At 39.3% G+C, this 62742-nt stretch overlaps 3 protein-coding genes and 2 pseudogenes across 3 annotated transcripts; 1 reads left to right on the top strand and 4 right to left on the bottom strand.

Moving 5' to 3' along the window:
• Positions 1-2193: 2193 nt before the first annotated feature.
• Positions 2194-2289, bottom strand: LOC125171408 (uncharacterized; annotated as a pseudogene).
• Positions 2290-3139: 850 nt separating this feature from the next.
• LOC125169615 (taste receptor type 2 member 8-like) lies at positions 3140-4069 on the bottom strand. Its single transcript, XM_047865104.1, has one exon. The coding sequence runs from the start codon at positions 4067-4069 to the stop codon at positions 3140-3142; it is 930 nt and encodes a 309-aa protein (XP_047721060.1).
• Positions 4070-38535: 34466 nt separating this feature from the next.
• LOC125170951 (putative taste receptor type 2 member 33) lies at positions 38536-39462 on the bottom strand. The gene has a single exon (XM_047867940.1). It carries the CDS (start codon positions 39460-39462, stop codon positions 38536-38538), a length of 927 nt encoding a protein of 308 aa, XP_047723896.1.
• A 996-nt stretch (positions 39463-40458) lies between these two features.
• On the top strand, positions 40459-46867 carry LOC125170567 (serine/threonine-protein kinase ICK-like; annotated as a pseudogene).
• A 12904-nt stretch (positions 46868-59771) lies between these two features.
• On the bottom strand, positions 59772-60671 carry LOC125171097 (taste receptor type 2 member 20-like). The gene has a single exon (XM_047868212.1). The coding sequence runs from the start codon at positions 60669-60671 to the stop codon at positions 59772-59774; it is 900 nt and encodes a 299-aa protein (XP_047724168.1).
• Between the last annotated feature and the right edge of the window lie 2071 nt (positions 60672-62742).

Consider the following 62742-nt stretch of genomic DNA (forward strand, 5'->3'; position numbering starts at 1 on the left):
AACTGAGGACATTCTTGAGGCTTTAATAGAAAGAGAACACCCATAATTATAGTAATAATAAAAATTTAAAAAAAAAACAAATAAGCAAACTCCACAGCTAGATATATTGGAGAAAGTTATAGATTGCAACAATAAAGATCAATGCTTCAAACTTTCAAACGCTGTTTGATTCGTATACCACAGGAAAAATTACAATTCTCAGGATCAGACTCCTAACTTAGGCTGCTTACAAAAGACATCCACAGTCTCTCAACCAGTTTCTGGCTACGGTTTCAGACATCATATCTGTATTGCAGTAAATCAACATAGCATATGCAATTATTCATCTATCAATGCTTTTGTTTTTGGGTTTTTTGGTTTTTGGTTTTTGTTTTTTGTTGTTGTTGTTTTTTTTGTTGTTGTTGTTTTTTTGCTGTAGCACTGTAATAAAGTGTAACTGTGACTATAATAACTTTTTCTGAGGTCCCTGAGCATTTCTCTGAGTCATTAAACATAAGGGTGGCCTTGGGGACCCCTGACATAGATGCCTACAAAAAAATGAGTCTGCATTAAAATATCTGGTATGATTGACAGCTTTCCTTAGCCAAAAGAGAACCCGAGGGGGATACTGGCTGTTTAACTTTGTTGCAATCATAAAGAAACCAAAAACAGCAGGAATGCTGGGGAGAAGAACAAGAATCAGCAATGAAACAACCTTTCCCACATCAGGTGTTCAGGCTTGATTAGGATGTGAAAAAGGTAAGTGAGAAAACTTTGATATTAAATGACAGATTTAAACTTTGGTTTTGGTCTGGATTGGACGCGATGTATGCCTGAGTGACTATAGCTGCTGTAGGATCTGCCTAAGGTTTTATCCTGGCAAAAGAAGAACTCAGCAGAATAGGGTTGTAGGGGCCATGGGAGAAAGAATAAATTTGCTTTCTGCTTTCATGCTACTGAAGTCCAACTTTTTGAAAATAAGGTGCATTTATATCTCGCCGAGACAAAGCTTTTCAAATATTCTACCCTCTTAAAATGTGGGCATCCGATACCTAAATTAAACTGCCCAAGGAAGGAACCAAAAGCAAGTGATCACTTATTATGCTAAGTAAAATAAGTCAGGCAGAGAAAGACAAATACTGTATAATAGTTATATGTGGAATCTAAAAAAGATGAACATGCGAAAAGAGGGGCTGGGGTTGAGGATACTGGGGAGATGTTGTGTAGGAGTACAAAGTTATAGCTAGTAGATAAATAAGTTCTGGAAGTCTAATGTACGACATAGTGATTATAGCCAACAGCATAACTTATAAACTTCAAATTTGCTAAGAGAGTAGATCTGAATTGCTCTCAACACACCAAAAAGAACTGATAATTATGTAGCATGATAGAGGTGTTAGCTAATGCCACAGTGGTAATCATATTGCAATATATAAATGTATCCAACCAACACTTTGTATACCTCAGACTTACACATGTCAGTTACATGTCAGTTACATCTCCTTTAAAAAAAAAATCAGTTCTACCCTATTCATTTTTCTATGATATATTCTATAGACCTTTAAAACAACTTATTTTTAAAAAAAAATAAATACATTTTTTCTCATACACCAATGGAAAGTCAAACAGCAAACTTAAATCCTGTTGCTTAAAAACTAGAACATCTATGAGAGAGAAAGGTGAAATAAATAAAATAAATTTTTATTTACTGGGGGCTGGGGGTAGCAAGCAACCTCTGTCAAAACATGAGATTCCTGATAACCCAGAATTAATGAGTAATAATTGGTACCGAAACTGGCACTATACCTGGGGAATAAGAAAAATATAAAACTATTCTGCATTGTGTTTTCTGTGTTTTTTTTCATACAAAATAACCTCTATAGTACCCTAGACTTTGAGCCTTGTATTTTGGGGGGTAAGAGGCACCAAGCTATTTTATTTGAATGAACAGTACAAATGAAAGAAGTTTAAAAAAAATACGGAGTGCGGGGCGCCTGGGTGGCGCAGTCGGTTGGGCGTCCGACTTCAGCCAGGTCACGATCTCGCGGTCCGTGAGTTTGAGCCCCGCGTCGGGCTCTGGGCTGATGGCTCAGAGCCTGGAGCCTGTTTCCGATTCTGTGTCTCCCTCTCTCTCTGCCCCTCCCCCGTTCATGCTCTGTCTCTCTCTGTGCAAAAATAAATAAACATTGAAAAAAAAAAAATTTAAAAAAAAAAAAAAATACGGAGTGCTTTGCGAATGTGTGCGTCAACCTTGGGTAGGGGCCGTGCTAATCTCTGTATCATTCCAATTTCTAGTAAATGGGCTGCCCAAGTGAAGACACCTTGTATTTTCTAAGCCTTGTGTTTTTCTCTCTTATTCATTTATTTATTTGAAACCACCTTTGCCATATATTTTTAAAATTTTTTAACGTTTTATTTACTTTTGAGAGACAGAGAGAGATAGAGCATGAGCAGGAGCGGGGAAGAGAGTGAGGGAGACATGGAATCTGAAGCAGGCTCGGGGTCCGAGCTGTCAGCACAGAGCCTGACGTGGGACTCAACCCCATGGACCATGAGATCATGACCTGAGCTGAAGTCAGACGCTTAACGACTGAGACACTCAGGCGCCCCCAACTTTGGCATATATTTAAGAAATAGTAGGGTTCTCATGGGCTCTCCAACAGGACTTCTAGGCACATGCTGTGGATGCATCACCAAAAATTCGTCATGCCAGTTCGTTCTATGTTCATCCTTTCCCAAATACCACTTTAAGTCATGGTTAGCCACCAGCCACGGGTAATAAGGTTTTAGAATGTCCAAATACTCATTTCATGAATTCTGGGGGTTTTCTGTCTCTGAGACTTGCTACACTTAATTTTGTACAGTTGTAATCTAGCCACAAGTAAATTTCTGTCTTCCCAAGTCTTTTCTTGTTTCTCATCAAATTCCCATTGCCTTGGTGATATATTCTAATTTTACAATTAATTACATCATCACTATTCTGATGGAAACACAGCAAAATCTTTTTCTTTTAACTTATTCGAGGCAGATGTTTTCAGTAAGATGCAATGACCCTGTCGCAAAACAGAATAAAGGAAGTGGGGAGGAAGGAAAGAAACGCACATGGAGTTCTATTCATTATCTTCACTCTTGACAAAATCGCAGTCATTTCGGGCATGTTTTATGGGCGTGTGGGTTTCCTTAGGTGCAGGCGCTTCAGCTTCTTCAGGACACAGAGAGAAGCCTGTTTCAATTTGCTGGTCCATAAAATCAGAAGAAATGTATGGCCAGATGGATATAAAAATACTAGTGTATTAGCAAAAATCTTTGCCACCAAACTATCTAGGATGACGTAGGCCAAATTCATCATAATAGTGCTCAAATAGTACATAAAGAAGAAGAGTAGGAATGAAATCATAGCCTTCATGGCTCTCACGTGAACTTTTGTGATAGGATCCCCACCTCTGCCCTTCATCTGCCTGGTGTGGCTCCATAAGGAACGGATCAAAAGGACAAAGGAAGCCAGAGACACTGCAAAGGGGATGATGAACATTATGTTCAGGAGCATATGAGACAAAAATAACTCATTTGTTCTCATTGTGAAACTCACTGTCCAATTTCTTTCCGCGTTTACCTTGTTTTTGATCAGACTCATAAACACTGTATCCTTAAAGGGAAGAGACAAGCAGAAAGAGAAGACTGCGGCCAGTACAATCATGAGAAGCACTTTGTGAATTCTCCATTTTATCCAGAGGAAAATAGGGTTGGAAAAGTTGGCTATCTTGAAGAAATAGAAGACACTGAGGCAGGTGGTACAGGTTGTGCAGAAATAATTGGATCCTGTCCAGAGGATTTCAAACCTTATTAGTTGCTTATTCTTGTTCCATATTTCTTCACAAGGTACATCTAAACCTATGCCTAAAATTATTATGCACAACAGAACTATTCTGGAAATAGCTAGGCAGGTAATAATAAAGTCAATTACGAAGAATTTCCAGTTCCTGATCCAGTCAATACAGTTAACCAATATAATGAATCCATTTCCCAAAATCCCCATTATGAATTCTCCAGCAAACAGTATCATAAATACATTCTTCAATATGCTTGCCATGCCGCTGATAGTCAAGCTCTCTCTTCAATACTCCTCTGATTTGTGAATTAAGTGTTATGGATTTATGGATCCAAAGCTTTAATGTTCAATAAGTTTCTTTTTCCTGTACTTTGATATCCACTGGCAAAGAGAAGATTGCCTCCAGGATGCTCCCAAAGTCTTAGTTATCTTTTGGAAAACTACCTTTATTCCTCTCAAGATCCGAGCTAGTGATTTTTCAAGGCAAATAGCATATTACCTGCTGCTGTCACACTGCTTGTAATTTGTATGCAAAGCTATTCATTAAGATTTGACTCCTGGTTTGTTAAAACACAAACCAGAGCTTGATTTTTACATATTTTTTTACAACATCTTTTTTTCTTTTAAGATTCAGACGTTTTTGATTCACTCACCTCAGGTACGAGCGAGAAACCTGAAAACCCAATCTAAAAAATATGGTGACTCGGTCTGGGTGCTCTCAGAGGCAAGCAAATTACCAGGGGAAATGCCCCAATGGGAAACGAAGGAGTGAGCAGGAGAAGGTTGGGAGAGTTGTTCTACTATATGCAAGTCTGAGTTCTGTGGAAGGAGAAGGAAGGAAAGGAGGTAGACCTTGGGTAGCGGAGCTGTCCTAAGAAAGGTTCAAGAAAACCAGTGGGAATTTGCAAGTCCATGGCGCCCATCAGAGGTGGTCTGAGTCTCCCAGGAGTGGTCCTACCATCGAATCTCTGCCCAGATCAATCGTGGGCGTCGAGCCGCTCATAGAAGAGGTTGGGGTGACGGGTTGCAGAGCACAGGGACGCGAGCCTGCCAGCTGTTGGGGAAATAAAATTAAAAGCAAAATCTGCTGCTAACGCAGAAAACCTCTCTGCCAAGGAAGTAGAGAAAGAAAAGAGTTTCATTATCGGACAAAGCATTCAACCAGAATCTGATGCATCATCTCACAGGAAATTTACAAAAACAGAAAGAAATCTCACCCTTTTATATAGTGCAAATAGATACAATCTGTTACATACATGTTCTCAAGGTAAACAATAACTAGTCCAGCAGTAGGAAACCTGGGCAGCACTATTTAATACAGGTGGTTTGTCCTAAATTTACTTGGTATTGGGGTGACCATCTGTGTTAGTTAATTGGCTTTATACAAAGGAAAAATAAATTCATATATTTATGACAGGAGGCAGTTTTGCAACGTGGAGTCAGGCACTAGCTGAAGTCGGGCTCTGGTCCTCTCATTGAAACTGGCAGATAGGGGTGCTTATTTCTAATAGGGAGAATTAAGCCACTTGTTTTCATTTGTATTTGCCCTTACGTAGCCGGTTAGGTTCCCCTGAGTCAGACTTTTTAGAGGCACATTTTCCTAACCACCACAGGCAGCAAGTATCTTAATTTACAAAGTTTACCTTCACCTACTCACCTCACCAATACATATTATGTATAAATTACTCAAAGTTTACGTAAATACAGAAAATCTGCTGTCCGAAGTTACACCAGGCTTTCTTGGAGTCTAGGGCAGCTGTGAAACGTGGCTGCAAGTGCTTTAACTCTCTCCTTTGACTGAGATCTGGGGTCTGCCATCCCTCTCCTTGAAGCGGAGTGGGCTTGTGACTGCCTCGCCCAATATATTATAGTGGAAATGACATTATAGGAGCTCTCAGGCTATCCTAAAAAAAAAAGCCATGCAGTTTTCGCTTTACTCACTGGAACATTTTCTCTGAGAGTCCTGAGGGGTCTGTCAGAAGTTCGACAAATCTGAGACGAGTCTGCGGGGAGGAAACCCAACCCACATGAACAGGATACATGTAGGTAATCTGGTTAAACACTCAAACTGAGCCCGGATTTTTAATCACCCCACTGCGGTGACAGATCCGTGAGTAAAGAATCTGCTTGGCGATTCCAGCCTCTTCCATTTGAGCCACATTCAGCTGCTGGAGTCTTCTGAGGTTGAAGCCCCAGACGTTTTGGAGCAGAGATAGGCTGTCCTGCTGTGTCCTGTCTAAATTCCTGACTCACAGCATCTGGGAGCATAAGATAGTTGTTGTTTTGTACCACTAAATTTTGGATGTTTTATTATTCATTTATTTATTTATTTATTTATTTATTTATTTTTTAATGTTTATTTATTTTGGGAGAAAGAGACAGAGTGCGAGTGGGAGAGGGGCAGAGAGAGAGGGAGACCCAGAATCCGAAGCAGGCTCCAGGCTCCGAGCTGTCAGCGCAGAGCCCGGTGCAGGGTTTGAACCCACGAACCGCGGGATCATGACCTGAGCTGGAGCCGGATGCTTAACCGACTGAGCCACGCAGGTGCCCCAAGAATTTTGGATATTTTAAAGGGCAATATGTATCCAGAACAAAATGACTTAGCATATAGATAGAAAAAGTCTTTTATTTTTCCAGCTGCCCATCTGTCTCTTTCCCCCAACACAAATAATGTAACTTTTGTTAGACAAAATTACAATACTTAAAAGATAGGCAAAGGATATGAACAGACATTTCTGCAAGGAAGACATACAAATGATCAATAGCACATGAGTAAATACTATATGTTACTTGTCATCAGGGAAATACAAATTCAAACCATAATGACCAGAATTCAAAAGTCAAGTAATAGCGAGTGTTGGCCAGAATGTGGAGAGATGAGAACCTCATATATTGAGAGTATAAAATAGTCCTGCTGCTTTGGAACACAGTCTAGCTGTTCCTCAAGAGATTAAACACAGAGTTACCATGACCCAGGAATTCCATACCTAGGTATAAACCCAAGAGAAATAAAACACATGTTCACACAAACACTTGTGTATGAATTTAAAAAAAAAATTTTTTTTCGTGTCTATTTATTTTTGACAGAGAAAGGCAAAGCATGAGCAGGGGAGGGTCAGGCAGAGAGGCACAACGAGAATCCCAAACAGTCTCTGTCCTGTCAACACCGAGCTTGATGCGGGCTCGAACCCACAAACTGTGAGATCATGACCTGAGCCGAAATCAAGAGTCAGATGCTGAACTCACTGAGCCACCCAGGCGCCCTTGTGTATGAATTTTTATAGCAGCATTATTTGTAGTAGCCAAATGATGGAAACAACTCAAATGTTCATCAGGGGACGAATGCATAAACCAGATGTGCTCTATCCATATAATGGAATATTGTTCTGCCATACAAAGGGGCAGAGTACTGATAATTGCTACAACATGGATGAACCTTGAGAGCATTATGCTAAGTGGAAGAAACCAGTCACAACAGACCACGTATTATATGATTCTAATATGAACTAAGTTTAAAATAGGAAAATCTATAGTTACAGGGAATAGATTAGTGGTTGCTAAAAGATACAGGAGCACCTGGGTGGCTCAGTTGGTTATGCGTGTCCGACTTAGGCTCAGGTCATGATCTCATGGTTTTTGGGTTCGAGCCCCATGTCAGGCTCTGTGCTAGCAGCTCAGAGCCTGCAGCCTGCTTCAGATTTTGTGTGTGTGTCTCTCTTTGCTCCTCCCCTGCTCACACTCTGTCTCTCTCTCTCTCAAAACTAAATAAAAGATTTTAAAAAAGGATATAGGTGGGGCTCAGTCGGTTGAGTGTCCAACTCCTGATTTCTGCTGCAGTCATAATCTCACAGCTCATGAGATTGAACCCAGCGTTGGACTCTGTGCTGAGTGCAGAGACTGCTTCAGATTCTCTCTCTCCCTCTCTCTCTCTCTCTCTCTCTCAAAAATAAATAAACATTAAAAAAAGAAAAAAGATATATAAGATGTTTTCCTTATAAACCATGAGCACAATATCTGTGTATATTTTTCATAACTTTCTTCTACATTGGAGTGATCCTATTTGCTTAGTTATGTTTAATTCTGATCTATAAATAAAAATTCTTTATTTCTGGGTTATAAATAAAAATATCAAAAACCTTATTAATTTCACTTTTGCTGACTCTATTATGAAGGAGCCTTTTACTGCTCATGTGAAGCATGATAGGATAGGCTATGCTGTAACATCCAAAATGTCAGTTTCGTACAAGTTTCATTTCTGGGTTCACGTTCCATAACCAATTTAGTTTAAAATTGCAGGGTGGAGTAGGGGAAGTTCTCCTCCATGTAATCTCCCAGAAGTGCAGGCTACCGGAATGTAACACCCAACATTTGGCCTTCAAATTACTTTCCTGGGAAAGAGAGGGACAAGGAAGTTCATGCTCAACCTCTTAAATAAATCAGTCCCAAAGTGACACATAAGTTTGCTTCAAGCCCATTGGCCTGAACAAATCGCAAACCCCATACGAATTGCAAGGGCCTGGGAAATCTGAGATAGCTCAGAGATGTTCAATGTCTCTTCCACGGTTCACACTTGTAGTCATAAAATACAATCTCACTCCCTCCTCATTGGTGTAGAACACATTTAACTCCTCTCCCCAAGAAAGATAACCCAAAGACCAAAGCTCAAATACCAACAGCTCAAATTCTAACATCTCTGGTCTGGACTTGGCACCTTTTGATATAGAGATTTATAAAGTAAAACGACAGATAACCTGTTCTTATCCACTCTCCACCCTACACATCCAGTGCTCAATAGTGACGTAGGGAGAGGCTAGCTGAAAATAAACAAGCATCTTTATTCATTGTGCCTTATTGTTCTCAGACATGTTCATTTCTTTGTTTTGTTTTCCTAATACATTCCTCTAATAGAGATGATCTTAATGGTCATATGGGAATCAAATCATGAGATCACGACCTGATTACAAATCAAGAGTTGGAGACTTAACCTACTGAACCACCCAGGTGCCCTTCTTATTAGAGAGTTTTAAGAATTCTTTATAGACATGCCTGGGTGGCTCAGTCACCAACTCTTTTTTTTTTTGGTAAGTTTTATTTATTTATTTGTTTTGAGAGAAAATCCCAAGCAGGTTCTGCACTGTCAGCGCAGAGCCCAACTCAGAGCTCAATCCCAAGAACCATGAGATCATGACCTGAGCCGAAATCAAGAGTCGGACGCTAAACCGACTGAGCCACCCAGGTGCCCCAAGCCTCCAACTCTTGATCTCGGCTCAGGTCATGATCTCGCAGTTAGTGAGTTCAAGCCCTGAGTTGGGCTCCTCAATGTTAGCATAGGGCCTGCTTGAGATTCTCTTTCTCTATCTCTGCCCTTCCCCCTCCCCTGCTTTCTCTAGCATGCACACACTCTGTCAAAATAAATAAACACACAAAAAATGTTTTTTAAAAATTCTTTACATATTTTAGGTAACAGTGAATTGTGAATATAGATTCCTATTTTTGGCTTGCCTCTTTATTCTCTTAACAACGTCATTTAGGGGCGCCTGGGTGGCACAGTCAGTTAAGCGTCCGACTTCAGCTCAGGTCACGATCTCGCGGTCCGTGAGTTCGAGCCCCGCGTCGGGCTCTGGGCTGATGGCTCAGAGCCTGGAGCCTGTTTCCGATTCTGTGTCTCCCTCTCTCTCTGCCCCTCCCTCGTTCATGCTCTGTCTCTCTCTGTCCCAAAAATAAATAAACGTTGAAAAAAAAATTAAAAAAAAAAAAGTCTTTTATTTTTTAATTTTCTTTTTTTTTAAGTTTATTTTTTTTGAAAGAGTGTGTGAACAGGGGAGGGGCAGAGAAAGAAGGAGAGAGGGAATCCCAAGCAGGCTCTGCACTGTCAGCACAGAGCCTGAAGCAGGGCTTGAACCCCTGAACCTTGAGATTATGACCTTGGTCAAGATCAGGAGTTGGATGCTCAACCAGCTGAACCATCCAGGTGCCCCTATTTTTTTAATTTTTAAATTTCAACTTTATTTGTCAATTCAAGTATAATTGACAAATAATATTGTAGGATATCTCAGTTGTACATCATGGTGATTTTATATACATATATATTGTGAGAGAATTTCTCCCATCTAATTAATTAACATATCCATCGTCTCACATACTTCTATTTTTCGAGGCTTTTTCATGAAAATATTTAAGTTCCACTCGCTCAGCACATTTCAATGATACAATACAGTGTTATCAACTATAGTCACCATGTTTTACGTTAGATCCCCAGAATTTATTAATCTTACAGCTCGAAGTTCATGCAGTATTTGTCCTTTGCTTTCTGGCTTATTTCACTTAGCATAATGCCCCCAAGGTCCATCCATGCAGTTGCAAATGACAAGACAGCCTTCTTTTTCATAGCTAAATAATAGCCCATCGTTTGTATATACCATGTCTTTATCCATTCATCCGTTGGTAAACACTTAGGTTTCCATATCTTAGCTATGGTGAACAATGCTGCAATAAACAAAGGGGTACAAGTATCTCCTTGATGTCCTTAACAATGTCTTCTAAAAATAAGTTCAATTATCGCTTATTTGATTTATCTAGAAAATGGTTGCTTAATCCAAGGTCATAAAGATTTTCTCTTATATTTTCTAGAAGTTTTACAATTTTAGGTTTTATATAATCCAGTCATTTATTTTTTAATTTTTAATTTTTTTAAGTTTATTTATTTTGAGAGAGTGTGTGAACAGGGGAGGGGCAGAGAAAGAAGGAGAGAGGGAATCCCAAGCAGGCTCTGCACTGTCAGCACAGAGCCCGAAACAGGGTTTCTATAATCCAGGTTCTATAATCCAGTTAGAGTACACTTTTGTACGTGTTGCAAGGTGTAGTTGTTTGTTTTTTTTATCTTTTGCATATGGATATTTAATTGTTCTTACACGTTAGTTGAAAAGAAAATCTTTCTTCACTGAATTGTCTTTTTACATTTGTTGAAAATGAATTGTTAATACATGTAAGTCTCTTCCTTAGTTATCTATTCTGTTCTATTCTGTTTGTGTATTTTTACACCAATACCACATTGTCTCAATCTGTGTAGATTTGTAAGTCTTGACATCAGGTAGAGTAAGTCTTCCAGATTTGTTTTACCTTTTCTTTTGTTTGTTGGTTTGTGTTTGTTATTCTGTTTCTTTGCATTCCCATATACTTTTTAGAACTAGCATGTTAATTTCTACAAGAAAAATCTGCTGGAATTTTATCGGGATTGCACTGAATCAATTGAAGCAAAAATGACATCTGAAAAAATACTGTGGGGGCACCTGGTGGCTCAGTTAAGCATCCGACTTCGGCTCAGGTCATGATCTCATGGTTTGTGAGTTCGAGCCCCGTGTCGGGCTCTGTGCTGACAGCTCGGAGCCTGGAGCCTGCTTCGGATTCTGTGACTCTGTCTCTCTTTGCCCCTCCCCCATTTGTGCTCTGTCTGTCTCTATCAAAAATAAATAAAATGTAAAAAAAAAAAAATTTTAAATACTGTGTTTTCCAATTATAAATAATATATAGCTTTTAATTTACTTGAATGTATTGTAATTTTCAGTGTACATATTTTTAACACTTTTTATTATGTTTGTCTTTAAGTATTTCATATTTTTATGATATTGCAAATGATAGTTTTTTTAATTTCACTTTCTGATTGTTGTTGCTGGTATATAGAAATATAATTATTTTTACGTGTTGATCCTTTATCCTACAACCTTGTCACACTCACTTATTAGTTTTAGTAGTTTTTTTTATTTTGAGGTCTTTTTGTTTTTTTGTTTTGCAGATTCCATGGAATCTTCTACTAGATGGTCACGTCATCTGTAAGTAAAGACAGTTTTATTTCCTCTTGTAGAATATGGATTCCTTCTTTTTTTTCCTTGCCTTATTGCACTGGTTACAACCTTCAGTATCGTGTTAATTAGAAGTATTGACAGTGAATTTTCTTGCTTTGTTTGGATATTAGGACGACGTGGTCAGTTCTCCTCTATTAAATATGCATTTAGCTCTGGCTTTTTCTTTGGTGCTCTGTATCAAGTTTAGAAATGTCTCATCTCGTCCTAGTTTACTGGGAGGTTTTTATCAATAGAACTTGGGTTTTATCAAATGATTTTTTTGCCCTATTGAGATAACCATGTGATTTTTCTTCTTTAATCTTTTGTATGATGACATACATTGACTTTTCTAATACTAAACTAACTTTGCATCTTTTGATAAACTCTACTGTGTATTGATATATGATCCTTTTTATATGTTGATGTATTTGATTTACTTTTTGTTGAGGATTTTTGCATCTATGTCCATAAGTAACTGTTGTCTATAATTTCTTTCTGGTGATATCTATGTCTGATTTGTTTTTTTTTAATGGTAATGTTGGCCTCATAAAGTGAGTTGGGAAATACTTCCTTGCATTCTATTTTCAGGAAGATATTGTGTAGAATTATTATTATCCTTTTTCAAATATTTGGCAGAATTTGCGAGTGAAATCATCTGGGCTTGGAGTTTTCTATTTTAAAAGATTTTAAGTTATAAGTTTAACTTCTTTAATAAATGTCTTTTCAGGTTATCTATTTTTTCTTGAGTGAGTTTTCATATTTTATATAGCTCAAGGAATTGACCCATTTCATTTAAGTTGTCAAATAATGGGCAAGAGTTGTTTGTAGTATTACTGTTTAATGTCAGTAGTCTGAGGATATCTTCTTTTTTAATTCCTAATATTGATAATTTGTGTCTCCTTTTTTTTTCTTTATCAATCTAGCTAGTATTTTATGAATTATATTGATATTTTCTAAAAAACTAAGTTTTTGTTTTATTGGGTTTTTTCCTTTTTACTGTTTTCAATTCCATTGGTTTCTGAACTTTTAAAAAATTATTATCATTTCGTACCTCAACTTTCTTTGGGCTTAATTTGCTCTTTTAATTTACTTGTTTTTTTAAGTTGTAATCTTAGCCTATTGGTATAAGACCTTTCATCTTCTCTAATATAAGAATTTTCTGCAATAAATTTCCCTCGAAGCACCAGTTTAACTGCAACCTTCTAATTTTGCTATGTTTTTTTTTTTACTTCAAAACGTTCATAATTTCCCTTGAGTCTTTATCTTTGATGTATTTAGAAGTATGTTGTTCTATTTTAAATATTTATGGTATCCAGCTTCTTTTTGTCTTACTATTTTTTCATTTAAATCTTATAGTCAAATAACATACTTTGTATAATTTTAATTATTTTATTTGCTTTCTAAGGCTTGTTTTACGAGCCAGAATATGTCTACCACGGTGAAGTTTCCATGTGCAAATGAAACATGCATTCTGCTGTTGTTGGAGAGAATATTTTATTAATGCCCATTAAACCAAGTTAATAGCGGTGTTTCAGTCTTTAATGTCCTTACTAATTTTCTGTGTACCTACTCTGTTGATTACTGAATGAAGACTGTTGCAGTTTCCAAGTGGATTATGGGTTTGCTTTTTTTCTCCTTTCAGTGCTATCAATTCATACTTCATGTATTGTGTAATTCTCTAGCTACATGTGCACGTACTTAGGACCTTTATGTCTTCTCAGGAATTGACTTTTTGTCATTTTTTAAATATGCTCTCTCTAGGGGCGCCTGGGTGGCGCAGTCGGTTAAGCGTCCGACTTCAGCCAGGTCACGATCTCGCGATCCGTGAGTTCGAGCCCCGTGTCGTGTCGGGCTCTGGGCTGATGGCTCAGAGCCTGAAGCCTGTTTCTGATTCTGTGTCTCCCTCTCTCTCTGCCCCTCCCCCGTTCATGCTCTGTCTCTCTCTGTCCCAAAAATAAATAAACGTTGAAAAAAAAAATTAAAAAAAAAAAATTCTATCTCTAGTATTTTTTTTCTTGTTCGGAAGTCTGCGTTATGTGATATTAGTACAGCTTCTTCAGTTTATCTTTATTGACGTTTTCATGGTACCACCTTTTCCATGTTTTTATTGTCAACTTACATATGTCAACTTATTTATATTAAAGTGAGGTTTTTTATTTTTTTAATTTATTTTTTCCCCCCAATATATGAAGTTTATTGTCAAATTGGTTTCCATACAACACCCAGTGCTCATCCCAAAAGGTGCCCTAAAGTGAGGTTTTTTTAGACTGCACATAGTTGGATCTTGTTTTTTCTCTAGTCAATCTGACAATCTCTGTTTTCTTTCTTGGTTTGTTTAGACCATTTATATTAAATGTGTCAGTATATTAGTCTTTAAATATATCAATTTATTATTTTTTTAGATTCATTCCCTCTGGGTTTGATTCCACTGGTCTTCATTTCCTGTCCTTTAAAAATATTAATTGTTTTCAATCTTCCATTTTATCTATTAGCTTTTTGGTTTTAGAAATTGAGCACCCAGGCTGGTTTATGCAAACCAGCCCCACAGTCTTTTCCGCCCTCTATCTAGTTTGCATCTCCTCTGAGGGTTCCAGTCAGCGCTTCACCCAAGAGCCCATGGCGACTTACTACTGCCCTCTAGAGGACTGAGGAAGTCGCTAGCAGGAGCCAGGTCTGTTCTGCCAGGAAGTACTTTGTGTTAATGACCCCTCAGAGCATGAATATCTTGAGGTGAATCTGGAGTCACTTAGTCTCTCAGCCTATCCTTTCCTCACCAGAAAAAAAAATGGGGTCAATAATGCCTCACACACAGGATTGTGGTGAGAACCAAACAAGATAGTAGCACATGTGAAACCTTATGCTTTGGGATATTCATAGTAGTAATAGGAGATAGAAGTAGTAATAGTTGTTGATTTTATTACTATTACCTACAATTCTCCTTCAGGACCCTGCTGGGGTTAGGATACTGTTTGCAGGAAGATGCTCCCTTTGACTCAGAATAGCCAGCAGGCTCAAAGGGCTTTTGAGGAACTGAAGCCGTGGTTAGGGGCCTCCTGGACTAATGCTTCATGACTCACCATGATACTTGGTCTGAAATTCAGTCCTGTGCTCGGACACAAAACAGCATGTTGAGGGTTCAGTAAAGCATTGTTTGGCTCTTGCCCAGATGACAAACCTGCAACCTTGTGCCAGGAGAGGAGTCACTTCAACCATCTAGTGAAACTAGAATTTCTCCCCTGCCCCCTCCGAAAGGTGGATAAATGGTGCTTATGGTAAGAAGTCCATGCAACACAATTTCACAAAGGACCTTTTCAATGTTTCCTTGCTTCTTCACTCCCAGTTTCTTCTTCTGGCATTCTCTCTAGGGGCATCTCATTGCATGGTCCAGGATTTTATTTTATTTTTTTTCTTACTTCTTTCTTACTTCTTTTCTTACTTCCCCCCTCCCCCCCCACCGCCATTCTCTTCCTCCCAGTGCTCCTTCTGTTGGCTCTCAACTTATCAGATGCTAGGTTTGAGGTTCTTTACTGCATATGAATGAATGATAAAGCACAGTAGCTAAAATAGAGAGCGAATGATTTTGGCCTCATTGGCAGCATGCCCATAACCTGGTCACTTAGGCTAGGCAGCCACAATGACTGGGTATCTTTCACTGTAACTCAAAAAGACCCTGGTTATATGCTCATCAGGTCTACATGGTTATAATGTTCTTTGGTGAGCAAGCCCCCAAATGTCTGGATTGTGCATTCTATGGGAGAGACTGAAAAGTTAGGTTCTAGACTTCATCCATTAAGTGAAAAAATGGAAGGAGTAGCCCATTTTAGAGTTGATTCCATTTTGGTTTATGCACCTTGGAAATAGCTATTTTCCTACCTCCTTGCCCCCTTTTGGCTTTTCTTTTTAGTTTTCGTGGACCTGGAAGGCTTATAGAGGGAGTGTCCTTGGAATTTTTATTCTGTTCCAGTCTGACCAGTTCACATATAAAGGCACAGTATTGAATTCTCCCTGACACCCTCAAAGAAAGGTGGCGTAGGGGGCTCTGAGCATACTCCTGGTTGTGAGATCTTCCAGACTTTCTGCACTTGGCAGATTAGACACTTGTGGTCAGAGCATATTCGATTCTATGTATGCTTTTTGTTTCAGATATACCTCTCTAAAAAAGATTTAGCTTGGAATGGGAACAATATAAAGATGGTGAAGATATTATTATTGCAAGAAAGTAATTTGACCTGTTCTTTTTTTTTTTTTTTTTTTTTTTTTTGCTTATCTACACATAATCAACAACTAAATTACTATCACTCAACAAATATCAACATGTGAGAACTTGAGCACAACCCCAGAATCGACCACTGCCCTAGGGCCCACCACCACCACAAGGCCAACTACTACCCGAGGACCAACTACAGACCCAGGGCTGTCCACCAGCCCAGAGTTCACCAACACTTCACAGACAACCAATGGCCATGAGTCAACCTTCCCAGAATTGACAAATGCCCTATAGTTGACCACTGCCTTAGAACTGACCACTGCCCTTCCCAGAGTTGACAAATGCCCTACAGTTGACCACTGCCTTAGAACTGACCACTGCCCTTCAGAGTTGATCATGGATCTAGAGCTGACCAACCCCCCCTGAGATGACCACATGTCCAGAGTCCACCACTGTCCTGCAGTCAACCACTGCCCCCGTATGCACCACTTCTCGAGAGTCAACCACGGCCCTAAAGTCGACCGCTTCTCTAGACTCAACCACTGCTCCAGAGTTGACCACTACCCTGGCACCAGCCACAGTTTTTCAGTTGACCAATGCCCCTGAGTCAACCACCGCCCATGAATTGACCACTTCCCCTGAGTCCACCACTTGTCTAGAGTCCACCACCATCCCAGAGTATTCGAGGTGGTTGCAAATGGCAAGCTTTTGTTTCTTTATTTTTTATGCCAAAGTATCGGCACATCTTGCAGTTGGTTTCTAGGTTTATACCACTGTGGTCAGAAAAGACGTTTGACGTGATTTCAGTCTTCTTAATTTTATCGAGACTTGTTTGTGGCCCCGCATTTGATCTATCCTGGAAAATATTCCATGTACATTTGAGAAGAATGTGTATTCTGTTTCCTTTGGATGGAATGTTTTGTATATGTCTGTAAGTCCATCTGTTCTTTTATGGTAAGTCTGTTGACAACAAGTTCTGTTAGCTCTCTTTCATCTGAGGAACTGATTGATTTCCTCTTCCTCCTGAGTACTGAAGGATGTTTTCACTGGATATAGCATCCTGGATTGATAGTTGTTTTAATAATTTAAAAGTGTTCTGCTACTCCCCTGGTCTTCATGGTTTCTTTCTTTTTTAAAAAAATTTTTTTTTCATGTTTATTTATTTTTGAAGGAAAGAGAAAAAGAGTGTGAGTGGGGGAGGGGCAGAGAGAGTGAGAGACACAGAATCCGAAGCAGGCTCCAGGCTCTGAGCCATCAGCAGAGTGCGACGCAGGGCTCGAGCTCACAAACAACGAGATCATGACCTGAGCCAAAGTTGGACGTTCAACTGACTGAGCCACCCAAGCGCCCCTGGTCTTCATGGTTTCTAATGATACTTCCACTGATATTCAGATTGTTTTCCCCTATAAGTAACATTATTTCTATGTCATTGCTTTCAAGATTTTTTCTTCATCTTTAATTATCAGAAATTTGACAATGGTGTTTCTTAGTGTAGATTTCCTTATGCATATCCTGGTTGGGCTTTGCCCAGCTTTTCAAGCCTATAAGTTTATGGGTTTTGGCCAAATTTGAAAACTTTTCAGACATTATTTCTTTGAGTACATTTTCAGGCCCATCCTCTTTCTTCTCTCTTCCTGGGACTCAGATGACATAGACCTTAGATCATTTGTTACGGTCTCTCACGTCCTTGAGGCTCTACCCATGTTTTTTAATTATTTTATCTTGTGTTCTTCAGATTATATGATTTCCATTGATTCATACTCAAGAGCACTGACTCTTTTCTCTGTCACTTCCTTTCTGCTATTGATTAAACTTCCGATTTTTTAATTTTTAAATTTCAGATTTATATTTTTAGTCCCAAAATTCATATTTCATTCTTTTATATAGGTTCAATTTCTCTGCTGAGAAGGTATTTTCTTTCCATGTATTTTGAAAGTGTCTACTTTTATCTCAGAGAGGATAGCTATAGCAACTGCTCCAAAGTCTTTGATCATGTCTATATACAAAGTTTTTGAGAGTCAGCATTCATTGATGGTTTTACCCCTTGAGAATTGCTCAGGGTTGTTTGTTTGTTTGTTTGTTTGTTTTTAATGTACAGGGATTTGCTCTGTTTCTAACTGCCAAAAGGTTTTATAAGGAAAATTTTGGACATCAGAGGATAGAGACACCCACGCTAAATCTTGATCTATCCCCTGGTAGCAAATGGCAGGGGAGTTTGTCCCACTAACACATTTTCCTTCTTGTGATTTTCCCCTGGATGGTTCTCTCTGGCCCTTATGAGACAAGGTAGAAGTGTTTAACACCATACTACACACACAGATATAAAAATAACAAAAATAAGGGCATTGAGTAGTCCCAAAAGGTCCCACTCAACAAAGTTCAACTTTTTTTTCTTTAATGCAATGTTCGTTCAGACGTTATCAGTTGAACTCGGTCAGTTCTTCATTCTTTTTCCCCGTAACGACAGCAGAGTTAAACATCTGCTTGTTAGGGGCTATGACAGGGGATCCTGAGATCTTCTGGGTGCGGACTTGTGGAATGCAGGAGGCTAGGTGGAGAGGAATAGCTAGAGTATCTAGGAGGCTTTTTTCTCCTCTGGTCCCAGTGGCTGCCTCCTTTCCAGTGCACCTCCCAGTGTCTTTGGAGTCTGCAGGTTCAGGTTTTCTCTTCTTTTGCACTCCCTCCTCCCCCCGCCACAGGCCACTGTGGCTCTATCCTGTATGCCTCAGTGTTTATTGTTGTGCCCAGCGCTTCTCCACCCACCTCCTAGAACCAAGTAGAATGGTGACTTGACCGTCTATATTCAACAGAGCCCTGAGAGTTTGGGTTCTTACCCTCCTTGGTACTTTGAAACATATCTGGATGAGGGCACAGGGCCTTTGGGGCAGAGCAATCTCAACCTCAACCTAAATTCTTAAAGAAGCTGAGGTCAGAGTGGAGGGGAAGAAAGGATCAGAGAGATACGGACAAAATGTCTCTATGTCAGGAGCAAAAGACATTGACTTTCTTTTTTTTTTATTTTTTTAATGTTTATTTATTTTTGAGAGACAGAGAGAGATCAAGTGCAAGCAGGAGAGGGACAGAGAGAGAGAGAGAGAGAGAGAGAGAGAGGGAGGCATAGAATCCCAAGCAGGCTCCAGGCTCTGAGCTTTCAGCACAGAACCCAATGCGGGGCTTGAACCCATGAACCGTGAGATCATGACCTGTGCTGAAGTCAGATGCTTATCCAACTGAGCCACCCAGGCGCCCCCACATTTACTTTCAAAATCAAACACTGCAATGGCTGCTCATGGCTCAACTGAATAAATAGCTAGTGTTTTAGGTCTACCCAAAGGTCTGTACCAGCTTTGGGAAATCCTTAATCCTTCTATCTGTCACAGAGAGCAAAAAAAAAAGTGCCATTTGAGTGGCACACTTCAATCCTACCACCTCACTCAGCTTTCAACCACTTCTCAATCCTACTCAATAGTAAGCCACAAAATGGAGGACTGTTTGTTGAATAAATGACTATGCAGTTTGGCCAACATGCCAGCTACCAATTCCTATGGACTTCCTCAAATACTATTAATCAGTCTGCAGAGCCCTTGACCTTGTCTCTAGAAGGCCTTTGCCAATGCTCCAACTTTATTGCCAAAATAATTTTAAGCTAGTAAAGTAGCCCACCACTTGTAGTACAGAAGACATTAGACTATTTGTCATTCAGAGAAGAGAAGAAACAGTAGCACCCAGAGGAACATGAGAGCACTGGTTCCCCAAGCTTCAATCCCCTCAGGGAGCTAAGATGACAGCCAAATGTCACATGTGCATGCAGTGAGATGCAACGCCAGAGGAATGCTGAAATTAGGAAATTCTGATCTTATAAACGCTGATCGCTGTGGGTGACTTATCAATCTTCTCTTCTGGGGAAAGAAAGAGACCTTATCTTGACACTGGAGCATAAGCAAATTTCTCTGGGGAGAGAAAGAAACTCTATCTTTAAACAAATCTGCCCTCTGACCAAGAGGGATACACCATTGTAAAATTCCAAGCCTTCGTGCCAGGGTCAGGTCTAGAGTGAGGCAAGGGAGAAAACATTGAAGGAGGTATACCCTTAAAGGGCCCTGAAGCTTGTTAAATTTTGCCCCCTCGCTACCTTGCTTACTTCCCTCTAGCCCAGGTCTTGCCATTTGCTAATCAAGCACACTCTTTACACAGAAAAGAAGACGTAGGCCATGCAGAAGTGCAATACATCCAGGGAGATTTTCTCCCAACACATGTCACAAAGATCACGTTGACCTAAGGTGCTCAGCATCGTGGAGTCTACTGAATCACGGTGTCTATCATGATCTGTGACAATGACGCTAAATTACCTACCCTCTGAGCATCATACAGTCAGCCTGGGGTTGCCTATACCCATAATATTTCTAGTGCTTCTAATACTCCTTCCATAGGAGTATTAAATTAGTTACTTGGAGAGGGAGTGGTACAGTTACCCCGTTTAGGATAATTCTGCTTAACTTCTGCCTTATATGTTGTGAGTAGTTATTCAGTTTCGAAGAGACTGCTCACAAAACGTGCAACAGCTAGAGGCACTGGGCACCGGCTATTAACCAAGTGTCTCCATTTAGTATCTAGAGTTAGAGATTATCTTGAGCATCCTTTCTATCAAGAATTTGTCAAGATTCTACTTGTTTCTCCATAAAGTATCACAGCTCTTTCCTCTGGATTCCAAGATCACTTGATCACTGCGAGGAACTACCCGTGTAATCCTTTGGACAATTACTGGTCATGAGTGAGTTACCTTGAAGGTGAACATAAAATGGTACCAGGTAATCAAGAAAGCATGGGAAAACTTCAGGTAACTGGGGTAAGTTCTTTCTCTTCCAGTATTCTGGTTTCCTCCTTTAAATGTCTAGTTTTCAGTAACGTTGCTGATTACAGGTAGGGAATTGTGTTGTCAGCTAGCTTTCCTCCTTCTTGGCATCATCTGTCCACACAATTATCCAAGACCCCAAGTCTAAATCTATTTCCTCCCAAACTTAATCTTTAGCTACTTTATAGTACAGACATAGAGGTTCTCGTCCCAGCATCAAATTCTTATTATATTTTTTCATTTCTCTCTCTCTGTCTCTTTTTGTCGGAAAGACTCTGTGGGTCTTAAAGGCAATCTGGCTGCTGCTACCCATCTATGTTACCATACAGGATTGAAATGTCAAAGCAGACTCATGTAAATCAAATATCTCACCCTACGCCCAAACTTACTGGCGGTTAAAAGAAGACAGATAAGCACGGATGTAGCATCTCTTGCTGGAGGACCCGAAATCTATCCAGAGTAGCTTTTAAAACAGTGTCTCTTTCTCTCACATGAAGAGACGTTCTAGTTTTGGATTGAGAGGTGAATTCAAAGAGGTAAGAGGGCCGGCAGGAGAAGGTCTGTAATGAGGTAACACCCGCAGTCTGAGATCACCGACACAAGTGTTAAGGACTGGAAGGAAAGTGAGTATTCTTGTTTTTTAAAGGTTATGTCATTTCACGGCTTAAGTTCACGTTCACCACGATAGGAAAAAGAAAGGAAGAAAAGTAGTACATTAATGAGTGAAAGAAAATATTTGGAAATTCAGACTGAGAGCTTCCGAGAGATAACCATACGTCCCTGAGATTTCAAACGAGAGTTCAGTTCCCAGGAAAAGACTGCCAAGGACAAGATGCTTACAAAATCATGGGGGCTAAGAAATGAAGAGCACCCTATTAACAGGGACACGGCTTTGGGGATTTCTATTCCTTACCTCAAAGAGAGAAACTCTATGTTGTCCACCTGTCACCAGCAGGTCTTTTAACTGGAGGCCATCGCAGGGGTTCAGGGATCAGCAATTAGTAAAGAACAGCCCAAATCCTTCTTATCTCCAAACAAGGCCTGGTTGGGAGCCAGTGTGAGCTGGGGCTGCGTGTGAAGAAGCTAGAGGGCCCTATGATGGTAAGTTAGGCAATGCAGAGATGAGGAAGTCAGGCTACAGTATATGCACAGCATTGTATTGAGTACTTACTTTGTTTTTTCAACTGTAACCACTCTTACTGAGTCTGTGCTTTTCACTCGTGTATCTTTCTAAAAACAGGGTTTCTCAGCCTCGGCATTATTGACATTTTCTGCTAGATAATTCTTCGTTGGGGGGCATAATGTTCATGCTAAGATAGTTACCAACGTCTCTGGCCTCTTACAGCTACCAGATAAAATTCCAGATGCTCAGTTACGTTTGGATTTCAGATAAGCAACCAATAATTGGCATGATCTAGCTCATTATCATGTCTTCCTAGGTCCAGAATTGGTCCCCCATAGCATGTGTACTTGTACTCATACAGACCTGTCCCCAGAAATAACTAACAGAAAAAAAGATTAAAAAAAAATCTGACTAGTATTTAATTGAGCCTCCTGTATTTTTATTTGCTATTATCTGGCGACCTTATACTAAATGCCAATAGCATGTTCCCAATTTTGTAATGTCTCCTAGGGGCCAAAATCATCCTGTTTTGAGAACCACTGTCCTAAAGAGATTATATGTGTCCTTTCCAGATGAGGGCCTCATAGACTATTCTCCAGATACTTAATTTTTACACATTCCTTTAAAAATCTCTTTATTTTAGGTCTGCAATATCCAGGCTTCATTTTTCATTATACTGATGATGATATACTTGACTTATACCTTTAAATGTTTTTTATTTTTTATTTTTTATTTTATTTTAGAGAGAGAGTGGGAATAGGGGCGAGGAGCAGCGGGAGAGAGAAAGAGGGAGTGAAAGAGAATCCCAAGCAGGTTCCATGCCGTCAACACAAAACCCGACAAGGGGCTTGATCCCACGACCCTGAGATCATGACCTGAGCAGAAACAAAGAATCAGACGCTCAACCGACTGAGCCACCCAGGCACCCCTAATCGACTTTCTAAATTACTTTCTGCAGTGTCGAAAATGAGTCTACTAATTTTATTGCTGAGAAGCATACTATTTCCTTGCAATGTCTTCTTTGATTTCGTAGAGAAAACATTGTAATTATTGTCCAAATTCTACTCCCGACTATTTTATTTAAAAAAAAAAATGTATTCCTGGGGCACATGGGTGGCTCAGTTAGTTAAGCAGCCAGCTCTTGATTTCGGCTCTGGTCATGATCTCATGGTTCGTGAGTTCGAGCCCTGTGTGGGGTTCTTCACTGACAGTGCAGAGCCTGATTGGGATTCTCTCTCTCTCTCTCTCTCTTTGCCCCTCTCCTGCTCATGCACATGTGCACGCTCTCTCTTTCTGTCTCCAAGTAAATAAATAAACATGAAATATATTTATTATAGTTTTTCTTAAATGTGTTACTGTATACTTTTTCTTGTCTTGCCACTTTTTACTTGCTTCCTAATTGTATTTGCTTTTAACAGCTGTGTTTCTTATTAAATTTAATTCTGTGAGCTGAGTAGTTGCCCCTGATTTGTTTTTCCTTTGAAACATTTATATTTCTCTGTTTGCTTAGTGGCTGTCATCAAATGAGCTTCTGTCTCTTACCACTACTGTCTCTTAAAATTCTGCTCATTTTCAAATGTTAGTCCTTGCCTTCCTTAAACAGTCAACCAGTTGAATAAAATTCAAATTTTGTTTCAGAGATTCAGAGTCCAGAGTCTAGATCTGGTGGTTGTAAGACTTTTTGATAGTCAAGGTTACTTAATGCTCTTTACTGAAAACATTTAAAGAACAAGGCTTGGGGCACCTGAGTGGCTCAGTCGTTAAGCATCTGACGTCGGCTCAGGTCATGATCTCACAGTTCGTGGGTTTGAGTCCCACATCAGGTGAGCTCGAGCCTCACTTCAGGCAAGCTCAAGTCCCGCTTTGGGTAAAACACAAGCGCTAGCTACGTCAGGTGAGCCTTGCTTCTCTCTCTTTCTCCCCCCCCACCTCCCTGCCCCTTGCTCACTTGAAAACTCTTTCTCTCAAAAAACAGAAAAAAACAAAAAACAAAAAAAAAAAACAAGGCTTGTATTTGGAAATAACCGTCAATGACATGTTACTTTCAATTAACTTAAGTTTTGTATTCTCAAAGTTTTGTTAAACTGCAAGCCCCGTTAGCTATTTGTGTTGGGGTTTTCCTTCCTAGTTTTATTTATTTATTTTTAAATTTTTTCTGACATTTATTCATTTTTGAGAGACAGAGAGAGACAGAGCACGAGAGGAGGAGGGGCGGAGAGCGAGGGAGACACAGAATCGGAAGCAGGCTCCCGGTGCTGAGCGGTCAGCACAGAGCCCGACGCGGGGCTCGAACTCATGGACTGCGAGATTATGACCTGAGCTGAAGTCTGTCACTTAACCGACTGAGCCACCCAGGATGTCCCTTCTTCCTAGTTTTAAGTGATCATTTGATCATCATTTTTAGAAAATAAATCTGTAGGTGCTGGTGCGTGTAAATCTGCTTACACATACACATTGACACACAAATATATATTGCAATCCCTCATGTATTTCTACTCTATCTTATTTTATATGTATCCAATCTGTTAATAACATTTACAAATGGAATAATCTAAGATATCTTCTGTAGTGCCTAATATAAAATGCATTATCAATATATTGTAATTTTCCTATTAACTAAATAATTTCCATATCGAATGCAAACAAGGTGACAACTTTTTTTCTTTCATCTTAAACCAAGCAGTACTTTCAATAATGCTCAAAAACAAATCATAGAGCACAAAGAGAAGAAGAGGTGGGCAAAAGGGACATAGAAGAAGTTCTCCTTTTCTTCTTCCTTTTTTTCCCCTCAAAACATCACTCATATCAGATATATATTTTTTTAATTTTTTTTAACGTTTATTTTATTTTTGAGACAGAGAGAGACAGAGCATGAACAGGGGAGGGTCAGAGAGAGAGGGAGACACAGAATCTGAAACAGGCTCCAGGCTCCGAGCTGTCAGCACAGAGCCCAACGCGGGGCTCGAACTCACGGAACGCGAGATCATGACCTGAGCCGAGGTCGAACGCTTAACCGACTGAGCCACCCAGGCGCCCCCATATCAGATATATTTATGAGAACAAGGAATTATCTTCTCTCAGGCACATTTGAGCTTCCTCGGGACACAGAGAGAGGCCTGCTTCAGTTTGCTATTCCATAAAATCAGTACGAATGAATGGTCAGATGGACAGAAAAGTGCAATCACATTGGCAAACACCTTGGCCACCTCGTTGTCTAAAATCGAATAGGTCAAGTGGAAAGATCTCATCCTTTTTGTGGCCGAGGAGTATTCCATTCCATTCCAATATATCACATCTTCTTTCTCCACTCAACTGTTGATGGTAAGCATAGCATAACATACAAACTTGTTGAATCATTATGCTGTATACCTCAAACTAAGGTAGCATATAAGTCAAATATACTCAAACAAAAGTAAAATAAAATAAAATATGTCAAAATTATCATGGTATTGCTCAAAGAGTACATAATAAAGAAGAGTAGGAATGAAATTCTAGCTTTCTTGGCTCTGACACGGGCTTCTGAGCTAAAATCCCTAGAATACATATCCCGTAGCTTCACTTGCCCAGTTTGGCTACACAAGGAGAGAATTAAAAGAAGTCAGGAGATCAGAGACACTACAAGAAAATGATGACCACCATATCAAGGAAAGCCAGGAAGTTAAAAAATCATATGTATTCTCTACAAAATTGGATGTCGATTTTCTTTTCATTTTTACACATTCTTGGATCAGTCTATTAATCGATACTTCCTTCAAAAGGAGACATAGGTAGGGGCGCCTGGGTAGCTCAGTCGATTAAGCATCAGACTTCAGCTCAGGTCATGATGTTGCAGTTCATGAGTTCGAGCCCCATGTCAGGCGCTGTGCTGACAGCTCGGAGCCTGGAGCCTGCTTTGGATTGTGTGTCTCCCTCTCTGTCTGCCCTTCCCCCACTTGCGCGTGCTATTTCTCTCTCAAAAAATAAATAAATAACATTTTTTTAAAAAGTAGACATATATAGAAAGAGAGCAGTGCAATAATGAGATGCACTTTGTGAATTTTCTATTTCATTCCAGAGGAAAATGGGATTAGAGAAGTTGGCTATCTTCAGGAAATAGAGGACGTCAAAGCAGGTAGTACAGATCACGCAGAAATAGTTGGATCCTGTCCAGAGGATGTCAAAACTTGACGAGATTCTTGAAGTAAAATATGTTCTCATCAATCATATTAAAAGAGCTAGCTAAAGTCAACACCCACAGAAACATATCCGGCAGATGACCAAGCAGGTGACAACAAAATCAATCAGGAGACCTTCTGGATCCTGATCCAGTCAATGGTGTTTATTAATACAATGAGTCCATTTCCAAACATCCATATTATAAAGTCTATGACAGAAATGATTCAAAATAAGGTTTCCATCATGCTTGGCATGTCTGTTGATAGGAAATCTCTGCTTTCAGAAAACCATTGACTGATTATAACTGCACTGTTACAGATTTATGTGTTCAGAATGTCTTATTTCTGTTTTATTGATGGCCACTACCAGAGTCTGGAAAGCCCCAAGGCATACTCCAAAAAATGTTCTCAGTTAAACTGTAAAATCTACACCCGTTTTTCTCAGATATCGGCCAGTGATTTTCAAGACAGAGATTATTATATTCCCTGTTGCTTTGGGCACAGGTTATATTTTACATGTAAAGCTGTGCCTTAGAATTTGTATAATTTAAATCCCCATTTGTGAACATGCAAAATGGAGATAGGTTCTCTGTTACAGTTTTGCAATGTCATCTTTAAAAGTTAATTCAATTCGATCCCTTTATCCATTTGACTCATTCCCCAATCTGGGGCCAGAAACCCTAAGCTCCAATCTAGAATGCAGCTATACCTAAAGCTTTACAATCAACATATATCTTTGTTAGCAACCTCACCAGTATTTATAAACTACCCCGGGTTTAAGAAAATGCAAACACCTTGCTCCTTCATGTAATACCAGAATCTTGTTAGAGCCTGTGGTAGTTTTAATATTTGCCACAAATTCTTTGACACTCCTTCTATTAACATTTGGAGTATATGTCCTCTCTCCTTGGTTTCTGACTACTTCAACTAGTTATAATAATAAATAAATAACAGAAACGACACTATGGTCATTCAGATGCTTAGCCATAAAAAGCCATGCAGCTTTGTTCTCCATCACTGCGACATTTACTCTTAGAGCCTTAAGCCACATGCAAGTAATCCAGCCTCACTGAAGCCACAATTCCAGAACCACATGGAGAGGCTACGTATGTCCTGGTGATGGAGAACAGTCCCATCAGAGCCCAGATTTTAAGTCTTTTTATCCCAGCTACCAGACATGAGCCAAGAAGACCAAATTTGTGCTGTCTAATATGACAGCCACTAGCCTCATGTCACACATGGCCATTTAAATTTAGGTGGATTGAGGGGCGCCTGGGTGGCTCAGTTGGTTGAGCGTCCGACTTCGGCCCAGGTCATGATCTCACGGTTCGTGAGTTTCACATTCTGCTTCACATTCTGTGTCTCCCTCTCTTTCTGCCCCTCCTCCCCTCGTGGTTTGTCTCTCTCTCTCTCTCAAAAATGAAATAAACTTAAAAAAAATTTTTTTTCCAGCAATATTGACATAATGAACAAAACCAACTCTGTACTGTAACGTTGTCAATATTGCCCTCCTATTTGGAGGAATCCAGATCGAGGAGGCGAAAGGGAAAAACGGAAAATTTTAAGAAAAAATTCTCAAGGGTAGAAGCCCCAACACACCATGGGATGGGTCTTACAAGTGTGCCATCTTCTAGGACATTGAGCTGAATTTGAGGAACACGCCAATTCACACAAAAGTGTAAACAAAGATGAGATAATGGAGTGGGCTCTGAAACTGAAAAAGGAAAGAACAGCATCATTGATCTTTGGAGAAGTTCAAGGGGCCTAACGAATGTATAAGCAGAGCGGTCTAAGTTGTGGGGCTGGGTAGAAGGCACAATGGCCAAATGTGATGAAAACCATAAACTCAAACAGCCCAAGAAGCTCAGTATACCCCACGCACAAGAAACGAACAGAAACTACAAGAAGAATGACAAGGATCGGGAAGTCCAAACTTCTAGTTAAGTCTTAGAGATGTACAGTACAGCATAGAGAGTATAGTCAGGACCATTATAACAGCTTTGAAGGTCACAGATGATAACTAGACTTATTGCGTTGATCGTTTCGTAATGTATATAAAAGCTGAAACACTACATTGTACACTCAAAACGAATATAATATATAATATTGTATGTCAACTATACTTCGATTTCAAGAACTACTCCAAAACACCTCATAATTAAATTTCTCAAAAGTAGTTTTAAAGAGAAAATCTTCTGTCTTTCAAAAATGAGTGTTACAAAAATTTTAAAGAAAAAAAAGGGGGAGGGGTTGGTGCCTGGGTGGCTCAGTCAGTTAGGCGTCCAACTTCAGCTCAGGTCATGATCTCAGAGTTCATAGGTTTGAGCCCCGTGTCAGGCTCTGTGCTGGCAACCCAGGGCCTGGAGCCTGCTTCGGATTCTGTGTCTCCTCGCTCTGTTTCTCCCCCACTCATGTTCTGTCTCTCTCTGTCTTTCAAAAATGAATAAATATTTTAAAAAATCAAAAAATAAAATAAAGAGAAAATATTGGGGCTCCTAGGGGGCTCCGTAGGTTAAGCGTCTGACTCTTGGTTTCAGCTCAGGTCTAGATCTCAACGGTTCCTGAGTTTAAGCCCCGCCTCTAACTCTGCACTGACAGTGTGGAGCCCGCTTGGGATTCCCTCTCTCTCCCTGTCTCTTTGCCCCTCCCTCTTTCTTTCTCCCAAAATAAATAAATAAACTTAAAAAAAAAAATAAAGAGAAGATATTAATAACAGCCGGATAAAGGCATTATGTTCAGAGGGAAAAAAATAAGGATGATAGGAGATGTCTCCTCAGAAAGTGTGTAAATAAGAATCTACTCTACCAACATCTTTAAAGTACTGGAAAGGTAAAAAGAAAACCTCTCAACCTAGATTACCCAGACAAAATATTTTTCAAAACTGAAGGAGAAATAAAGACATTTGCAGACATAAAAAGCAAAGAGAACTCATCACCAGCAGACCCTACAAGAAGTACTACAAGAAATCTTAAAGGAAGGACATCGTCCAGGCAGAAAGAAAATGATACCAGATGGAAGTAAGAAGTTATACAAAGAATCTATACAAAGGTATAAAGAGTATCAGAAGTGGTAATTATGTGGGTAAATAAACTAGATTTTTCTTTTAAGTTAAATCTTTTAAAAAGATAATTGTTTAAAAAATAAAACAACATATGGTAGGATTTATAATATACACAAAAGTAAAATATGTAGGGGTGCCTGGGTGGCTCAGTCGGTTAAGCGCCGGACTTCTGCTCAGGTCATGATCTCGCGGTTCGTGGGTTCGAACCCCGCGTCGGGCTCTGTGCTGACAGCTCGGAGCCTGGACCCTGCTTCAGATTCTGTGTCTCCCTCTCTCTCTGGCCCTTCTGCTCTCAAGCTCTGTCTCTCTCTGTCTCTCTCTCAAAATAAATAAACATTTAAAAAAACTTTTTAAAGAAAAAGTAAAATATGGAACACATTTTTCTAGAATAAAGTGGCTAATAATAGGGACGATACTTTTGAAATAGTATATGATAAAGAGAAAGAGGACGTTTAGTTTAATGAGCTCTTAAAAATTGGACACTGGTGTTAACACCACCCAGGTAAAAAAATAAAAGTTCACTATTTGCCCCTTCCTGGTTACACTACATGTTTTACTCCCAAACTGACATCACCACCGTTTGTGGAAATAATTTCCAAAATTTGCTTTGTTGTTTTACTACCTAAATATGACTTTTAGTTTTGTCTACGACAGACCTTTAGGAAATTAAAGTCATTTATGTGGGGTTTTGGGGAGTGAGGATTCATTCCTTTTATTTAAAATTATATTTATGTGAAACAATTATCCATGCAGTTGTATCTAATTGTAGTTTATTTATTTTTGTTGTGGAATAACATTGAATTGGATGAATTTACCACAGCTCATTTATCCATTCTACTGTCAATGGGATAAACGCTTACAATAATGTTGTCATGAATATTCTTAAGCAGGAATTTTGGTAAATATAAGCTCCATTTTTTAATCTTTATTAAAATTAGTTCATAATTTCAGGATTATTCAGGGTACATATTCATGATGACTCTAATTTGGCTGAAATTTTGAGGCTTTGATTTAGATAGTGGTTTTGCTGTTGGTCAGTTCTAAATTTTGGATTGAGCCCAACGTGTTTTTTGTTTTGTTTTGTTTTGTCTTGTTTTGCCCATGATTGAATTTGTGAGTAATTTATTTCCTAAATTATGGAATATCATTACTATTGATATTTTGTTACTATTACTATTTTTTTACTAAAATTTTGAATTGTGGTGATAAAAATATATTTTGTGTGATAGCCATCTTTTCATTTATTGAGAACTTTTGGGCCTATTACATCATCTATGCTTATGAAAATTAATTGTTTCTTTGAAATGATTGTGTATTCTCTGCCGGGACAGGACTCTATCAGATTAAACTTAATTGTGTTACTTAATTCTGCTTGATCTATCAGCTTTTGAAATATTTAATATTTCACCATATACTGACTCAGCATTTTTGTTCATTTTAAAAAATTGGATTTATCTTTATTTTTAAAAGCACTCATGTCCCTAATTATTATCTCTTTTGTATTGTTGTTTCCTTTTATTAGTTTAAATATTTCTCTTTTTAAAAATTTTTTTCATGTTTATTTATTTTTAGAAAGAGAGAGAGACAGAGTGCGAGCAGGGGAGGGGCAGAGAGAGAGAGGGAGACACAGAATCCGAAGCAGGCTCCAGGCTCTGAGCTGTCAGCACAGGGCTCAAACTCATGAACTGTGAGGTCATGCCCTGAGTTGAAGTCAGATGCTTAACCGACTGAGCCACCCAGGCGCCCCCTACATACTTCTCTTTGAACACTGATGAATTTCATCTTAAAAAGTATTTCATTGATATTAGCACTGTTCCACCAACTTTTGCTTGGTTGGTACTTTAGTTCAGAGTTCAGCTTCATATTACAAAGCTAAATAAATAAAACCATGTTAATGATCTAACTACAAGTTGGTCTATTTCTCGTTGAAAAACAACCCAAAGTTTTTGGTTTTAACATTGTGGTAAAAAGTTAAATAGTTTGCACAAGATGCACAAGATAATAGTAGGGATTTGTCGCTAACCAAGAAGGAAAGCATAAATATTGCAAAGCATCTGGCAGTCCTTTAACCATTTGTATTCTTATAACTTTACGCATGCATTTTCTTTTTTTTTTTTTTTTAATTTTTTTTTTTTTCAACGTTTATTTATTTTTGGGACAGAGAGAGACAGAGCATGAACGGGGGAGGGGCAGAGAGAGAGGGAGACACAGAATCGGAAGCAGGCTCCAGGCTCTGAGCCGTCAGCCCAGAGCCAGATGCGGGGCTCGAACTCACAGACCGCGAGATCGTGACCTGGCTGAAGTCGGACGCTTAACTGACTGCGCCACCCAGGCGCCCCTACGCATGCATTTTCAACCAGTCTTCATTTATTTCTTTTAGGGTTGACTCTTGTGTAGGATAAAATATATAAAATATATAAACATACAAAATAGTTAAGACTTTATTTTATAAAATATTATATATACATACATATAACATGTTTGCGAATTTAAAATTTGAGTGTGCCTTTCAGTGACTAACTTGATTCGTTTAGCGATGTCTGAGAACTTTTTTTTTTTTTAATTTTTTTTTTTTAACGTTTATTTTTGAGACAGAGACAGAGCATGAACAGGGGAGGGTCAGAGAGAGAGGGAGACAAAGAATCCGAAACAGGCTCCAGGCTCTGAGCCATTAGCACAGAGCCCGACGCGGGGCTCAAACTCACGGACCGCGAGATCGTGTGCGATGTCTGAGAACTTTAGACTCGTTTCTAATGTCTGACTCGTGGCCTTCTGCCATGCTTTTTCTTTTCTTTTCTAATTCTCTTTGCTTTGTCCTCAATTGATGCGACACCTATTATTCCTTTTTCCTAGCTATCTGTTTATCACGATAAACAGATCCAGGAGTTTATTTACATTTACTTTTTTGTTGTTGTTGTTAAGTAAAACACACTTAATATATGTAACATGTTTCCTTTTCTAATCTGACCTGATTTAAACCACTGTCTCCTTTTAGTACAGGCAAAAGCCTTGGCATGTGTTAAAATCTCTTTGCACGTGCCCCTTCTTCCAGGATTTGTTATGTAGGTTCTTTCCGTTTTATTAACCAACTTTACTGAGTATAATTTATATAGAATAAAATTCTGCAATTTTGAGCATGCAGTTCATGTTATTTAGAATTTTAATACCAGGCTGCTTTAAACTATGGAATATTAATTTTGTTATAACTTATACACAGCCAATGTGTGCTTTTTTTTTTCTTAACCTATTTTAGCCTTTTGTTTGCTCAGCTCTACTCCTTCCATCCCAGTTCTTCCTTTTTAACTTATTTTTTGTCTTTGCTTTAGTCTACTCAGGCTGCCATAACAAAATACCGGACTGGGTGGCTTCAATAACAGAAATTTGTTGTCTCACAGCTCAGGAGGCTGGAAGTCTAAGACCAAGAAACCACCACGGGGCACTTGAGTGGCTCAGTCAGTTAAGCATCCGCCTTCGGCTCAGGTCAAGGTCTCATGGTTTATGAGTAGGTCAAGGTATCATGGTTTATGAGTTCGAGCCCCCATGTCAGGCTCTGTGCTGACAGCTCAGAGCCTGGAGCCTGCCTCAGATTCTGTGTCTCCCTCTCACTCTTCTCCTCCCCCACTGACACTCTGTCTCTCTCTCTCTCTCAAAAGTAAATAAACATTAAGAAAGCATCAGGTTGGTTTCTGGAGAGAACTCTCTTCCTCGTTTGCAGACAGCCACCTCCCACTCTGTCTCCATATCGCCTTTCCTCCAAGACTCCTGCGTTTCTTCTTCCTCTTATGAGGACACCAACCCTATTAGATTAAGGCCCCACCCTCATGCATTCAACCTGAATTCATTTAACCTCCTTGAAGACCTCATCTCCAAACACAGCCACATTAGAACCACATTAGGGATTAAGCCTTCAATATCTGGTTTTTGGAGGAACGTAATTCAGTCCATAGCAATCTTACTGAAGTAGATCCATTAGTAGGACATGTGTAGTAAATAGCCTGTCTTTTTTTTTTTTTTAGCCCCAATATTTTTTACTTGGAAATATATTGATTTAATTAGATCCCCAGGACAAAGTTTTCACTAAGAATTAAGGATTACAGTTACACTTTTCAACACTCTGACAATAGGAATCAGTTGCCTTCTGACATCTTATTTTTGGATGAGATTTTTCATGTTATTTAAATTGACTATTCCCCTTTGGAGATTACCTCTCATTACTTGGTAATCACTTTCTGAATTTCAATTTGCCCTTGATGGTTGCAATTTTTCTACAATACATATAAATGTGACAGCGTATGTGATGTTCTATTGAATTCAGAATAGACTAGAAGTTGTACCATTGTTTTGTGGACCACTATTCACATGTATTATTTTAACTGGTCCGACAAATCATCTTAAATAACCAAACGCATGTTTGATACTTCTCACATAGGTTTTATTTGAGTACCACACACGGAAAAATAGGAAGAGAAACGTTGTCTTTAGAGATGATTTTTAAAAGTTTTTACCCCAAAGCTAAAGTCAGTGTAATGCTTTGGTGAAACACTAGAGAACTCCTCATTTACACACAAAGATGCCAGTTGTCACTGCAATTATTTAACACTGTGAAGGTTTGAGGCATTTTATAACACAAACCAACACCAAAAAAAAATTATTATTATAAATAATTAAAAGGAAGAAGTGAAATAATCATTACATGCAAAAGATATCATTTTTGATCTGCAAAAGACAAGAGAATAAGCGTTAAAAGAGCACCTGTGCCTTTAGTAAGGCAACTGGCTTCTAACACAATAAACAGGTAAATAAAAACAATGACCTTTTTATAGACATATTGAGCAAGTACTAAATATCACAGATAAAATTAAGCACATTAAATATAAGCACCAAGTGGTTAAGTCATGTAATGTGCCAGGACCTCAGTTTCTTCACATGAAAAACAGTATTATGCACATGGGAAATATTAACAAGTTATGAGGTATACAGATTAACTGAGACATGAATATTATAGCTTCTTCTTTTTAGTGGGTACCTGTTACATACACTCATTGTTTATTTTATTTTGTAGCTTACGTCTTTTATTAAAACGTCTCCAAAATGCATATAGAAAACACGTCCAGGGGCGCCTGGGTGGCTCAGTCAGTTAAGCGGCCAACTTCGGCTCAGGTCATGATCTCACAGTCCATGAGTTCGAGCCCCGCGTCAGGCTCTGGGCTGATGGCTCAGAGCCTGGAGCCTGTTTCAGATTCTGTGTCTCCCTCTCTCTGACCCTCCCCCGTTCATGCTCTGTCTCTGTCTCAAAAATAAATAAACATTAAAAAAAATTTAAAAAAAAAAGAAAACACGTCCAACACATACTTGTTCAACGAATAAGTGAATGACTGAATGATCCCACGCTAGGGGAACAAGACAATCTATTTCAAACACAAAGCCTGTACTTTGAAGAGATTTCGTTGTGAATGTAAGCCATGAGTCAAGAATTTTTCATTTCTGTAAGTCAGAGAAAGACAAATACCATTACCATATGATTTCACTCATGTGGAATTTAAGAAACAAAACAAACAGGCAAAGGGAAAAAGAGAGAAGGAGGCAAAGAAATAGACTCTTAGTTGTAGACAGCAAACTGATGGTTACCAGAGGGGAGGTGCGGGGGGATAGGTTGAATAGGTGATGGGGTTTAAGGAGGGCACTTGTGATGTGCACTGGGTGTTGTATGCAAGTATTGAACCACTAAATTGTGCACCTGAAACTAATATTACTCTACATGTTAACTATTGGAATTTAAAGAAAAACTTAAAAAAAGAATACATTTCTAAAAATATACAGTTTCTATCAAATTCAAGATTTAACAATATTCCACACAGAATGCATGACCATGATTCCTTCTCTTTACTCCACCCTTTGAACTTAATTTATTCTAAAATTTTCACCTGTTTTATTTAGCTGTCATTGCTATCATCCAACCAATATTAACAACATAGACACATATTCAGCGTTCATGCTGATTATGGGTTCATTACTCAGAAAAGTTGCTCTGAATTTCTGTACTGTAATCTGGTTGCTTTCCAGTCACCAGCTAAATAGGAGTACTTGATAAAATAGATCAAAAACACCAATCTCCCAGAAAGTTACATACAATTAAAAGATTATCATCACCCCCAAGATTTGGCAGTCTTACACATTAAAATTAAAGTGAATTGTTACATACTTAAAAACTATGCTGGCAAATACAATTTATTTCCAAATATAAATTATATATTCTTTTTTTAAAGTTTATTTATTTATTTTGAGAGAGAGACAGAGAGACAGAGAGAAGGAGGGAGAGAGACTGATGATCCCAAGCAGGATCCGCACTGTCAGCGCAGAACCCAACGTGGGGCTCGAACTCACGAACCATCGGATCATGACCTGAGCCAAAACCAAGAGTCAGACGCTTAACTGACTGAGCCACCCAGGCACCCTTAAATTATATATTTTTTTAATGATGGTAAATGTAATCAAGAACTCTTGATTGTGAAATTAATAGTATGGAAAGGATCATTTGAATTAAGCAGGTTCATGATTCTGAAAATCTTCTAAAAAATTTTTTAATTTATTTGTTGGCAAAAAAAAAAAATGGCAAGAGCACAGCATCACACGAGGCAGGGGGCCCCTCTCACCAGAAACCCTGTGCCACTGCACAGGTCACATATTCAAAGAGCCGCCATGACTGAAGGGCATGAATACATGTGAGTGACACAGGGGTGGACTATATTGGACCCAAATTTGTGTGCTTCCTCAGAGTCCCTTCACTGTCTCCTATTCTTTTATTCAGCACGAAGTGTAAGCCAGATTATGCTTCCATTTTGGACTTGAAAGCAACCCTACCCTGTGGGGGGTGAGATTCCACTTTCCAAATGACCACTAAGGGGCTAGATGAGCAGAGGTATTAGTCCCACTTTGCTAAACCCTGGCCAATGGGAACTAGAAGACAGATGGGAGTTAATTAGATACATCCCTCCTCCTCTCCCTCTTCCATGTTCTAATGCTACATGTGGTTTGTCATTGGAACCCTCCTGGAAAAGCTGTGTGCTGTGTGCATACACAGGATGACTACTATATTGTCTCTCAACATATTGTGAGTTGGTAGCCAGCAGAGTAACACAGCACAGCACCTCCTTCCACATCTTCTCTTGCCTCCTTTCTATATGTTCTCCCCATTGCTGCCCGAGACTTAACCTACCCACATAAATGTCATTACTTTTGTTAAGTGTATTTATCTATTTTTGAGAGAGAGAGAGAGAGAGAGACAGAAAGAAAGGGAGGAGAGGGGCTGAGAGGGAGAGAGAATCCTAAGCAGGCTCTGTGCTATCAGCACAGAGCCCCTGGCAGGGCTCAAACTCAGGTACCGTGAGATCATGACCTGAGTTGAAATCAAGAGTTGGTGCTTAACCACCCACCCCACCCCCCTGAGCCATCCAGGTGCCCCTAAATGTCATCATTTTGAGCTCTGACTTTCATTCAGGTTTTAGAGGCCCCAGGATAAGATAGTCAGTGAGTTATACCATTATTATTTATTTACTTTATGTGAGTTTATAACAGTAAAACTTGTATCTGGAAAGGATGCAGAAAATATTATATCAAAAATAACATTCTAGTAAGGCAGCTGAGTTAGTAAAGCAGTATGAACTCAGTTTTTTAATAAATCAAATATAATTTTTGTGTCTACAATACCCAGCTAGAAAAAAAAGTCACACGTAAAAAGATAACATTTACAATAAATAGAAAAAAAATATACATACAAATTAATAAAATCTTTTATATGCTTTTTAAAAACTTTTGTTATAAATGCCTTCTACCTTTGGTGTTACACCCGTTTCCACTTCACACATGTGAAAGGGCTGTGCCAAGGCGATATTCTAGTGATATTTGCCCTAGAATTAGGAAACAGCCAGACATTTGCTCTGAGAACTGCTTCTTGGATAAGCCTGTCGCCTCATCATGAAACCAGAGCTGAGAAATTCATGGAATTTGCAGGTTTGGGGATACATTTTCTTTTCATTGGTTTCCCAGCTTTCAAAAGTTCATTCACTCATTCATGCATTGACTTACTCATTAAAAGATTGTTTTTTATTAACTCTTCTATGGCCGGCTTGCAGGTTTTGGGAGGCAGCAGTAAATATGATCCTCACTTCTTTGAAGTGTACTGGGAGAGATAGATGATAAGCCAACAAATACAGCCGGTGTGGAGATGAATTGCCTTCAGATTTACAAAATTGTTAAATTGCCTAAAACCAAAATTAACAGTCACGTAGAATTCGGTTGTTGAGCAAGATTATGCATTTCTTTCCTATAATAGAACTTGCTATCAATGAATATGCCAACACATATTATTCTATTTCATTCTTATCAAAAGATTATAATAAAATATATCTTTGAGAAATCCCCGATGATTATTGTGTAGACGTAATAGATGCCACTTAATGTATGCAGAAAGGTTTATTGACTTATATACCATAATTCCTTCACTATTCTAATAGTGAGCATTTTTTTTTTTAAATGCAAAAGATTTGAGTCTTACCTTATATTTTGAAAGAATTTTAAAAGTGGAAGATGTTTCGGATGTTTGGCGATTCGAGGCCCAGAGGTGGTTTAAGAGACAACTGACATATTTGAAATCAGGTCTCAATTTCAAAAATGGTCTATCTAAACTCAAAAACCAGAAGAAATGATATTCCTAACTGCATGGGGAAACTTACAACAACATTCTAAAGAGTTCATGATCATGTTTCTTTCATCTTTTTCCCTGTTGTGGAACTCAGTGTTTGCTAAGCTTTCTGCCTACTTCTTTAAATCAAATATTCATCAGTAGAGTTTATTGTACACATATATAAAATTTACATGCAATGCGTTGGTCATTTATGAATTGCATTGTGCACACCTTTATTCATCACAGCCCTAATCGCTCTCTATTAACAGTGAAGTAAGAATTTATGATGGAATAATTATCTACCCCAAACATTCATCCTCAGTATGTGATTTAGAATTGAATACCATTACCATGCAAAGACTAGAGATTCAAACAATGAAATCTAAGCACACAGGCGCCCCAAGTACCATTTACAATGGAAAATAACAATGATGTCCTGAGATTGCCTGTCAGTTCTGAAAAATGCATAAATATAGATCACAAATTTTTTAATTGGAAGATGATACATAGCATATGTGACATACACACAGCTTCATAATTCTCAGGAAATTCTTTCCATATTGTGTATAATTAGATTGTTTAACCTGATTAAGAAAACCGGTGAGGGTAGATTATTTCCAGTCTTCCTTATATTTTTCATACATACATGTATATAGTTTTATGGGCTAGGCTTAGGTAAGACTTCTGTAAGTGAAACTGAAAATTATTCAGTTACACACACTAGGGAAAAACCCGCAGGAGGTATATAATGTTACCGTCTACATTAGTTAACTTTCTGCCAAGAAAGACACGATGCTCTTATTTATCTATGGAGTTGAGTGTTTCTGTTCTTTCAGCCAGTACTTCTCCTGGTATAAAACAGACAGAAAGGCCTGTTTTAGCTTCTTGTTTCCCCAAATCAACATCAGCGAGTGGATCGAAGGATACACGAAGGCAAGTACCTGGCAAAACATGAACAGTTCCTTCTGCAGCCCGTTAAAACTCCAAATTGTAACAATTAGATTCAGAATGTAACCGGCAAAGAACAAGAGAAAGGAGACCACCGTCTGCATGGCTCTTATGTGGACCTCGGTGCTGGGATCTTGGGATCCCTTATCACAGAGCTGCATCCGCTTGAGATGTCTCCAGAGGGAAAAGATCAACAGCACAAAAGACGTCAGGGACGTAGCAAAGGGTATGAAGTTTGCTAGTGTGAATACAGTCATATTTGAGAGGTGTGCCATGTCCGTCCATTTGGTCCTCCAAGTGACATTCCCTTCATATTCCTTAGTCTGCACTTTCTCATATATGCTCACTGCCGCAACATGAGAAAACAATAAGAACAAAGACCCCAGCAGCATCACAAGCACGACGCTTTTAACTCTCCACTTGAGGCGAAGGAAAATAAGGCTGGAGAAGTTGGCTATTTTGAACAAATAAAATATGCTGAGGCTAGTAGCCAGCCAGATGCTAAAATGATTGCTTACTATCCAGGCAATTTGAAAAATAATTCTTACTTCTAAGCTCTTGAAATCTGGATTGAACAAAGTTGCATACCAATTTATTATCATTACCCAGAGCAAACCAATTCTGGAGACAGCCAGAGCAGCGAGAATGTGATCAACTGAGGAGATCTTTTGTCTCTTGGTCCAGTCAATGAAGTTCACCAGTGCTATGAAGCCATTGGCAAAATTTCCTAGGAGAAATTCTATTAGTACCGCAATGGAAAAAATGCTGGGTAGCGCGGTTACCATGTCTAGAAAGGAAAACAAACAAAAAATATCTAAGTCTAATGTCTGATGTCACTGGTTGTGCACCTGATCCCTAAGTGTGCAGTAAAGTTCTCGTTTCTTTTAAATTCTGTGACCAATGTCAAGCAGGAAAGCACCAGGGTAGGCCAGTAGATGAGCTCAGTGCTATCTTGATGAAAACCATTGTTATTCCTCAAACAGCTCAAATTAACTTCTATTCATTGACTTTATATCCTTGCTGTGGGCTAGAATACTCATCACACATGCTGAAATTGAAAGCTGAATTCTCATTTGCTAGCATGCAAATAAAACCGTATTGTCTTTCAGTGTTTTGTGATTTTTTCCTTGTTTGACCTCTACGTAATTTGTATTATCAACTTTATTTGTTGTACAGAAAATTGAAAAATCCAAAACACATCTGTAGAGTGTCTTAATTGTTAGGTAGAGCTTGGCCGGAAGTAAGATTACCATCATTGTGGATTTTTTTTTAAGATTTATTTTTGGGACAGACAGCGCAAGTGGGGAAGGGGCAGAGAGAGGGGGGACCGAAGATCCAAAGCAGGCTCTGCTCTGACAGCAGTGAGCTCATTGCAAAGCTCGAACTCAAGACCCTTGTGTCACGATCAGAGCTGAAGTCAGACACTCAACCCACTGAGCCACTCAGATGTCCTGGATTTTTTTTTTTTAATGTCGCAATTATGCAGAAAGAATTTAAGCTTTTCCAATCAAAAAATTCAGGGTATGGAGCGGGGGGGGGGGGGGGGGGGGGGGGGGGGGAGGGGGGGGCGGGGCGTGTGCCAATACTCCCCAAAGGCTGGTTCTCGATGACTAACATTTATGCACACTTTTATTGTTTACAAGTGCATAAACACACACGCATGTGCACAAACACACACACATCATAAATACAGGAATTATTGTCCTATAATTTTCTTTTGTTTAAGTGAGCTCTATGCCCAGCGTGGGACTCAAACTCACAACTCCCACATCAAGAGCGGCATGATCTACCAAGTGAGCCAGTTAGGAACCCCGTGCATGTCTTATAATTTTCAAAATGAAAAAAAAATGAATCTCAGGGAGACCATCCAGCTTTTTTTTTTAAGCAATTTAAAAAAAAAATTTTTAATATGTATTTATTTTTAAGAGAGAGAGACAGAGTGTGAGTGGGGGAGGAGCCGAGAGAGAAAGAGAGACATAGAATCCGAAGCAGGCTCTGGGCTCCAAGCTGTCAGCACAGAGCCTGACATGTGGCTTGAACTCATGGACCACGACATCATGACCTGAGCCGAAGTCGGACACTTAACTGACTGAGCCACCCAGGCACCCCAAAACCATCCAGCTTTAAATCCATCTTTTCTCTCACTGAGGTTTTTCAGCCCATTTTAGTAGCTACTAAACATATCTCTCATGCTTAAGCCTTTAATAAAGTTTCTCTTTTGAACCTACTTAATATTTAAATACTATTTAATTAAAACATTCAGAAACTTTCTAAACGTCCCTTGAAAACTTCAAAAGAACATGGTCTTCCATTGTAGAGTCTGCATTTCTCTATCCATACATATTGTTTCATTTTACGTTTAATTCATTTTGGGCTACTTAATATTTTAAGATTAATAGATATAAAAATTAGCCTCTACCCATGGATTTTTTTCGCTTTCAGTTTTTGTACTATAATTATTTCTAGCCGAGGATCTTAGAGCCGGACTGCCAGGAAAGAAAAACCTAGATTCTTTGCATTATATGTTTCTAATCTATTTTAATATTACTCTCTGCCTCAGTAAAATCATCAACCAAAATGCAGATGATCGTATCCTCTTCGGGTGGTTTTTGTGAGGAGTTAGTACATTATTTGTGTAGAGTGCTTTCAGTTCTAACCTTTCTGGTACAGAATAGGTGTGGAGGACTGTGGTTCATTTGATCCTGTGTGATTAGATGCTTCAGAGTTTGCCGACAAGAACTTCCATTGATGAGCACAATGTAGCAGGTTGAAAAAGGCCAGATTTCCTCCTGTAACACCTGGGATTAGGGCAAACAATTGTCAAAATTATGTTTCAAATACATCACAGAGCTGTGCAAGGAAGGAGAACCAGCTGAACTAAAATCCATCAAGAGGAGAATCTTTTCAGGTGAAGAGATGATCTAGGTATTCAAATGCAAGCCCTATCAACTCCTAGAAGATTTCTTGCAGGAAGTGAAAAACTATTCCTAAAATGTATACAGAAATGCAAAGCACCCAGAATAACCAAAAGAATTTGTTTTTTTAAAAAAAGAACAAATTTGGAAAATTACAGTTCCTGATTTCAACGCTTGCTAGAAAGCTGCATTAATCAAGATAGTGTGGTACTCACAAAATTATATATATGTGTGTATATATATATATATATATCAGTGAAACACAACTGAAGTTCAGAAATCAGCACTAATATTTATGGTTAACTGATTTCAAAATTCAATGGGAGAAATTACGTCTCATTTGTCTAACAAATGATGCTGGGTAAATTGGATATCCACATGAATAAAACTGAGTTTAGACCCTTATTTCATACCGTATGCAAAAATTAACTTAAAATTGCTGAAAGACTTCAATGTGAGAACTAAGCCTATGAAAGTTTTAGAATAAAATATAGGGGAAAACTTTTGAAAGCTGAGCAGACCTTTTAGATGCAATACCAAAAGCATGATGCATAAAACTTAAATATTAACATATTGGACTACATCAAAATTGAAAATATTTGCTCTATAAAATACAAGTCTGATTTCATGATTGTAGAGCTACCGTAATTAAGTCAATGTGGTACTGTTGTTTGCTTATACAAGCAGATTAGTGGATTAGAAAATAGTATCTCGTGATAGACCCACACATGCATGGTCAGTTCATTTTGACAAGGGAACCAAAACCATTTCGTGAGAAATAAAATTCTCTTTAACAAATGATGCTGGAAAACTGAATAACAGTATAAAAAAATGAACTTTGATTTTTACCTCTCACTGTATAAAAAATTAATGTGAGGTGATCTTAGATTTAAATATAAAAGATAGGGGCGTCTGGCTGGCTCGGCCTGTTGAGCATCCGACTTCTGCTCAGGTCATGATCTCATGGTTCATGAGTTCAAGCCCTGCGTGGGGCTCCATGCTGACAGCTCAGCGCCTGGAGCTTGCTTCAGATTCTGTGTCTCCCTCTCTTTCTGCCCTTCCCCCACTCGCTCTCTGTCTCTCTCTCTCTCTCTCAAAAATAAACATTAAAAAATTTTTTTAGGGGCGCCTAGGTGGCTCAGTTGGTTGAGCATCTGACTTCGGCTCAGGTCGTGATCTCGCAGTTTGTGAGTTCGAGCCCTGCGTCGGGCCCTGTGCTGACAGCTCAGGGCCTGGACCCTGCTTTGGATTCTCTGTCTCCCTCTCTCTGCCCCTTTCCTGCTCATGCTCTGTCCCTCTCTGTCTCTCAAAAAATGAATAAACGTTAAAAACAAATTTTTTTTTAATTTTTTTAAATCTTAAAAAAATAAAAGATAATAATGATTCTAGAAGAAAATTGGATTCTATTTCTGTGACTTTGGAATTTCTTAGCTAGAACATATACATGCACAATGACATGAACACACACACACGCGAAAAGCTAAACAAAAAAGAATAAAAGTGATGAATGAAAAGGCACTATCAAGAAAATCAAAGTGTTGGCCATAGAACGGGAGAAATATATATAATATAGATGTAATCAAGGACTGTTTTTTAAATATATGTGTATACACTAAACACTGTTGCAACTCAATACTAAGAAAACAAACATCTCAATTTAAGGAAAATAAGCAAAAGACTTCGAAAGACCCTTAACAAAAGAAGATGTGATAAACCACTAAAAACGTGTTCAACAACATTGCACATAAGGGAAATGCAAAATAAAACTACTTCAAACCCTCTGGAATGTGACAGTTCAAGAAACTGACCACGCTAGATTGTGGCAATGATGTGAAGCAGCTAGAGCTCTCATATTTTTCTGCTGAAAAATAATACAGCCAATTTGGAAAACTGATTGACAGTTTCTAACAAAGCCTCACATACGTATTGCCAACTATTCAGCTATTCCGCTAGTGTGTTTATTTACCTAAAATAAATAAAAACATATGTTCACAAAACGACTTTCACGAGAATGTTAATACCAGCTTTACCCAATAGAGTGCATTACCGGAAACAGTTTAAATATCCGTCAACAGGGAGATGAATGAACAAATCGTGACATATCCATAGAATAAAATACCATTTAGCAATAAAAGAAATAAACTACTCGTATACACAACGATATGTATCTCAAAAAACTATGACTGGAAAAAAGAGGCGGACAAAAAAGAGTGCATATAGTATGATTTCTAAAACAAGCAAAAAACTAAGGCAAAAACCACAAAAGTAGTTGTCTGGAATCTGATCCAAAAAAGGACACAAAATAACTTTGGGGGGGTGGTAAAATTGTTCCATATTTTATCATGGTCATTGTTTCAACGTGGTATAAAATAGTTAAAGGTCATTAAATTACATATATAAAATGAGCATATTATGCTATATGTAATTATACCTCACTAAGGTTAATGTTAAAAATAAAAAAAAAAAATAGGGGTGCCTGGGTGGATCAGTCATTTAAGCCTGTGATTCTTGATTTGGGCTCAGGTCATGATCTCATGGTTTGTGAGTTCAAGCACACCCCCCACCCCAACTCCCACCCTTAGGCTCTTTAATTCTCTCTCCCTCTGTCTCTGCTCTCCCACCCAATCATGCCCACTCTTTCTCTCTCTTAAAACAAATAAATAAAGTAAACATGTGATAGATGATAGATAGATAGATAGATAGATAATAGATAGATAGATAGATGATAGATAAAAATAAGGGCAAAATAGATATTTTCAGAGAAACAAACCTCACCAGTGGAAACTCTAAAGAGTACTTTTCGACTCCACCATGAAACTTGCGGGACCTCTTGGCCTGTCCTAGCAGGGATTACCTGCACCCCCAGTTCCCGAGGGGGCTCTTGCGCCCCAGTCGTGGAGGTGCAGTGCTCACCGCGGGCCCCCGCCTGTGTTTGCAATGCCAGTAGAAGACTGATCTTTGAAAATACATATTTGGGAGATAGTCACGTTCTATTAAATCCTTTGTGCTGGTGCTGCCGTGAAAAAAATCTGGTTACACTGTGGGTTGGCCTGCTGCCTCTGCAGGACAGCACCGCCTGGGCCCTGGGATGAGGGTCCACCTGAGCAGACACACCATGAGTCAAGCAACTCGGGGATGCAACCTACCGTTCTGTCCCACTGGGAGGAAGCATTGAGTCCGGGGAGCTGATTGCTCAAGTCGGACGCTTAACCAACTGAGCCACCCAGGTTCCCCGAGCTGATTGCTTTTTAAAAAATGAAAAGATGGGGCTCCTGGGTGGCTCAGTCGGTTGAGCGTCCAACTTCAGCTCAGGTCATGATCTCACGGTTTGTGAGTTCGAGCCCTGCGTTGGGCTCTGTGTTGACAGCTCGGAGCCTGGAGCCTGCTTTGGATTCTGTGCCTCCCTCTCTCTCTGCCCCAACCCACTCGCTTTCTGTCTCTCTCTCAAAAATAAATAAACATTTTTTAAAAAATGAAAAGAAAGTTTATTCCTGGGAGGGAGGAATGCATGAACCTTTGGGAGGTTAAGTCTTCAAAGAAGCTCAACCATGCCAATGTCGTTAAATGAAAAGCAGTTATCAGGGAAAATGATCATCTTTATTTTATCTTCGAGGACATGAAGGAGTAGCTTTACCAGCTCATTAAAGAAAGAAATAAGTGGTTTCCTGAATCAGCTATAAGGAATATCATGTATCAGATATTACAAGGACTTGTGTTTCTTCACAAACATGGCTTCTTCCAGCGGGACTTAAAGCCTGAGAACTTTCTCTGCACCAGCCCAGAACTTGTGAAAATACAGACTTCAGGTTGGCGGGAGAAAACCGATCAAGACCTCCATACACAGACTATGTATCTACCAGAAGGTACAGGGCTCCAGAAGTGCTCCTGAGGTCTACCAGTTGTGCTCCTCCATTGACATCTGGGCTGTGGGATGCATCATGGCAGAAGTGTGCACCTTCAAGCCACTCTTCGCTGGGGCCAGTGAAATCGACACAATTTTCAAAACTTGCCAACTGTTGGGGACCCGGAAAAAGACCAACGGGCCCGAAGGCTACCAACTTTCAACTGCGATGGATTTCCACTGGCCCCAGAAGGTACCCAGTAACTTAAAGACCTTGATTCCAAATGCTAGCAGCAAAGCCATTCAACTCCTGAGAGACAAGCTGCAGGGGGATACCAAGAAACAGCCAACAGCTAAGTCAGGCCCTTCAACAGCCTTACTTGAGGACCAGGCATTCGCTGGGCTACATCACACAGAGCCTTCAGGATTCGGGAAAACCACAGAAGGATGTCCTGGAAAAGGTAGGCCCGCCTTCTCACATGAAGCCTGTCCATGCTACCCAGATCCCACCCAAGCCAAGTGCACAGATTTCTTCAAGGCAGCATCAAGCCCGCCAGCCTTCTCGGCATTTCATGTACCCCCCACAAAGCAGAGGCTCCCAGGCCAGATCACTCAAACCACCTTCTGGAGGACAAGCCAAGCCCATTGCTCTTCCTGTCCCTCCATACCAAGAATCCCCAGTCGAAAATACGAGCTGGCTTGGAACACAAAAATGGTGAGATCAAGCCAAAGAGTAGGAGAAGGTGGGTCTTGCCTCCTGGTCAACAAAGGAATCTGACGACTGGGTTGACTCGGTTGGATGACTTAGATTACAGTCTATCCCTCACCAGGATTGCCCTGAAAACCAAGGAAGAGACAGAGTGAAGAGAGACCCTCTGCAGAACTGAGAGTGGTTTGGACCTGAAGCCCTCTGTGCCCCGGTACTGGAAGTGGCGCACCCTACCCAGACCTCCTGTCAGAGATGAGACACAGCAGCCCTGAGATGCAACGCCACGCAGCACTACTTGAAGCCGTCTGGATCCACTCCTGGGAAAAATCTAAGAAGCAGCATACTTCCAAATCCAGGCAAGGGTTTTATTTCATCGAAGACGCGGTCTACTTCTGATTTGTACGGAAAATCTTCAGGAACTGTTGTCCATTATCAGCAAAATACATTCAGTTGGTTCTGGTTCTACTACTTCTAGTGGACTAATGAAACTATATGCCCTCCTTTCTGAAAAAAAAAAAGAAGTTGGTTCCGCTACGCAGAGGGTACACTTGGCACCTATTCCAGACCCTTCCCCTGGCTATTCTTCCCTGAAGGCCGAGCAGCCTCATCCCAGGTGACCTTGTTTCCACACCCAGCCTAGAAGCACATCTGGATTGATGCCACGGCCTCCGGCTGCCCAGCCAGTGCACGGCCCACCAGACTAGGCTTCTAAGTATGCGTCTTAGCGATGACTTTCACGAAGCTTCTGGGAGGGGGGGAAAGCGAGACACTGTCCATCTGCCAACTGGTGTTCAGCCGGCAAGACACTTGCCAATGGTGTGAAAGCAAACACTTGATAGTTATTCTTCTGAACCAAGACATTTCAATATTCTTTTAAAAAAAATTTTTTTTAAGTGATCTGAGTGCAATATCCTTTTTTGGTACCAAATTATTTTATTCTAGAACTCGATCCCATTATTTTTTTTAATGTGTTTCTTTTTTTAATTGTTTGTTTATTTTTGAGAGCGAGGGAGACACAGAATCTGAACCAGGCTCCAGGTTCCAGCTCAGATCCCGAGGTGGGCTGGGGGGTGAGGTGGTGGGGGTGGGGGGGGCCTTAATCTCAGGAGCTATGAGATCATGACCTGAGCCAAAGTTGGACACTTAACAGACTGAGCCACCCAGGTGCCCCCCCCCATTATTTTCTTAAACAGCAGCATTTTGTGTATATGCATTCTGTTTTGTATTTTATACAGTCAACTTGGTAATGAACTTTTTAAAAAATTAATTGGTGTATTGCATCAGGCGTGCAACTTAAGGCTACGTGAAAAAGGGTTATTTGCTCAGTGCGTGCAGATATTTGTGACATGGTTAAATTTTAAATGTGGCAGTGCTTCTGGCTCTCTTGGACTCACGTCAGCCCTAGAGAAAGGATCCTCTGTTTTTCTCCATTTCATGTTCCTGGTTTGATTTTTTGCTACCACTGTGCCGTTCTAAAAATACTATTACGCCGCTCATTTCATTTTGTCGTTGTCTCCCAAACGAAAGAACTCTCCGTAAATATTTTTGGAAATGTTGAAAAAATAAATAAATAAATACATAAAGGGCACTTCTCAAGCGGAAGGAATCTAACTCCAGACAAAAAGTCAGAGATAGGGAATCAAGCCTTACCATCTGCTGTTTTTTTCCATCCATGAGTTAAATAAGTCATTCCACCTTTATAGTTGTAGGTGCCACGTGCTTTCAACTTTTTAAAAGTTAAATTTTGGCTCATCATGGCCAGTGGGTGCCCAAGTGGACTCACGGGCTACAGCCAGTGAGCTATACCACGTGACCCAAGGAAAGTCTGCTTTGGGCTCTTCAAGCCCAGGCGTGTCTTGTCCAGGCCCTAATTCCTGAGTGGCAATAGAATTGGATTTCCAACAACTCTATATTTCTCTTTTCTTCCTGAATCTGTGTTCTTATTTACGATTCTGAATGTTGGCCGAATTTGGTTCTGGTTCCAATTTGTGCTCTGCCAATATGTTACTCCTTATTTGTGGCAGCCGTGGTGGGCAGATCCTTACATGGCCCCCATGATTTCTCTTCCCTGTTCGCATCCTGCATAATTCCCTCCTTTTGAGTGTGGCTTTAAGTGTGTGACTTATTTCTAGCTTGCAGAATACGGCAAGCATAAAGAGATGTTGTGGATACTTAAGATTCCCAGATCAACTGATTTTGAGTTGATTGAAAAGGACACTATCCCTTATGGGCCTGGTGTCATCAGATTAAGCTTCAAAAGACTATCTGGGCCTCCCTTGAGTGAGACACTCTTGCTGACCTCCAAGAAGTAAGCAGCCGTGTGATGAAGTGCTACAGAAAGGGCCACAAGAAAAAGGTATTCTGCCAACAACATGAATGGACTTGGAAGTGGAGTCTTCTCCAGTCAAGCCTGGAGATGAGGACACAGTATCATCAAAATGTTGATTTCACCTTGGTGAGATCTTGAAGCGGAGAACACAGCTACGCTTTGCCCAGACTCCTGACCCCAAAACACTGTGACATAATAAATGTGTGTACATGTGGTTTTTTAAATCCAGGCCACCAAGTTTCCGGTCATCTGTTGCACAGAACTCACAAGTGAGTACAGTGACAGTGATTCAGAATTTGGTGTGTTGGTCTATTTGATACAGAAGATCTTTCTTCTCTCGGGTGAGACAGGTTCCACAGTTTGGTTTGCTAGGTTTTTTTTTTTTTTTAATTTATCTGTTTTGTCTGTTTATGCAAGAATGTATCTTGCTTCTCCCGGAAAGGAGAATGTCTGTATTAGTGAATTTCAGATCTGTGCTAGTGAACTTGTGTCTTCTCTATCTATTCTGTCCTGGGGCTGATGTTGTACCAAGAAACAAGCCCTCTGTCTCTGTTTGCAATGGACACAAGCCTCTGCTTGTTCATATGGGTATGAAATGTTTACCTACCTCTAGGAATGTTAATAAAATAGATTATAAAGTCTCTTATATGAAGTGGCAGGGGAAGATAGAGATGCCATTTGGAGCCTTAGAAAGGCCACCTATAGGAGGAAATAGTGTAAGCCCTGAGAAACAATTCTGGGCCTGCCACTGGGCCTTAGTACAGAGTGAATGCTTAACCATGAGCAGCCAAGTTACCATGTGACCTGAGCTTCCCATCATGAATGGGTGTTATCTGACCCACTGGGCCATAAATTTGGCCATGGACAGTGACACTCATCATATTATGGAAGTGATATATATGTGATACAGGGCCTAAGCAGGTCCCAAAGGCACAAGTGAGTTATAGGAAAAAGTGGCCAATGCCCATGGTCCCCACTCTGCTACACTGCCTCTGTCTCCCAGCTTCCACCTCTGGCCTCGTAGGGAGTTCTCTCTGATCAGGTGCCAGAGGAAGAAAGGACTTGGGCTTGGTTTACCAATGATTCTATCTGATGTGCAGGTACCACCCAAAAGTGGACACCTGTGACACTACAACCCTTTTCTTGGATATCCCTAAAGGACTGCAGTGAAAGAAACCCTCCCAGTGAGAAGATTCCAAGCAATGTATCTGATTATGTATACCTTTGCTTGGAAGGAGAAATGGACAGATATTCAATTATATACTCATTCACGGGCTATGCCCAATGGTTTGGCTCGGTGGTCAAGGGCTTGGAATGAACATGATTAGAAAATGATAATAATCAAAATAGAATGATATTGACATGAAAACAGACACATAGATCAACAGAACAGAATAGTGAGCACAGAAAGGAACCCATGTATCTATGGAGAATTAACTGGGGACAATGGCACCAAGAATATACAATGTGGCAAGGAAAGTCTCTTCAACAAATGGCGTGGGAAAAACAGGATATTTACACGCAAAAGAATAAAATTAGACTCCAATCTAACACCATACATAAAAACTAACTCAAAATGGCTTAAATATTGAACATAACTCTGAAACCATAAAACTCCTAGGGGGGAAAAAAACTATCGAGAATAAGCTCCTTGACAGTGGTCTTAGCAAAATGATTTTTTGGATTTGAGACCAAACAAAGGCAACAGAGACAAAAAGAAACAAGTGAGACTATCTAAAACTAAAACTCTTCTGCACAGCAGAGGAGTCCATCAACAAATGAAAAGACAACCTATGAAATGAGAGAAGTCACAGATCTGATGAGAAGTTAATATCAAAAATATCCACGGCACTCATACAAATCAATAATCTGGTTTTAAAATGCAAAAAGCTCTTGAATAAACCTTTTTTTTTTCCCCCAAAGAAGACATACAAATGGCCAACAGGTCCATTTTAACAGGTTGAAAAGGTGCTCAACATCACTAATCAATAGGGAAATTCATATCAAAACCACAATGAGATATCACCTCACACCTGTTAGAAGTGTTATCAAAATCACAAGAGGGGTGCCTGAGTGGCTCAGTTGTTAAGCATCTGACTCACTTTTGGCTCAGGTTATGATCTCACAGTTTATGAGTTCAAGCCTCACATCAGCACGGAGCCTCCTTGGGATTCTCTCTCTCCCCCTCTCTCTCTGCTCCTTCCATGTGTGTGAGCGCATGAGTGCTCTCTCTCTCTCAAAATAAATAAACTTTAAAAAGTGACAATAGATAAGTTCTGGAAAGAATATAGAGAAAAAGGAATGCTTATATACTTCGTAGAAATGTAAACTGGTACAACCACTATGGAAAACAGACCACTGTAAAACAGAATGGAGTTTCCTCAAGAAATTAAAAACAGAGGCACCTGGGTGGCTCAGTTGGTTAAGCGACTGACTTCGGCTCAGGTCATGATCTCACAGTTGGTGAGTTCGAGCCCCGCGTCGGGCTCTGTGCTGACAGCTCAGAGCCTGGAGCCTACTTCAGATTCTGTGTCTCCCCCTCTCTCTACCCCTCCCCTGTTCACGCTCTGTGTCTCTCTGTCTGTCAATAATAAATAAAAACGTTAAAAAAATTTTTTTTAAGAAATTAAAAATGGAACTGCCATATTATTCAGCATTCTCATTTCTGGGTATATATCCAAAGGAAACAAAATCCTTATATTCACTGCAACATTATTCACAACAGCCAAGGTATGGAAATAACCTAAGCATCTGTTAACACATCAGTGAATAAAGAAAATGTGGTAAGTGTATGTATAATGGAATATTATTCTGCCTTTAAAAAGAAAGAAATCCTACCAACTGTCATAACATAGATGGACCTTGAGGGCATTATGCTAAGTGAAATAAGCCAGACAAAGGTAAATGATGTATGCTATCACTTCTACGAGGAATCTAAAAAGAAAAGGCAAATCCTTTGAAACAGAAAGCAGAAAAGTGGTTGGCAGGGCCTGGGGGTGGGGGAAATGAGGACAGGTTGCTAAAATGGTGCAAACTTTCAGTTATGAGATGAACAAGTTCTGAGGATATAAAATATAGCATGTATCAACTGTAGAATTGATAACACCGTATTGTGTAATTGATTTCGCTAATAAGGTAGATCCTAAACTCTTTCATCAAAGAAAAGGTAACCATTTGAAATGATGAATCTATTCATTTACTTAATTGTGGGAATTCTTTTGTATATAAAAAGATCATGTTGTATACCTTGAACATATTACAATTTTATTTGTCAACTTGATCTCAATAAAGCTGGAAACAAATTTAAATCAATCAATAATTTTTAAAAAAAAATTTTTTTTTCAACGTTTATTTATTTTTGGGACAGAGAGAGACAGAGCATGAATGGGGGAGGGGCAGAGAGAGAGGGAGACACAGAATCGGAAACAGGCTCCGAGCCATCAGCCCAGAGCCTGACGCGGGACTCGAACTCACGGACCACGAGATCGTGACCTGGCTGCAGTCGGACGCTTAACCGACTGCGCCACCCAGGCGCCCCAATAATTTTTTTAAAAAGTAAAGGGTCATGAAAATATTTTCCACACATGACTTCAAAATTCCTAGGAGCCATAATTGCACTGTGTTTTCTATTATTCCTCTATCTGAACGGGGCTGTTTGCTGTGCTTATCCTGTCATTTCAGCTCTCTGTGTTACATCTTTACCAGGTAAATAATTTGTCTCTTAAACTCTTTGATTACCAAATTAAGAAGAGACATAGCCAAACAGGATGTAGATTATAAGATCCTAGAATTCAAGAATAATGCTCTAACTGCATTGAACTGCATTGGACTTTGGAGGATGATCAGTTAGGAATGAGCCTCTTTGGTACATAGGAGGAGCCTGAATAATTTACCCAAGGTAAACCAGGGTGGCTTACCTCATTTTCCAGAAATTATTTAACCCTCACTGTAGCTATACCCTTTGGATAGTAATTTTGCAGTATCTTCTACTATCAGGGAACCACCTTGCCCATTGGCTTGGAGCTTGATCATGGAAAATTGCTTTGATGAATTGAGAATTAATAGATTGAGACAGTAAAGATTTGAAATGGCTCCTACACTGGGTCCAGCCCAGTCTTGCTCTTGTTCAAGCACCACAAGAACATGAACAGGCTGGTGCACCGGTTCCAGGAGGAGACACTTCATGGCATCAAATTTTCCCAGCAATATCCAACCAAAACTGACAACCGAACAAACTGTACCTGGTCCCCAGATATATACAGAGTTCATTTAAAAATCATTGAAATGGCTGTTTCTTTCAATATAATTTACTCTTTTCCTCTGGCTCTTTATGAGGTTTTCTCTTGATCTTTGGATTCTTGTGGTGTTTGTAAGTTAGATTGTTTTTGTTGTCTTGTCCGGGGTTCAGTGATTTCTTAATCAATGGATTGAAGCATGTTACTCATTTTGGGGAAACTCAGCAATATTGTTTTCCACCCGTTTTCTCTCTTATATATTCCAGAACTCCGGACAGTGTTAGACGTTCTGACAGTAACCTTCCTGTGTCTTACCCACCCACTAGCCTGTATTTTCCATTTATTTGGCCCTTTATGCTCCATACTGGATATTATCTTCCCTTTCACTAATTCTCTATTCCACCGTGCTTAACTGGTTGTTAAATATGTGTATTGAATTTATTGTCTTGATTATTCATTTTGTCGGTCTTACGGTTTTAGTGATAAGAAGAATTTCTTGCTCTGCTTCTAAAAGTATCTTCTATGGGGAAACTGAATAAAATACTCATAATACTACGATCTTAAAGAAAGTTTTCCTTTTCGGTAGTGTTGAGAGAAAAATGGTAACAATTCCTTCTTATCCCAAACTTTGGTCACAAAATAGATAAAATCGTGGTCTAGTCATTCTGCAAGTTGAAAGGAACTGGTAATGACTATCATGTGAGTAGCTTTCCTTGGATGGCAGCTTATCTACTTCTGGGTCATCACCAGAGGCTGTCCTTATGAGGAAAGTCAAGAAGCAGAACTTGGATCTCCAAATGCCACTCAAATAAGCAAAATATAATACATAGTCACAAGGACACCATCCTCTTACAAGGCTTCATTTTTCAGTAGTCCTTTTACTTCTAATGTTAGAAATAGGTCTCTGTGCATTTACGCTGTGGTTTTCAAAGCAACTGTAAATAATTTGCTCAAGTAATACACCTAAAACTAAAGAACACTCAATTTATGAACGTATTCAGCTGAACTTCAACTTTGCCATTTACTAAGTTACCTGCAGGATCTTTAGGAAATTACTTAGACGTCATCCAACTTACGTATGTAAACATGTCAAATACAAGTCATTAAATGAGATATATAACGATGGTGGTGGTGGTGGCTAAATGGGAGAACTCTAACTGATAGGTCCTTCTTCATCCAGTTTTCCAAGTGACAGAGTTCAGTGTGATGGGATAGTGCTACCAATATTCTCCGTGGTCTTATGATACTTCTTGTATCGTTCTCAGAATCGAGACTTGTTTGAAAAAACATTTTACCTACTACTTAATCAAGAATAACTAAAAACTAAACATATTTATGGTGATTTGCTTGCTAGTTTTTCCTTTACTTCTTTCTAAAAATTATGGAAAAATGCCCTATGAAAAAATTATGGAAAAACAAACATGGTACTTTCCTATGGACACGTATATAGCCTCTATATAATAATACAACATACAATCTTTCCTTCATATTTTAATAGCATCATTAGCAAGCAAAATTCTACCACCTGCTTGTTTGCATGCTACTGTGATTAAATCTAGGTTCTTTTATTACAGCAGTCAAAGTAGCACTACGTACATACAAACATAGCCAAACACTACACTGAATATGTATTATGCTTTACAAATTTACCTTTTCAGGACTGTCTTTTTTTGCTCTAAAAAACAGCTAAAAACATCATAGATCCAATTTGTTCATTTTCCCTGTTGTATAGTATCCTCTTGTATCAGTATGCCATAATTTATTTACCCATGTTGTCATAATGGACATTTGTATGACCTCTCAATTTCAGCTATTAAGAAAAATAGTAATATGCATATTTTTTCATATATATATATACCCTGGTGCACAAGTACCAAAGATTATGAGGCTTTGAATCGAAGTGTGATTAATATGTCTTAGGAAATGCATCTTCACTTTGATTACATAATTCCTCCCTACCGCACAAAGTGGTTGTTTCCAGTTTATAATCCTATGAATACTGCGTGAAATATCCCATTGCTTCGGACCCTTTCCAAAATTAGTGACATCAGACTAATGTTTATACCTTTATATTTATATAAACTATAATTACGCTTATATTAACATTTTATATTTTGTAATCCTTTTTCTATTCTAATTTTTAATTTATCTGAAGTTCAAAAAATTTTGTTATTTTCCCTTCCTATGACTGCGATTACATATATCTCTTCATATTGCATTATATATGATATACATTTGTTAATATTCCATTATATAGTTTTTTTTTTAATTTTTTTTTCAACGTTTATTTATTTTTGGGACCGAGAGAGACAGAGCATGAACGGGGGAGGGGCAGAGAGAGAGGGAGACACAGAATCGGAAACAGGCTCCAGGCTCCGAGCCATCAGCCCAGAGCCCGACGCGGGGCTCAAACTCACGGGCCGCGAGATCGTGACCTGGCTGAAGTCGGACGCTTAACCGACTGCGCCACCCAGGCGCCCCTCCATTATATAGTTTTATAACATTTCTTCCTTGTGTCTCAAAGCATCTTTTGTTACCAGCACGTGTTACTGTGCAGAGATATTTCCTTTAATCAAACATTCTATCAGATCACTTTGAGAAAATAGGATTAGGTAACAGCATGGTGTAAGGGAAACTTCAGTGCCTTTTCACATCTGAAGGGACCTGATCAAAGAAATGTTGACATTCAGAATGAACCTACTAGGTCTTTCTGTGAAGGTATTTTCTCTTAGAATACAGAAACTGCTTTCAATCTTATCTATAAAGCTAAACGTATTCGTTTTCTCAGAGAGAATTTAAGATGCCACAGTAGTCTCAGGTATCTGTCTCAGCTTGCTGTTTCCCTGAATCAGAATGAGCGGCCTGAGGGAAAGATAGTTGAAATCACCACGACAAACATCTTGGCCTGATTGATATCTATGCACCTTAAGAAAGATCCAACTTGCTGCTCGAGTGGGAATAAGTAAATGATGAAGAGGAGGAAGAAGATTGTCACCATTTTCATGCCCCTTTGACAGACCTCTGCTGGAGTCCCTCAAGCCCATCAGGTTGAGCTGCAAATTCTCGGTGTCTCACCAAGAACGGAAATAAAAGGAGCAAGGAGGTCAGGGACAGGAGAAAGGGATAACTTAGGTCAAGTTAGGAAGCAGATGCCATTTAAGACAGAAAGTTTTCCTTATGTCTTAATGCCAAGTTCATGTACTTTAAAGGTATTCATCCACAACTCACCACAACTCACCACGACTCATCCCGCATTAAGAGGTTACCAGACTACAAGAACAAAGGCTCCAGGAAAAGCACGAGACCCCTTCTGTTCTCTCTCCACTTCAGCCAGATGAAAAAGAAGTGGGACGAACTTGGCTACCTTAAGGAAGCAGGAAATGCTTAGGCAGGTGGCAAACCAGGTAGCTAAGTGATCAGTGCCCAAAGAATAGTAATCACTTTAGCTAGTTTACCAGTGACATATGGATGTGGAGACAGCCCCCTCATAAATGAATCAAACAGTGACCCACTGTTGAGTGGTTCTGGTAGCTGGTAAGGATAGCCAAGCTAGAAAGGATGAAATCAGCTGGTAAGACTTTCCCATTTGTGACCCACTCAGTGCCGTTTGCCCATCCAATGAACCCATCTCCCTGCATTCCTGAGAGGACTTCTGCTGCCCCTATCAGAAAGGAGATCTGATTCCAACTGACATTTCCGTGAAAATACTTCTGATGTGGTGCCTCACTGTCAGCTTCTAGTTAGACAGTTGCAGGTTGCCATCCATTTATAGCTATTTTCATTATTATTCCAGAAAGGACAGCCAAAATTCTGCTATGTGATATAGTTTCAGAGATCTTCGCAAAGGAATAGTTCACTCTATTGATACCATATCCCGGTGCTAAACCAAACAGTTCTAGGAAGAGATACAAAGCGTCCTAAATAACCCTCTTATTATTTATAGTCAGCTACTATCTAATTCCCAGAGTAAATGCTAATCAATGTCCACTTTTCGTTGGTACTGGCTGAAAATGCCCATTTGTGTTCATGACTACATGCAAGGTATGAAGTCAGGTTGCAAATAGAAGAGAGATTATTTGCCACTAATTTCTACTTTCATCTTCCCTGAGCCATTCATTTGAATGCAAATATTTTAGATTTTGAATAGAAATTGCTAGAAAAAATTTTTATATAACTCAGTCATTATTCATCACTCATTGAATAAGATCCTTCTACCAATCAAGTATGTTTGCTGATTCAATATCATTTAGAGGAATAATTTAATAAAATTATTTATAGTTCAAAGAGCACACCCAAGTTCTAGAGCAAATAACTATAAATAATTAGTGCATAATATTGTAAGAGCTAAATCGGAAGTTACAAGCAACGTGCACTGGGAATATACACGAGGAAGCTGCAAATGCTACAGTGCGTGATCATTTATGGTGTTATGAGGATAGAAACATTTAGCTGAACTTGAACTCTTTAGGGTGTATGAAGAAATAGAAAAAAAGAACGGATATTCGAGACTGATCTAAGAGCATGTATAAATTATCCAAGCGACATAAGCAAGCTACACCATGCTTCTAAAGGAGGAACCTGTTTGTTTTACGATAACTTATTGGCTATTTCGGTTGAAATGGTACTAAGTGCCCTGCGACATGTCTTAAATTCCATTTCACCTGCCTCTGGGCTATAGAGAGGCTATATTTCCCAGCCTCCCTTATAGACGGTTATGGCAATGTGACTGAAAACTGAACAATGTTGTAGGAGTGAAAATTTTCATTTACATAGGAGTGCATCATTTACAGGCCCGTCCCAACAAAATCTCCTTGTGAACAGTTCTCCATACACCTCTTTCATCCTGGCCGTCAGGAATGGGGATGACTCCAAGGCGATCCCAACCACATGTTAAAGATGGAATCCTTTTGATCAGTCTGATTCCCTGGATAACTGTATAGAGAAAGCTCCTCAAACACATCAGTACTGTGAAAAGAGCAATTTAAATCTGCATTATGTATGAGTCACTTTTATGTTTGGAGCCTATTTGTGGCAGCATTTTGTCTTCCCAGTCTAATACAGAAATTGGAACTGAAAGTGTGCAGTTTCATTTAGACGATCTGAATAGTGAAGAAACAGAACAAAGAAATCCGTGCATTCTGCAGATTTTTGTGGTGGATTTTGTTTTCATTGGTTTTCCAGCCATAGTATAGCTTTATTCACCCATTTCTTTGGTCATTCGCATATCATTTGGAGCAACAATTCTATGGGCCAGCTTTATATCCTGAGGAGTCAGCAGGAAACATCATAGACATGATCTACACATTACATTGTTCATATTTTACTGGGGCAGACAGATTATTAAAAACAAAAGGAATAAATCAGATACAGAAGTAATTTATTGGAGTTTTGATAATGTTAAAATTTCATAATGCAAGAATTATTACAGACATGTAAATTCAGTTCCTGAACAAGGTTACACATTTCTTTCTTATAACAGAATTTGTTATTAATCTCCGCACATTATTTCATCAATTTCCACAAGATTCTAATAAAACAAATATTGAAGATATTCCTGATATTTATTACACACATATAATAAATACTATTTTAGTATTTGCAGAAGGATACTTATGTATCATAATTTTTAAACATTTATTTAGTTTTGAGAAAGAGAGAGAGAGCAGGGGAGGGGCAGAGAGAGAGGGAGAGCGAGAATCCCAAGCAGGCTCCACACTGTCAGCGCAGGGCCTGGTGCAGGGCTCGAATAACGAAATGATGAGATCATGACCTGAACCGAAACCGAGAGTCAGATGCTTAACTCACTGAGCCACCCAGGTGCCCCCATATTATTTTTTTTTTTACTATTCTTATAATGAACATATTTTTAAGACAAGGAACAGCTGAGTCTTGTTATTTGAAGCCTAAGAGAAACTTTTAGGTGGCAAGATGGAAAAAATAATTGGCAATTCAGAGATTCAAAGACGAAAACTGAACAATTTGAGATCAGACCTCAACTTCCAAAAAGGTCTTCTTAATTCACAAACTGTAAGAAATGACTTTTCTAGTGGCATATGGGAACATAGAAGCGTTGAAAGCAAGTCACGATCATTTTTTTCTTTCTCATCCCTATTGCAGAACTTGATTTTTTTTCTGAGATGTTACCTACTTGCATTAATCTAATTTCTTTAGCTTTGTTTCTTATACACATATGTGAAATTTATTCTAAATATACGTGTCACTCTTGAATTTTATTGTGTGCATCTTTTTCTAATAAAGCTCTGATGGCTCTCTATTAACCATGACAAATTTATGATGGAATAATACCTACCCCAAACACTCATCCTCAATCTGTGATTTACAATCCAATATCATTACCATCCAAAAGACCGAAGGTCCAAACAATAGAATCTAAACACACCGTGGTACATATGCTTGGATCTAATTACAATGGAAAAGAGCAATTATTTCCTGAGATTAAGTTGTAATTCTTAAAAATGCATAAATATAGATTATAAACTCTTAAACCAGAAAATAATAACGTAGAATATGTATATGAAATACACATTGCTTCATAATCCTGAGGAATTTCTTACAATATTTCGTATAATTAGATTGCTTACCTGAAAAAATCAGCTAATGAAATGATAATCATATAATTTTTCTTATATTTTTCACAAACACATCTGCATATACTTTTGTGATATGCTTAAATAAAAGGCTTTCTAAGGTAAACCTTTGAAAATTACTCCATGATATACTCATTAGAAAAAGAGGTAAGAAGTATACTTTTTCTTAATGTTTATTTATTTTGAGAGAGACAGAGACAGAGCATGAGCAAGGGAGGGTCAGAGAGACAGAAACACAGAATCTGAAGCAGGCTCCAGGCTCTGAGACATCAGCACAGAGCCCAACGCGGGGCTCAAACCTATCAACCGCGAGATCATGACCTGAGCCAAAATCAGAGGTTTAACCGACTGAACCACCCAGGCGCCCCCAAAAGAGGTAAGAAGTATAAAATGTTATGGGCTCCATCAACTGGTTTTCTCCTAGAAGACACACGATGCTCCTCTTTGTTTCTTTCAGTCAGCACTTCAGCTGCCACAGAAATGACAGAAAGGCCTGTCTTAGCTTCTTGTTTCCCCGAATCAGCAGCAACGAGTGGATTGAAGGATACAGGATTCCAATAACCTGGCAAAGGAGGAAGCGGAACTCGTTCTGCGACCAATTAGAACTCCAAATTGTGATCGTCAGAGTAAAGAAGTAACCGGCAAAGAACAAGAGAAAGGAGACCACCGTCTGCATGGCTCTTATGTGGACCTTGGTGCTGGGATCTTGGGATCCCTTATCACAGAGCTGCATCCGCTTGAGATGTCTCCAGAGGGAAAAGATCAACAGCACAAAAGACATCAGGGACATACCAAAGGGTATGAAGTTTGCTAGTGTGAATATAGTCATATTTGAAAGCTGTAAAATGTCCCTCAATTTGGTCTTCCTAGTGCCGTTTCCTTCATATACCTCAGTCTGCACTTTCTCACGTACGCTCACCGCCACAACATGACAAACCAAAAAGAACAAGGACCCCAACAGAATCACAAGAACTATGCTTTTAACTCTCCACTTGAGGCGAAGGAAAATAAGGCTGGAGAAGTTGGCTATTTTGAACAAATAAAATATGCTGAGGCTAGTAGCCAGCCAGATGCTAAAATGATTGCTTACTGTCCAGGCAATTTGAAAAATAATTCTTACTTCTAAGCTATAGAAATCTGGATTAAACAAAGTTGCATACCAATTTATTAATATTACCCAGAGCAAACCAATTCTGGAGACAGCCAGAGCAGCGAGAATGTGATCAACTGAGGAGATCTTTTGTCTCTTGGTCCAGTCAATGAAGTTCACCAGTGCTATGAAGCCATTGGCAAAATTTCCTAGGAGAAATTCTATTATTACCACGATGGAAAAAATGCTGGGTAGCGCGGTTACCATGTCTAGAAAGGAAAACAAACAAAAAATATCTAAGTCTAATGTCTGATGTCGCTGGTTGTGCACCTGATCCCTAAGTGTGCAGTAAAGTTCTCATTTCTTTTAAATTCTGTGACCAATGTCAAGCAGGAAAGCACCAGGGTAGGCCAGTAGATGAGCTCAGTGCTGTCCTGATGAAAACCCTTGTTATTCCCAAATGGCTAAAGTGACTCCCACTCATACACTGTGTGTCCTTGCCATGGTTGGATTATTTCATAACTGGTGTTGAGGTGAAAGCTGAGTTCACATTTGTTAACATGCAAATAAGGACATATTATTTGCAACTTTTTCCTTGTTTAACTTTTCCATAATTTGTGTTCACCAACTGTAGTTGTTAGATAGTAAAATTTAAAACTCCAATATGTAGAACAAACAGTGAATGTCCACAAGCTATTTCATGGAGCTGGGTCATAGCTATGGTCTACAGTGCTATGGACTTATTATTACTTTTTTAATGCCAGATGTACATAGGAAGAATTCAAGCTTTTCCTATCAAAAGCATCCAGAAAAGACAGACAATTTTCTCCAAACGTTGGTTGCTGATAATTAATACTTATATATAACTTTATTTATTTAGAAGCTCATAAACACACACACACACACACACACACACACACACACATACACACACAAATACATATGCATCTCGTGGACGGAATTACTGTTCTATAATTTCCAAAATGTAAAGTAAGTGTCCAGAGATCATCCTGGTTCAAATCCCCCCTGTAGGCTTTTTCAACCCCTTATTAATAGCTATCAAATGTATCTTTCATGCTTAGGACTTTGAGAAAGTCTCTCTTTTGAGTCTATTTAATATGTATTAATATTTAGTTAAAACATTCAAAGATTTTGTAAATAGTTTTGGGCATTTCGAAAGAACACATGTTTTCCATTGCCAATTCCAGATTTTTTTCATATATGAATAGTCATTTTTATTTTTTAAGATTAACAGCTGTTAAAATCAACCACTACCCTGGATTTCATTCATTTTCAGTTTTTGTAGTAATTGTTTTTAATTTTTTTTTAATGTTTATTTATTTTTGAGAGAGTGAGACAGACACAAAGTGTGAGCGAGGGAGGGACAGAGAGAGGGAGACACAGAATTGAAAGCAGGCTCCAGGTTCTGAGCTATGAACACAGAGCCCGACGTGGGGCTCAAACCCACGAACCACCAGATCATGACCTGAGCTGAAGTCAGACACTTAACCGACTGAGCCACCCAGGTGCCCCAATAGTAGTAATGGTTTTTAGCAGAAGATCTTGAGCTGGACTGCCAGGATGAGAAACCCAGATTGCCTGCTTCATGTATCTTTGATCTTGGACACTGCTTTAAAACCACTCTCTGCCTCCGTATGATCACCAGTAAGATGTGGACAATAATGATACCCTCTCCCTGCAGTCTTTGTGAAGAGTTTATCTACTACCTGCCATCCTGCCTGTCTGGTACAGAAAGGGCAGGGAAGGTTGTTACTTAGTCCTCTGATCCCGTGTTATTTGATACTTTAAAGCTAACCTGTGGTAACTTCCATTTAGGAGTAGAATGTAGCCGATTGGAAAAGGCAAGATGTCCTCCTCTAATAAGCAGGATAAGGAGAATAAATTGCCAAAATTATATTTTAAATTCATCCCAAATCTGTGCGAGAAGAGAAGACCACCCAAACTGAGATCTGGGATGCAGAGTCTTTTCAGGTGAAGAGATGATCTATATATTCAGTGAAATCCCTATCAAATCCTAGCAGGCTCTATTCCCAGAAAGTGAAAGACTATGTCTAAAATGTATATGGAAATGCAAAGTGCCCAGAATAGCTGAAAGGATTTTTTTAATGTTTTATTTATTTATTTTTGAGAGAGAGAGACAGAGTATGAGCAGGGGAGGGGCAGAGAGAGAGGGAGACACAGAATCCGAAACAGGCTCCAGGCTCTGAGCTGTCAGCACAGAGCCCGATGCAGGGCTCGAATTTATGATTCACGAGTTTATGACCTGAGCCAAAGTCGGATGCTTAACTGACTGAACCACCCAGGCGTCCCTTAGCCA

The sequence above is a fragment of the Prionailurus viverrinus genome, chromosome B4 (genome assembly GCF_022837055.1).
Source record: "Prionailurus viverrinus isolate Anna chromosome B4, UM_Priviv_1.0, whole genome shotgun sequence".
NCBI classification, from domain to species: domain Eukaryota; kingdom Metazoa; phylum Chordata; class Mammalia; order Carnivora; family Felidae; genus Prionailurus; species Prionailurus viverrinus.

Coding starts and splice junctions, on each gene's coding strand:
- LOC125169615 (XM_047865104.1), bottom strand. CDS start 4,069: ATGGCAAGCATATTGAAGAATGTATTTATGATACTGTTTGCTGGAGAA.
- LOC125170951 (XM_047867940.1), bottom strand. CDS start 39,462: ATGGTAACCGCGCTACCCAGCATTTTTTCCATTGCGGTACTAATAGAA.
- LOC125171097 (XM_047868212.1), bottom strand. CDS start 60,671: ATGGTAACCGCGCTACCCAGCATTTTTTCCATCGTGGTAATAATAGAA.